At 38.7% G+C, this 72089-nt stretch overlaps 3 protein-coding genes and 1 long non-coding RNA gene across 5 annotated transcripts; 2 read left to right on the top strand and 2 right to left on the bottom strand.

Annotated features, from left to right (window-relative positions):
- Positions 1-8220: 8220 nt before the first annotated feature.
- On the bottom strand, positions 8221-24769 carry LOC136206503 (uncharacterized). The gene is made up of 4 exons (XM_065997576.1): positions 24358-24769; positions 8955-9777; positions 8709-8891; positions 8221-8634 (listed from the first exon to the last, which is right to left on the bottom strand). The coding sequence occupies exons 2-4, from the start codon at positions 9114-9116 to the stop codon at positions 8383-8385; spliced, it is 597 nt and encodes a 198-aa protein (XP_065853648.1). The 5' UTR covers positions 9117-9777; positions 24358-24769; the 3' UTR covers positions 8221-8382.
- On the bottom strand, positions 16407-18775 carry LOC136206506 (uncharacterized). The gene is made up of 2 exons (XM_065997581.1): positions 17806-18775; positions 16407-17728 (listed from the first exon to the last, which is right to left on the bottom strand). The coding sequence occupies exon 2, from the start codon at positions 17468-17470 to the stop codon at positions 16880-16882; it is 591 nt and encodes a 196-aa protein (XP_065853653.1). The 5' UTR covers positions 17471-17728; positions 17806-18775; the 3' UTR covers positions 16407-16879.
- A 9388-nt stretch (positions 24770-34157) lies between the features above and the next one.
- LOC136206329 (gluconokinase-like) lies at positions 34158-36049 on the top strand. Of its 2 annotated transcripts, XM_065997350.1 has the most exons (5): positions 34195-34306; positions 34692-34857; positions 35082-35124; positions 35421-35500; positions 35581-36049. In XM_065997350.1, exons 3-5 carry the CDS (start codon positions 35099-35101, stop codon positions 35979-35981), a joined length of 507 nt encoding a protein of 168 aa, XP_065853422.1. In that variant the 5' UTR covers positions 34195-34306; positions 34692-34857; positions 35082-35098; the 3' UTR covers positions 35982-36049. The 2 variants fall into 2 exon arrangements, with proteins under 2 accessions (XP_065853421.1, XP_065853422.1); XM_065997349.1 differs by lacking the exon at positions 34692-34857 and having other exon boundaries at positions 34158-34306.
- A 431-nt stretch (positions 36050-36480) lies between these two features.
- Positions 36481-37545, top strand: LOC136206331 (uncharacterized). Its single transcript, XR_010676249.1, has 3 exons — positions 36481-36597; positions 36936-37066; positions 37403-37545. It is a non-coding gene; the product is annotated as an uncharacterized lncRNA (long non-coding RNA).
- Positions 37546-72089: the final 34544 nt, after the last annotated feature.

Genomic DNA, 72089 nt, shown 5'->3' on the forward strand with positions numbered 1-72089 from the left:
TTTTTCCGAAGTGACCAATCTTCCATCAACGTCTCTTTTTTCATGTAAGTGCCCATTTCTTTAGCTCTATTTCCAGTATTTTGAATGTTGAGGAGTTGCTCTTCGTCTTCCGAAGCAACAGTAGATCTTTTTAACTTAACATCCCCTTCCGACGTTGAGATTAGTTGGACTACTTCTTCTTCGTCGGAATCAACTTCTTCCTCCGGTCGCACAAATAGTGCAGATTTGGTGTTGAGAAACTCAGTGTGTACTAGAAGTAGAACTTATTTAGGTAACCGTAGGTCTTCGTCAGGGATGGATGCCTCCTCATCTGCCCTTTTTAGGAAAAAAGCTCCTAGAGCAGATTCTACCTCATCTAGAATGAGGGATTCAGACTTGGCGTATCTAGCGAGTCGGTTTCCCTGGATAAACGAGTATGAAACCCAATTGGCGGAGGAGCATCACAGACCAGCTAATCCGCCGAAAGGCTTTCTGACTGTTTATCATAGTCATGTGGAGAGGGGTTTTCGACTTCCTCTTCCCCAGATGATGGCGGATGTCCTTTCTTACTTCGACATCACTGCCTGTCAGCTACATCCCAATGGCTGGTTGGATCTGGCTTTGGATTGTTACTTAGCTTCCAACTTAGGCGTAGTCTGTACTCCTCGCATCTTCCGAGCACTCCACAAACCTGCCAAACGTGCGTCTGAATCCTTTTATACCTTTTCCAAATTTGGCTCATACGCCCCGTTTTATGGAAAAATGTCCAACGTTCATTGCTGGGATGAAAAATTCTTCTTTGTGAAGATCAAGAAGGATGAGCCATTGGGCTTTCCTTCGTTCTGGAATCCCAGACCTTTACATATGACTAGGGATATGCGTATTCTGACGGCGAACGATGAGGCCACTATTGACACTTTGTTGGAGGTGAAGGCGGGTTCCTGGTCATACGCCGACGCTCTCGACTTCATGCTGAATGATATCCCTCTGGTCCGCCAGGAAGAGGGAAAATTAGTGTACTCAAAGTTTGCACATTTTGAGCAAGGTATTTGCAAAAGTCTTTCTTTGAACTTTAATATTTTGGCTGTCTTCCTTTGGCAGGGCCATAACTAAAGCCAATGCCAATGATGCTATTGCAGAGAGGCGGAGGATGATGCAGGATAAGGCGGCTCGAAGAAAGCTGGGCTGCCGGTGAAAGTATGTAGAAAGTATGTGTACCTTTGATAGCCCTAGACATAGGCTATTTATACTGATATGAAGTAGTAACTTTCTAGCTCCATTAATGTTCTATTAATGGCGGATCAAGAATCCTCTTTAAGATGACCGTTGGAGAATTAATAGCTCATTAAATGGCTTTTATTGTAATAGAATAGCCTGATCGTTATAAGGCGAATAGCTGTGTCCGAGGAGGTTCACCTTGGTGATGGGCCAACGGATCACTGGTTGCCCAGATCTGGAGATCAGCCTTATGAGGCTCTCTTTGAGATACGCCCGGCCGGCTGAAGAATAGCGTTCCGCCTGGAGAATATCCTTTGTGGTCCTTAGGATAACCAAGGCGAACCTCCTCGGACACAGCTATTCGCCTTATAACGATCAGGCTATTCTATTACAATAAAAGCCATTTAATGAGCTATTAATTCTCCAACGGTCATCTTAAAGAGGATTCTTGATCCGCCATTAATAGAACATTAATGGAGCTAGAAAGTTACTACTTCATATCAGTATAAATAGCCTATGTCTAGGGCTATCAAAGGTACACATACTTTCTATATTCTCTAAGCTTTGTCAATTCAGTTTATTCTCCATATTCTCTACTGACTTTGGCATCGGAGCTTCCCCCTGTCGAACCCAATGACGCCCCCACAGAGACGAGCTCCGATCAGAAATTCTCCACTTGTTATCAATTGGTGCAGTGAGCGTGGAAACCTTAATCAAATCAAGGGTTGCACAGTTATAATCTTTCAGATATGACAAGTGAAGGACAAAACCCCACTACGGGGCAGGAAACTCCATTGGTCACACCCTCCAGTCAGCTAGTGACTGCTGCAGCACATGTTGATCCACCGGCGTTAAATCTGCCACCAGCTGCTTTTATTGATATGTGTGCAGGAGCAATTGGGAGTGAATACAGCGCAGAAGTGGGGAATCGTTTGAGATCATTTATGATTGTTCCTCCTACCTGGAGCTTGAAAACGACATCAACAGCACCGGCTTGGCCTCGTCAATTTACCTTGGGTTCAAACGCCCTAAGTTCCTCGTTTCTTCAGGCCAACGTTACGGATTCTATGGTAGTCACTACTGATCCCCCGACTGTTCAACCTATTCAGAGAGAATTGTTCCCCAGCGTACCTCGACGCGTAAGATCTGGAATCCCTGAGGGCGGGTCTGATGCTCGAAAGCATAAGCGAAAACAAACAGGTAGATCCGCTTCCCCGCGTGGACATGGTTCATCCAGGCGAGGTCGGTCACCTCCTTCTTCGAGGCGTCGAAATAGCAAAAGGCCAGTGGACGCATCACGACGGGCTGGTCCGCCACCATACTCACGACCAGGAAACAGTGGACATGTTCCTGCAGGAAACAGGGAGGCACTACCCGTTTGCTTATCGGCTCCGGCAGTGGAGGATCAGGCGGACGTGGTAGCGGAGGTGGCACCGGAGGTTCAGGCGGCTCAAGCGGTGCGGGTGGCAGAGGTGGATCCGGTCAGGGCGGACGTTCACCTTCCAACCCATCTTCGGGATCAAGCTCATCTTCTCCAAGTAGGTCTCCTTCCAGATCACCCCGGCGAGGGCGACCCAGAAGAGATCCTGAGAATTTTGAAGATCGGGTTTGGGCAACCGTTCTCCGTATGAATGAAGAGGATGCCAGACACAATCCCTTTGCTAATCGCGATTCACCTTTTACTGCGTGGATTGACGAAGCTGAAGCAGCTAGGCATCAAAAAATTCCCAATATTCCCCTATATACAGGCACGGACAATCCGGAGGCACACGCAAGAAAATACCAGATTCTGCTCAGTCTTAATCGGGTTAGTGAACCAGTCCTTTGCAAGATTTTTATCACCACCCTGGGCGGGCCGGCGTACGATTGGTTCCAGTCCTTACCACTAGGATCTATTGACAGTTGGGATCAGCTGAGTAGAGAATTTTGTGCCAAATTCGCAGGCTGTATTCCTCCGGTGGTCAAATCGCGCAAGCTGTTTGAATTGAAGCAAAAGGCGAATCAACCTCTCCGGGAATATGTGGATAGCTTCAACAAATTATGCATACGTATTGTTGATGTGGACGTGTCTATCGCTGTGGAGGCCTTAGCTAAAAACACCATGTGCAAAAGCTTACAGGAGGATCTGATTCGTCGAAAGCCTCGCCATATGGCAGATCTAATAGAGCGTTGTAAGGCCTTCATGGAGGTTGATGACATTCGCCGGGAATCAGTATCTCCAGCTCGTAAGTACAAGGGCGGATCTGATAACAAAGATGGAGAGAAGGACGGCAATCGGGAAACCTCCTCTCGCAACCGCCGTAGAGGTTCGCGCAACAAATCCACTTTTGTCCCTAACTTTACTCCTCTCAACGCCTCCAAAAGTGAAATCCTCATGTGGATTGAGAATGGCAGACTCAAGCGGAGCATTTCATACCCCGATCCTAAGGGAGGGGAGTACAATAATCCTGGAAAAAATCCCAAAAATTATTGCAAATATCACAAGAAGAATGGCCATGACACTAATGCATGTTGGGAACTTGCCAGGGAAATCCAAAGGCTCATTGAGAGAGGAAAGCTGGACCAGTTCGTCTAGAATGAGAACAAGAAAGGAGATGAAGATAAATCTAAAGAGGATGCGAAAAAGAAGGCAAAATGGACGATCAATGTTATAGCTGGCGGACCAGGATATCAACCGGCGCTGAAAAAGGCTAAAACCATGGTCTCAGATAAAACTTCACTCAACCGTCCATTCGCAGATAGCGGTCCGGTGATTCCCCCGCATGCAGATGCTCTGGTCATTTCAATGATGATAGAAGGATGGGAGATGAAGAGAGTGATGATAGACACTGGAAGCTCGTGCAATGTCATTACGAGAGGTGCCTTTGCTAAACTCCAAATTGATCCAATACAGGTCGAAACAACAATAATGGACATCTTGGGTGTTACGGGGCACACCATTCAGACAAAGGGTCAGGTAACATTGGAATGTGAACTAACAGATGAGGATCAAAGCTGGAAAGGCGATATGGAATTCTCTATCCTGGACGGACAGTTAGCTTACAATGTTATCCTTGGGCGACCATTCATTTCTGAGGCAGCAGCCCTCATCTCCATACGCCACCTAACCCTTTATATCCCTACGGACAAGGGAGGAGTGATGCTCAAAGGAAATCAGAAAATGGCTCAAGAAACATATACTGCCTCATTAGATATTCGCCCGTAATCCCCGGAAGAAGATGAAGAGGATCTCACTACAATGGCCTTGGGTGAGACTGAAATGTACCTTCTGGCGGATGAAAAACAGGTACGCATGGCCAAAGGGATTAAAATAGATATCAAGGAATCAATTGTCGCTGTTCTTCGTGGTGCTGAAGACGTCTTTTCCTGGAAAGATGAAATCCTTCCTGGAATCAGTCCTCACATTATTACTCACAAATTGAACATTGATAGTAATGCCACTCCTGTTGCTCAGAAGAGGAGAACTCATGGTCCCGAAAGGCAGAAAGTGATTGAGGAGGAAATCGCCAAACTTAAGCGTGCTGACGCCATTGAGGAGGTGTTATATACTCAGTGGTTGGCGAATGTGGTTCTTGTCAAGAAGCCGGGCGGATCGTATCGTATGTGCATCGATTTCACAGATCTTAATAAGGCTTGTCCCAAGGACAACTACCCATTACCTTGTATCGATGTTCTAGTAGATGGTACAGCGGGACACGCCATGTACTTTTTCACAGATGTGAAATCCAGTTATCATCAGATCCCGATGGAGCCCTCTGACCGCATCAAAACATCATTTGTTACTCATCAGGCTACGTACTGTTTCAAGGTAATGCCCTTCGGTTTAAAAAATGCAGGGGCCACCTATCAACGAATGATGAATAAGATATTTGCGGATAGCAAAGGAGACAATTTCTCAGTCTACGTAGATGATATGATCATCAAGAGCACCACGACGGAGAAACACGTAGATGATGTAAAGGAGGTACTGGGCGTACTCCGGTAACACAATATCAAGCTAAATCCCGAAAAGTGTACCTTTGGCGCTACCTATGGAAAGTTCTTGGGGTTCATGATCAGCCAAAAAGGAGTAAGTCCGAATCTTGATAAGGTTAAAGCCGTACTTCAGATGCAGGCGCCAAAAAGTATAAGGGAAATTCAACGCCTTAAGGCGCGAATTGTAGCCTTGGGCAGGTTCATTTCTTGTTCGGCTCGCCGGTGTCAGCCTTTCTATGAGGCCATTAAACAGAAAAAGGCATTTGAGTGGAACGATGAGTGTGAGCAAGCTTTTGAAGGGATTAAGCGATTCTTAACAGAGCCTTATTTAATGAGTCGACCTTTAAAAGGTGAGGATCTCTACATGTATGTTTCAGTTACTGATAAAGCTGTTTGTACGGTCATGATAAGGGAAGAAAACGGTCAGCAATTTCCCATCTATTATGTAAGTAAAGTTTTAAAAGATGCTGAGACGAGATATTCCAAATTGGATAAAATGGCTCTCGCTGTTGTCACCACTGCAATTCGCCTCAGGCCATACTTTCAAGCTCATGCCGTTATAGTCAGGACACATATACATATGAGGAAAGTGTTACAAAAGCCGGAGACTTCAGGTCGACTGATGGAGTGGGCCATCCACCTAGGCGAATTTGATGTACGCTACGAGAGTAGATCAGCATTAAAAAGTCAAGTCTTGGCAGACTTTGTGAATGAGTTCACCGACGAAGGAGCAAACCTCCCAAAAGCTCCAATAGAGGAATGGACTATGTACATAGATGGTGCTTCCTCTTCAGAAGGTGCAGGCATAGGAATCATAATCAAAGGTCCACAATATATAACACTTCGATACGCCGCAAAACTCGACTTTATGGCCACAAACAATGCGGCAGAGTATGAAGCTTTGATATTGGGACTACGGCTGTTGAAAGAAATCACCCCGGAATGAGTTGTGATCTACAGCGATTCCAAACTGATGGTCAATCAAATGACAAAAAATTATGAAGTTAAAGATGAGGTCCTGGTCAAATATGCCTCTGAAGCAAGAAAGTTGCTAGATCATCTGGAAGCTAAGGAAACAAAGTGGGAGTTAGTCCATGTACCTCGAGGATCTAACACTGAGGCAGATCGTTTAGCCAAATTAGCTTGCAGCAGCGATAATTGGACAGATCCTCAGTGTCTGTTCGAGATCAAAGACTCACCTGCCTTTACCACTAAGGAAATGGCTCTTCTTGTGACAGTTGAAAATGAATGGCGAACCCCAATCCGCCACTACCTGAGGGATGGAACATTTCCAATTGATCAGGAGGAGGCCCGTCGAATAGTCAGAAAGGCAGCTTATTTCTCGGTAATTAATGACCAGTTGTACAGAAAATCATTTAATCATCCCTGGTTAAAATGTATTTTGCCAGAAGAGGGACAAGGAGTTCTTAAAGAGCTACATGAAGGAGCTTGTGGAGCTCACGAAGCATCCGCCACTCTTGTCAGAAAGTCCAGATTAGCAGGATTCTATTGGCCCACAGCCGAGCTGGACGCTCAAAAATTGGTGGAAGCTTGTCATAGCTGCCAAATTCATGCAAATGATTCACACACTCCCCAGCACCTCCAAAGACCAATCATTGAGGGTAGGCCCTTCGCTGTATGGGGTATTGATATCGTGGGACCTTTTCCAACCACTCGCAAGCAAAGGAGATATGTTGTAGTGGCTGTTGATCGTTTCACCAAATGGGTAGAAGCCGAAGCCGTATCAACTATCACTGCAGAGCGGATGGTAGAATTCATCAAAGATAATATCGTTAGTGGGTACGGTATTCCACATACTATCATTTCTGATAATGGAACTCAGTTCAATTGTGCAGAGTTTAAAGAGTTCTGTGAAGGGTTGGGCATCCTGAATAGATTTTCATCAGTCTATTATCCTCAATCAAATGGTATGACTGAAGTCACAAATCGGACAATTGTGAAAGGCATAAAGCAAGGGCTGGGTGAACATGACAAAAAATGGGCGGACCAGTTAACCAATGTCTTGTGGGTGTATCGGACTACTCCTAGGACCGACACAGGAGAAACGCCCTTCGCCCTTTCTCATGGTGTGGAAGCGGTCATTCCCGTAGAAATACAAGTTCCCAGTGATCGCGTTATGTTCTATTGTGAAAATGAGAATGATCAGCGGTTGCGAAATAGCCTTGATCAGGTTGAAGATAAACGGGACAGAGCTTACGTACGGATGGCGGCTTACAAACAGCGCATCACTGCATATCATGATAGAAGTACCAAGGTAGTGGATCTCCAGAAAGGAGATATGGTGCTTCGCAAGGCAGACAAAATCCAATCCCATGAGGGCAAAGGGAAATTGGGGATCAACTGGACAGGACCCTATCTCATAGTGGAAAAGATCGGATCCGCCACTTTCAGATTGCAGGACATGGACGGGCGTACCTTGCCCAGAACTTGGAATCTACAGAATCTGAAGAAGTATTTCTCCAAGGATTAGTTCGCAATGTACAGGTCTTGAGTACTCTTTTTCCTTTAATAAGCTTTTTTCCCATGTGGTTTTTCTTATTAAAGGTTTTAATGAGGCTCACATATAAGATCTATTAAGATGTAATCTTTCTCTTATTAATAAATGAAGTTGTTTCCAAATTCATGTGTCATTTATGTTTTCGCTTTTAGTACAAAGCAATATAAATATTCCTTGATGCAAGTTGAGGGGGTACCTACCAAATTGGTTCATTTTTTACCCTTAATTGGTCACCATGCATTAAATTGGTTCATTTTTTAGCATCTTCTGGTACATACGAGTTAGAACATCCCTTGGACGCAAGGTTTTTACACTCTTAAGCACGACGCTTCTCATAAAGAAGGTCTCATTACAAGTCCTACGGGCGGATCCCCTTCACCTCAAAGATAGGTCGCAAGTTGATTCCTTGGGCAAAGCTTTACTTCCTGCAGAAGGAATAGAACAGCTTATCTAAACCTTCACAAAGGTTCATTTATTAGGTATGGCTGATCACCTACTCTATCACACATTCTATAAACTTTGCGCTAAATTAATGTGCTTTAAACATTATAAAATTGTACTGTTTATACATTAAGGCAAGCAAAAAAGTTATACATCTAGGACTATTTCTCCTTCTGGATTCTTCTCTCCAGATACACTTGCAATGCAGTTGTCTACTCTAGGCTCAGATGCCCCACCTTCAGGCAGAACAGTTACATCCGCCTCAACGCCTTCCGGCGGAACAGTTGCATCTGCTTCGAATCCTTCTGGCTCAATTCAGCATTCTTCTGGGAAATTTCATCCTCCATCCTGGCAAGAGCGGCCCTCTTTAGTCCAATTTCTGTTTCCTTCTCTGCAAGGGTAGCTGCGGCGAGTGAGGCCTCCTTCTCCAAGCTTTCAATCGTGGCCTTATCCGCCACATTTTGGATAATCTCCGTTTCAACGGCTCGAAGCCGGGAGTACATCTGTCACAAGCCATATCTCATTAGATTATCATTTCCTCTAATAGAGAATTTCATACCAACAAATGCTAACTTACCTCCAACAGATCCGCCTTGGATCGTTGTATATGAATAGCAGCAGGAACACGGCTCTGCTTCTTTTGAATAGCCTTTAGTTCGCTCATTTTTTCATCAACAACATTGATTATCTGCTCGTTCTTGAAAGTCTCAAGTGTTCCATATTTGGCAGTCCAATTTGCACCCTGGACGGGGCCTACTACCTGCACGAAAAAGGAGAGTTAGAATTTGGGCATATCAAAGACAAATAAATCAAACAGGATTACCTGTTCTTCTACCGCAGCTTTCGAAGGGGTGGATTTCTGGGCATCCGCCATGAGCTTAGAAGAAGCAGTCTTGTGCTTCTTAGGCACAGGAACCTCAAGCTCAACTGCTGGGCATTTCCCAGTGTCCTTTTTAGGACCAGCCTCCTTCAAAGGAGCATTCATCACTGGTTGCCCAGATCTGGAGATCAGCCTTATGAGGCTCTCTTTGAGATACGCCCGGCCGGCTGAAGAATGGCGTTCCGCCTGGAGAATATCCTTTGTGGTCCTTAGGATAATATCACAATGTTATCAGAGTGTATCGATTTCTTTACCACTACGCAAAGCGATGGCCTGAACCGTCTCCTCACATGAAGCGATCGCTTCTCGGCATTCTCTGTCTTCCTGTCTGATTACGGCGATCTGTCTGCTTAATGCGTTGCAGATTGCTTCAGTGGCAGTGAGGCGGGTAGAGATGTCCTCCAATAATGCCAGTATCTCCTCCGAGCGCTGTTCTCGCCTGTCAAAAAGATCAGAGTTAGAGGGAGAATATGGGAAGTTATCCGCGGGAGTCATATATAACTCGGGCGGGTATCGTGTATGTTCCCGATAATCGTAAGTTGGGGGTTCAGAATTATACCTTTGATGACTACCCAAGTGACTTACATTCTCACCTCTAGGCACATGACATACCTCACCGTGGCGATTCTGACCGTACTGTGGGCGGGGTGACGCCCTTGGTTGGTTCTTGCGGCCGTAAGAGGTCACAAGGAGATCCATTTTCTCGTTGAGTTCTGCCATGGACGGTTTTGGAAGTCTGTTATCCATAACCGCTAAAATAGAGTTCCTACAAGTATACAAATATTACAATCCTATAAATCGTGTGATATGGTAATATGTTCACAAAGTTATAGAAGATATGAACAAGTATAGATGGTATAAACAGTTGATATAGATATAAACGAATGCCTAAACTAACAATTCGACCTTTGGTTCGATATTGCAAAAGAAATAAATCCTCGGCAACGGCGCCAAAAACTAAATGCGTCCTCACCTAACTCGAGATGAGAACTCACTAAGGGATAAGTGTACCCCGTCGTTATCAAGTAATAAATTTCTGGTTTAAGTCCAGGTTATCGTCCACAGGATTTATTTCTGCAAGTATCAAGCTACTTGGTTTAGGTGTTATCTAGGCTTAGGGGGGTTTGAGTTGGTTTTGTTTAAATTAATCTACTCCTAGGTTGAATTATACTATTCCTAGCTAAGTTATCTAATTCTAACTACGTTACTCTACCCCTAATTAAGTTAAACTACTCCTAAGTGATCTTTTACCAATGCAATTATCTAAAGGAACGTGAAGGGATACGATGATAATGGAAATAGATTGCTTAAACAATTGAATTAAAACCTAAGTCACTTATGTCCGAGGCGATTAACCCGACCTATCCTCCTAAAGTCCCTAGTTCGTGATTCCCTTGTGAGGCCGAAACTAGCTCTAAGGCTCAGCAATTTGGGCTTAATCTTCTATAGGGTCGTCAATCCTATAGGCACTGACTAGGTCAGATTCAGCTCGCAATATGTGCCAACTTGATTTTGGGATTATCGAATGAGTTAATCCAATCAGACAAAGCGTAAGACAAAGGTTAAAACATTAACACAATTGAATGAACAAAAACTTATTATATATATCAAAGATGGAGAACATTGTCACGAAGTTACAATAAGCCTAAGATTCATAACATGTATCAGAGGATAAACAGATTATAAAAGAAGAAAAATCCCTTTCAGGGAACCTGTCTACCAATGCAGGCGTCTTCCTAGGACTTAAGGATGGAGCTTGAGCAATCCTCGGTGAACGGAGCTTCGGAGGTGTCGTCAATGGAGGTTTGAAGGTTATGGAGGAGGTGGAGAGGATTTCTCAAGGTGAAGGGTTAAAAAATTGCAAAAATAAAAGATGTTTAATTTACAATGGGAAAATCCTATTTATAGCCGCGTATCGGGCCTAATTTTGACCTATTTTCGTATCCTTATCGGTGCAGGAAGTCGTGGGGTCCATCGTGGCTTCGTGGGGGTGGAATTGGTCTTTTTGGCCAATTCCCGCAGGTCTGCTCGTCGAGCAGGAGGGTCTGCTCGCCGAGCAGGAGGGTCTGCTCGCCGCGAGCAGGCAAGTGCCTACTCGGCGAGCGGCTTTGCCCGCCGAGGCTCCGCGAACTGCCGAATGTCCAGAAACTTCGATTTCTTCGCCCGAACTTCCCTGCGCATGCACGAAACTCCAAAAAACATTAGTGCAAAGGGCTAAATTGACCCGCCAATCGCTCATTTTGGACAAACGCTTCATTTGGTGCGACTTTTGACGGATCAATTCGCCATGAAAGATAACGGAATTGTAATATGCATGCCTTTTTGGCCGTGTTTGCCTTAATTGGTCATAAAATTAGCCTAAACGACGAAAAGTAAATAAAACATTCCCAATTTGTAACTAACTCACGCAAAAGCATTAAAATGCGAGGATTGCTCGCTTATTAACTAAATAACACTAAAAACCGTCCTAAAACCATACCCAAAGATAGGGGTTTTTGACCCCTATCAACAACCCGGAGGCCCATGCAAGGAAGTATCAGATGTTGCTCAGTCTTAACTGTGTTAGTGAGGTGGTTTTGTGCAGGATGTTTATCACTACCTTGGACGGTCCAGCATATGATTGGTTCCAATCTTTGCCACCAGGATCCATCGACAGTTGGGATCAATTAAGTAGGGAGTTCTGTGCTAAATTTGCCGGATGTATTCCTCCAGTAATCAAATCACGCAAGCTTTTTGAATTAAAACAGAAAGCGAATGAACCTCTTCGGGAGTACGTAGATAACTTCAACAAATTGTGCATACGCATTGTTGATGTGGATGTCTCCATAGCAGCGGAGGCCTTAGCAAAAAATACCACGTGTAAAAGCTTGCAGGAAGATTTGATTCAGAAAAAACCCCGCAATATGGCCGACTTAATTGCGCGATGCCAAGCTTTTATGGAGGTAGATGACATTCGCCGAGAGTCATTGTCTCCTGCTCAAAAAGCCAAAGGCGAATCCCATAGTCGTGATCGCGAGAAGGACAAGCATCGGGATTCCTCCTCTAGAAATCGGCGAAGAGGCTCTCGAAACAAATCGGCATTTGTTCCATCATTCACTCCTCTCAATGCCTCTACAAGCGAAATACTCATGTGGATCGAGAACAGCCAGCACAAGCGGAGCATTTCATACCCCGATCCAAAACGGGGGGAGTATACTAATACTGGCAGAAATCCCAAAAATTATTGCAAATATCACAGGAAAAATGGCCATGACACAGACGCGTGCTGGGAGTTAGCCAGGGAGATAGAAATGCTTATTGAGAGAGGAAAGTTGGACCGATTCGTTCAGGGTGATGGTAAGAAAGGAGACGGTGATAGATCCAAAGATGATCCAAAGAAAAAGGCAAAAGGGACTATCAATGTCATAGCAGGCGGACCTGGGTATCAACCTGTGCTGAAGAAAGCAAAAACCATGGCTCTGGATAGAGCATCGCTTAATCGTCCGTTTGCGGATATTGGTCCAGAGGTCCCTCCTCATGCAGATGCCTTCGTCATTACTATGATGATAGAAGGCTGGAAACTGAAAAGAGTAATGATAGACACATGAAGTTCTTGCAATGTCATCACAAGAGGAGCCTTTGCTAAACTTATGGTTGACCCAATCCAGGTGGAAACCACCGTGGTAGACATCCTGGGAGTGACAGGACATACCATCCAAACAAAAGGCCAGGTAACATTAGATTGTGAACTAACAGATGAAGATCAGGTCTGGAAGGGCGATCTGGAATTTTCTATCCTGGACGGTCAGTTAGCCTACAATATTATCCTAGGACGACCTTTCATCTCTGAAGTGGCTGCCCTTATCTCCATACGCCACTTAGCTCTTTACATCCCTACGGCCAAGGGAGGTGTAATGATCAGAGGAAACCAGAAGGTGGCTCAGGAGACGTACACGACATCATTAGCAATTCGCCCACAGTCTCAAGGAGATAATGAAGAAGACCTTGTGACAATGGCCTTGGGCGAAATAGAAATGTACCTTTTGGTGGATGAAAAACAGGTGCGAATGGGAAAAGGACTCAGAGGGGAAATTAAGGAAGCAATCACCAAGGTTCTCCATGATGCAGAGGGTGTCTTTGCTTGGAAGGATGAAATTCTCCCCGGAATTAGTCCAGATATAATCACTCACAAACTGAACATCGACACGATGCAACTCCAAGTGCTCAGAAACGGAGAACACATGGCCCTGAAAGATAGAGGGTGATTGAAGAAGAGATCGCCAAGCTTAAACGGGCGGATGCAATTGAAGAGGTATTGTATACCCAGGGGCTGGCGAACGTAGTTCTCGTTAAAAAAGCGGGCGGATCGTATCGTATGTGCATTGACTTCACATACCTCAATAAGGCTTGTCCCAAAGACAACTATCCTTTGCCATGCATTGATATCCTTGTGGATGGGACCGCAGGGCACGCCATGTACTCTTTTACTGATGTAAAGTCGAGTTATCATCAAATTCCCATGGAGCCTTCGGATAGAATTAAAACTTCCTTTGTAACCCATCAAGCTACATATTGTTTCAAGGCAATGCCCTTCGGGCTGAAAAATGCAAGGGCTACCTACCAGCGGATGATGAACAAAATATTCGCGGATAACAAAGGTGATAACTTCTCCGTCTATGTAGATGACATGATCATCAAAAGTACCACTATGGAGAAGCATGCAGAAGATGTAAGGGAGGTACTGGGCGTACTCCAGCGCCATAACATCAAGTTAAATCCAGAAAAATGTACCTTTGGTGCCACATATGGAAAGTTCTTAGGGTACATGATTAGCCAGAAGGGAGTAAGCCCCAATCCTGATAAAATTAAAGTTGTACTCGAGATGCAAGCACCGCAGAACGTAAGGGAGGTACAACACCTTAATGGGCGAATAATAGCCTTGGGCAGGTTCATTTCTTGTTTGGCACGCAGATGTCAGCCCTTCTATGAGGTCATCAAGAAGCAAAATGCATTCGAATCGAACAAGGATTGCAAACAAGCCTTCGAAGGGATCAAACGGTTCCTCACAGAACCACCCTTGATGAGTCGACCATTAAAAGGTGAGAATCTTTATATGTACGTTTCGGTTACTGACAAATCCATATGTACAGTCATGATAAGGGAGGAAGATGGTCAGCAGTATCCAATTTATTATGTGAGCAAAGTATTGAAGGATGCTGAAACTAGATATTCCAAATTAGACAAAATGGCTTTAGCCGTTGTCACCACCGCCATCCGCCTCAGGCCCTATTTTCAAGCTCATACTGTTATAGTTCGGACACATATACCCATGAGAAAAGTGCTGCAGAAACCAGACACCTCAGGGCGATTGATGGAGTGGGCAATCCGCCTAGGAGAGTTTGACGTACGGTACGAGGGCCGATCAGCTTTGAAAAGTCAAGTCTTGGCAGACTTCGTGAATGAATTCGCTGACGAGGGGGTGAGCCTCCCAAAAGTTCAAGTTGAAGAATGGACGATGTATATGGATGGGGCTTCCTCATCAGAAGGAGCAGGAATTGAAATTGTAATCAAAGGTCCTCAATATATAAAGCTACGATATGCAGCCAAATTGGATTTTCTGGCGACTAACAATGCAGCGGAGTATGAGGCTTTAATATTGGGGCTACGCCTGCTAAAAGAGATTACCCCAGAACGGATCGTGATCTATAGTGACTCCAAATTGATGGTTAATCAAGTAATAAAAAATTACGAGGTAAAAGACGATGTTTTGGCCAAATACGTCATTGAAGTAAAAAAACTACTGGATCACCTGGAGGCCAAGGACACCAAATGGGAGTTAGTTCATGTACCCAGAGGATCAATTACTGAAGCGAATCACCTAGATAAAATGGCTTGCAGTGAGGACAACTGGGCGGATCCACAATGTCCTTTCGAGATCAAAGCAGCTCCCGCATTTGTCTCAGAGGAGATAGCCTTCATCACAATGGGAGAAGATGATTGGAGGTCAGTCATTTGCCAGTACCTATTGAATGGAACATTACCAACAGACCAAGAAGAGGCTCGGCGGATAGTCAGAAAGGCGGCCTATTTCTCAGTCATTAATGACTACCTTTACAGAAAATCTTTTAGCCACCCTTGGTTAAAATGCATTTTGCCAGAAGTGGGACAAAAGGTCCTTAAAGAGCTGCACGAAGGAGTATGCGGAGCACACGAGGCATCCGCCTCCATAGTAAAGAAATCTCGATTAGCAGGGTTCTATTGGCCTACGGCCGAGCTTGACGCACAAAAGTTGGTAGAAACTTGCCATAACTGTCAAATACATGCAAATGAATCACATACCGCCCATCATCTCCAGAGACCAATCGTTGAGGGTAGACCCTTCGCCATCTGGGGAATAGACATTGTCGGACCATTTCCAACCACACGTAAACAGAGGAGATATGTGGTAGTGGCAGTAAATCATTTCACCAAATGGGTAGAGGCAGAAGTAGTATCATCTATTACAGCAGAAAGAATGGTGGAGTTTGTTAAAGACAATATTGTGGGAAGGTATGGTGTTCCACACACCATCATCTCTGATAATGGAACATAATTCAATTGTGTGGAGTTCAAAACTTTCTGCGAGAAATTGGACATTCTGAACAGATTCGCTTCTGTTTATTATCCACAATCCAACGGTATGACCGAGGTCACGAATCTGACAATCGTGAAAGGAATAAAGAAAAGACTGGGTGAACATGACAAAAAATGGGCGGACCAGTTGATGAGTGTCTTGTGGGCGTATCGCACTACTCCTCGAACGGCTACGGGTGAAACACCCTTCGCCCTGTCTCATGGCGTAGAAGCTGTCATCCCTGTTGAAATACAGGTCCCAAGTGACAGAGTTGCATTTTATTGTGTAGATGAGAACCATCAGAGATTGCGAGAAAGTCTTGATCAAGTGGAAGATAAGAGAGACAAAGCATATGTCCGTATGGCGGCATATAAATAGCGCATCGCAGCTTATCATGATAAAAACGCCAAGCTTGTGGATCTAAATGAAGGAGATCTAGTGCTCCGCAAGGAATCCAATCCCATGAGGGAAAGGGAAAGTTGGGGATCAATTGGACAGGTCCATACCGTATAGAAGAGAAGATTGGATCCGCCACTTTCAAAATACAAGATATGGAAGGACGTACACTGCCGTGAACTTGGAATCTCCAAAATCTTAAGAAATACATTGCCAAAGAGTAAAATGCAAAACTAAGTCTTGAGTACTCTTTTTCCTTTAATAAAGCTTTTTTTCCATGAAGTTTTCTTGTTAAAGGTTTTAATGAGACTCACATATAAGACTTACTGACTGTAAAGATATGAATCTCCTATCAATAAATGAGCATGTTTCATTATTTGTACTCTTTTTTAAGATTTTATCGCGGCAATATAAATATTCCAGTCTTAAAAAGGGAGGGGGCATCCAACCGCTTCCCACATTGAAAAAGCACTACTTTTTCTCCTCCAAAGATGGAGTAAAGTCCCAAGGGCAGATCCGCCCTTGGATGATCGCCACTCAATAAACGGGTTAAAACATTCCTTGGATGCAAGGTTTTTACACTCTCTAATACTCTTCCTAAAGAAGGGTTCCAAAAAGTCCTAAAGGCGGATCACTTCACCTCAAAGATAGGTAGCAAGTTCGATCCCCAAGGCAGCTTTACTTCCTCTAAAAGGAATAAAACAGCTTCTAAACCTTCACAAAGGTTCACACACTGGAGTATGACTGGCCACCTATTCCAAATCACCTTCTACAAAACTTATAAATTTACTCACTTACGCAAAACGTAAAAGTAAAAAGATAAGTGCACATAAGGATTATAAAACAATCGTACTATTTACAAAAAAAACAAACAAATAAGTTAAGCACCAGCAGGGGTATCCTCTTCAACGTTCTTCGCCCCAGACACACTCGCTTGGGAGTTGTCCATCTCCACAACTGGGGATACACCTGCTGGCGGGACTTCTTTTTCCACCGATGACACTCCTTCAGCAGGAACAGTGCCATCAGTCACTAGCTCTTCATTCACATTTGGCGAACTGGTTGAAATATTGCCTTCTTCCGCGGATCTCTTCATCAACTTTTGGACACGGGTGCGAAGGAAACCTCTAAGGTCCTCCACCTTGTCAAGCTTCCGAACTTCATCTGGTTCTGGAACATTGAATTCAGGATCCGCAAAATCCAGGTCAGGATACGCCACCTCGATGTACGCCATAAGTAGCTCACCATAGTAGTAAGCTTGTTCTCCAGCCATGAATTCCGCAGCGTTTAAGGCACTTTGATGCTCCTTTTTGTCCGCCTCAATCTTCTCCTTCAGTTGCTTTATCTCGGCATCCTTTTGGGCAATGGAGGATGTGGCGGATACAACTTCTTTCTCCAGCCTCGCTATGGTGGCCTTATCCGCCACCCCTTGAAGAAGCTCAGATTCCATAGCACGAATCCGAGCATACATCTATCAAGGAAGAAAACGATTTTATCAAAACATTATTCTATCGAAATTCAGACCCTCTTTGGCAAAAAGACTAACCGTAAGCAGCTCCGTCTTCGCCCTTTGCGCATGGGTGGATCCAGGAATCTGGTTCTGCTGGCTCTGAACCAAACCCAGCTGACCGAAGGCCTCATCCAAGTCATTAATGACAGCCTCGTTCGCAAACGATCCCTGGACACCATACTTGGTGGACTAGTATCTGCCTAGGTCAGGCTTCGCCATCTGTGCAAGAAGCATGAAGGTCAAAATTTCGAATCAAAACATAATAAAGATAAAAGGAATATAAAAGCAATAATTACTTGTTCCATCTCCATTGTAGGAGAAGCGGACCTCAAGGCATCCGCCATCAACTTCGATGCAGGGGGTTTTCTTTTTCTCAAAGGCGGATCAGCAGCTGAATCCACTAGTCGCTTCCCAGTATACATTTGGGAACCCGCAGCTCGCCCTTTCTTGAGAGCCTCATCTTCCTTCCGCTTACTGCGCTTTTCTGCAAGAGCGTGATTGGCCTTAGTTACATCCCTGCCAAAAGAAAACAATAAAGCAATTAAGGTTCAAAGAAGAAACCAAGTTACCTTGATCAAATTGGGCAATCTTTGAGTAAATAAACTTGTCCTCCTCACGGTGGATTAAAGGGATATCGTTCATCATGAAGTCTAAGGCATCGGCGTATGACCATGCGCCCACTTTAACACCCATCAGGGTCTCCGCTGTAACTTCATCACTTTTCGTCAAAATACGCATATCGCCCGTCATGTGTAAAGGCATGAGGTTCCAGTATGATGGAAAACCCAGTGGTTCGCCCTCCTTTATCTTCACGAAGAAGAACTTCTCATCCCAGCAATGGACGTTGGACATCTTGCCATAAAACGGAACATACGATCCAAACTTGGCAAACGTATAGAAAGACTCGGAGGTTCGTTTCGTTGGCTTATGGAAAGCTCGAAAGATACGTGGCGTACACACTACCGCTAAGTTGGAAGCGAGATAACAATCTAAAGCTACATCTAGCCAGCCGTTTGGATGTAATTGACACACGGTAATATCAAAATATGCAAGGATGTCCGCCATCATCTTTGGAAGAGGCAATTGAAAACCTCTTTCAAAGTGACTATAATATACAGTCAGGAAATCGTTTGGCGGACTAGCGGGACGATGACGTGCCTCTGCCAGTTGAGTTTCATAATTGGATATCCAAGGGAAGCGGTTCGCCAGATCCGCTAGATCAGCGACACTCATACGAGACGAAGTGGAATCTGCCCGAGGTGCCTTCTTCCTAAAAGGGGCAGATGAAGAGGCATCCATCCCAGAAATTCTCCTAAAACTACTCGAACGAGTTTGACCTCTATTACACGCCGAGTTGTGCAACTCAGCTAAATCAGCACTATTTGTATGTTCAGAAGAAAAAGAAATTTCCAACGAAGAAGAAGAAGAAGTCCAACTAAATGCAACGTCGGAAGGGGAGGTCAAATTAAACAGTTCAATAGTTGCTTCGGAAGACGAAAAGAAACTTCTAAACATTCAGAAATAGACGGAAATAGAGCAAGAAAGATACACTTACATGAATAAACTTCGAAGAAATCCGAAAACTCTGAAAAAGCTCTGAGCAAGAAAGGAGAGTGAAAATAGAGAAGAAAAGAACAAATGGAAGAAGAAAAGGAAAAGGAAGGGAAAGAAGACGTTGTCCACTTCCCTCGAGCGGCGCGCCAATGATACGTGTCATTCATCGTATCGCATTAAACAGAGCATTCATTTAATGCTGGTAATCATGACGGCACAAGGAAACTCAAAAGCCCTAAAGGACTTTTAGGAACTTCGGGAGGGCTTCTGATAATATTCTGATATTATCCCGAGGTCCGAAAATGATATTATCCTCAAGAAACGCCGCGTATTGACTGAACACAACGTACCAAAGAGATCTGATGGGCTGATCCCCAAAAGTTACGCCACACGAGTTCCACGGGCGAATCTCTAAGGCAAATCTCATTGGACAACGCGATTCGCCATTATAACAGTCAAACCAATTCGGCAGTAAAAGCCATTAAATGAGCTATCAATTAGCTAAACGACCACTTTAAAGAGAGTCCATAACTCGCCATTAATGAAGCATTAATAGAACCGAGGAGTTAAAACTTCATAACTATATATATAGCCTACATCTAAGGCTATCAAGGGTACACACATTCGATGCTCTCTATTTCCCTTGTCAATTCAGTTTATTCTCCAATTCTTTACTGACTTTGGCATCGGAGCTTCCCCCCGTCGAACCCAACGACGCCCCCACATGTACAAAAGATTTTCGGAATTTCTCCACTTGTTATCAACCTTCTGTTTGGGAAATTTTATTGACTGGTCAGCACCCCAATGCTGAGCATGCCAACACACCTTTGTGGTGTGTCCTCTCTTTCCACAGAAGTCACATTGGACATTCCGCTGAGGATTGCTTCTCTGCTGACTCGTACGTTTGTACTGAGTGTTCAGAGGAATATTTCTTTTATTCGGAACCTTAAGTTGGTTCTGAATAGATGTGATGTCCTTTCTCAGTTTCTTAGAATCTGATTGGACCTCAGTGACAAACTTGTGCATAGTTTCAACGTTGCTATGCAAAAGTGAATTGTCTTGAAGGAGATATCGAAGGTCACTCAGCTTGACCTCTTCTACCTCATCACATTGTCTGCTGAGTGCTTTAACCTTTTTGTTAGTCTTTTTAACAAGGGTATAAAGATCACTCAGGGCATTAATCATTTCATTCCTGAGTAGAGGCAGTGATATTACCTCATTGGATTGTTCCTCATTGTCAGATGCAATGGATTGGTCAGTATGCTCAGAAGTACACGGCTCAGCAAGTTCATCTGCCATGAAACAGATCTTTGCTGACTCAGTGGCCTCAGCTTCTGAAGATGATGAAGACTCATCACTGTCACTCCAGGTTGCCACCATAGCCTTCTTGCCGCTCTTATTGTCCTTTCTCAGGTTAGGACAGCTTGACTTGATATGGCCAGTTTGATGACATTCAAAGCAAGTGATAGGCTTTGAGTTGTCCTTCTTGTACTTGCTGTCACTAGAGTCAGCTTTGTACTTATCAAACTTCTTATAAGGCTTCTTAGAATATTTGTCATTCTTTCTGAACAACCTTTTCATCTTTCTTGTGAACATAGTCATCTCCTCGTCGTTTGATGAACTCCCATCAGTGGAGTCGGCTTTCATGACAAGAGACTTTTGTTTCTTGTCTTCAGACTTTTCTTTCTCCTTCACCTCAAAGTTTTTCATTGAGATCTCATGGGTCAGCAGTGAGCCGATGAGTTCATCATACTTGTAGGTGGTTAGATCCTGAGCTTCTTCAACAGCGGTCTTCTTTGCTTGCCAGTCTTTAGGGAGACTTCTGAGAATATTTTTGACTTTCTTCCTCAGTGAAGATTTTTCCAAGTCTCTTGAGCTCATTTATGATGTTTGTAAATCTTGCATTCATGTCTGAAATGCCCTCATCATTGTTCATTTCGAACAGCTCGTACAATCTCATATGTTGGTTCACTTTGGACTCCTTTACTTTATTGGTTCCCTCGTAAGTGACTTCCAGCTTCTTCCAGATCTCTTGCGCCGACTCACAACCTGAAATTTTATTATATTCTGCAGCATCGAGCGCACAGTGAAGCATATTAATAGCCGAAGCGTGATTTTGAAGCTTCTTGAGATCATCCTCTGTCCATTTGGCCTCAGCTTTTACAACTGTTTGGCCAGCCACAACTTCGGCAGGTACAAATGGGCCTTGGACTATAGATAGCCAGGCACTCATATTTGTAGCCTGAATGAAATTTTTCATCTTATTCTTCCAAAAGGTATAGTTAGACTCGAAGAATAGGGGAGGGCGAGTAATGGGCAACCCCTCAGGCGATATCTGAGTTGTTTGGTTTCCTGGGAGAAACCGAGTGCTGTTTTCGCCCATAGTGGGGATCAGCTCAAGGTGGTTAAACCTTTTACAGTGAGCTTATAAAGCTCTGATACCACTTGTTGGTCCCTTATAATGTTACAAGTATAGTTCCAATGGGGGTTAGGAACTATTCTAATTTTTTTTGTTAGGGCAGACTTCTTTTCCTTAGGAAAAAAGGTTTTAACAGCAAGATACTGGCTTAGTCAACTGGTGACTAGGTCAGTTTCTTAGCTTGAGTCAGGAGATAGCACTTTGAGTCTATTCCTGAGCTCAGATGTTCAATGCGCACAACTCAGCTTGACCTCTTGACTTGGTCAGTTTTTGGTTATTTAAGCAAACTATAAATATAAGGAGTTCAAGGTAAGAAATACGTTACTCAGCAGATTTATCCAGGTTCAGCCTCTAAACCTACGTCCTGTCCCCGGAACACGTTCCGAGCTTTCGAATTCTCTACTGAACTCTTTAAAGGTAGAGCCTCAAACCTTTTACAATCTTAGCAACTGAGTATAACAAGAGTACCTTCCTCTATACCTCTACTCAATCCTAATCTCTCGCTGAGTACTATAACCGAGTACTCAGCCTCTCCTTTCTAATCTCTAGAAATGATAAATGTTTGTCCTAAACAATGATTGCTAAGACACCTTAGATGATTGAATAATCACTCTAGACTTTTACACAAAAGATATGAAATTTAGTGTAAGGCTGCTTTGCTTTTTCTTGCAGAACTTTGCGTAGAGATTTGGTCAGCGTAATGGCTTTATCAAGTTCTGTATGTAATGAAGCTTCTGATGGCATTATTTATAGAGACGTCTGGACATTAGTCATTTCGAATTTCGAAATAACCGTTGGAGACAAATGGCTTCCTGTCGTTGTCACTCAGCCTTTGCTCAGTCCTCTCAGCCAATCAGATTCATGCATCTTCTCTCTTCGGTCAGTGCTGAGCAGCTTTTAGTCAGTCCGGCAGAATGTCTCTCCATTTGTGGTAATGTCAACTAGACAGCTTTATGTGTCTTCTACACTTTACCCAAAGTAGAAATATTTTGTCTGGAAGTTGTTCTTGCTCAGCTGCTGTCTTGTACTATTTGTCGAATCAACTCAGCAGCTTCGTTCCGAAGTTATCTACGTGGATCTTCTCGATCCTTCCTCCGCGGAGCTGAGTTTTCTTTTACACAACGGCAGCGTTCTGATCACGCGGACCGAGTGGTATTGGTCTGTTTGACTTTGGGCTTTGACTTCCATATTTAGGCTTGGGCCTTTTAATCTATAGTCTTATAAGCAATTTAACTCAACATTGAACAAACATTAGTGTAATAAATCAAAGCATTTAAACTGTCACACCCAACTCAAAACGGCATCAGGTATGCAAGAAGTATAGGATAGCGAACACCTTTCGGTCTGAAACACGAATCTATTTTCTAATAGATAAAAATTTATTTGGACGACCTAAAGTTTTATCAATTATTTGGCTTAGACTTGATAATTCTATCAAGCTTCCTACGTATCCCGAACGTCTTTTAATAATTAAACCGAGAATCAAAACCACGTAGTTCTACTCAATTTTTAAGGGAACCATTTTCTTCCCACACACAAATCATTATATTTTACTAATAATTCAATAAAATTATATAATTATCAAATTATTTCATCAACGAATCATAATTAAGTTATGACGTCCAACCTTAAAAGGCATCGAGTACCACTATGAGACAACATAACAAAACATACGAGTATTCAGTAACGGCCCATGACTTCTTAAATATGAATATATATATATATATATATATATATATATATATCACTCCATAACCATTACTTCGATAAAATTAGCTCAATAAAATTATCTCAGAACTTATTACGTTCTTAATACAAAATTATTCATGGTATATCTAACTACATATGATTCTTTCTCCTGATTACTTATTAATTGAATGATGTAGATGATTTATTTTTCATTTTAGCCTTGCGTGTATATGTATATATATTAAATTTAAACTATACATTTTATCAAATAATTCTATAGCCTTAATCATCTATTAAATGAGTTCTGAATGGTATGATTACCATGTATTTTGTTATTATTATTATTGTTACTATTATTTATTCTTTCATTTATAGAATTGATTAATGTCATGTAATTAACTAAAACTAAACTTACTCTAGTGCATAAACTCTTTTTATACCGAACAAATCCAATTCAAAGTCCAACACGTCTCTTTTTACCAAACGAATCCATCTCACAATCTAAAATAGCTCTTCTATGAAGAAACCCGATTCAAAACCGACTCAATGTCTTAAATTACCCCCTTTCTACCAAAGGAATCTGACTGAAACGTCCAACGGAACTCTTTTACAAAAAAAAAAAAAAAATCATTTTTACTTTACAAATCAAACTAAAACATCTAATACAACTATCTTTACTAAACGAATATTTTTATCAATTTTTACCAAGCAAATCTATTCAAACGTCCAACTCGACTTTTTTTTTTTACCCAGACGAACCATTTTTACCAAATGAGTTGTTTTTACCGAACAAATTATTTTTAGCAAACAGATCCAACACAAACGTCTAACAATACTGTTTTTACCCCCAAACAACTCGTTCTTACCAAACGAATTAACCCAAATCTAACACGAATCTTTTACCAAACTAACGGTTTTCTCTTTTTTTTTTTTTCACAAAACGGATAACATGGTCCTCTTTTTACCGAACAAAGAAACCACGTCCCTAATCTGAAATAAAAACCCACAAAATCAATACAGGAGGTTAGCTTCCTCCTTTCAAGTTTAGTCCAAACCCAACCGAACAACTGTAGGGACATGCGATCTGAGTTTGAAGAACTCAGGGAATAACAATATGTATACATCTGTAAGTAAAATCTCAGACAGAACAGAAAAATAAAATGAAACATGAAGGAAGTCGATTTACCCTCGAAATTGTCGTGCATGTACAAATCACATCATTAGGAATTGCGAGAAAAAGCTAACGATAGCCATATACTCTTGAAAGACTTTGGACCTCCGGTAAAAACAACAGGAAGCATAAATCGGATTGCATGTCAAGATCCGACCAAGGGAGATTGAAACCATACCAAACTAGGAGAAATAACTTCATCTAACTGAAACCAAGAGCACCCCACAGCGAATCGGAATGCAATCAATGAGAAATGGAGATAGGTGAGTTCATCTCATCGGCGACCATGAATGGAATAAGAGAAACGAACCATCAAAGCTTTTATTTACTTCCAATTGAAAGAAAAGTGAGGAAGGAATTGAATCCCCAGAGAAGCAATCGAGAGAGAGAAGTGAGGAAGAAAAGTGAAGGGTTTTTCCCTAATTAATTAGATTATCTCCCCCAACCCCTTCTCCTGATTTAATTAAATACATTCTAGCACCTTCTATTACCAATTATAAATTTTCCATTAAATTCTAACATATTTATTACAAATTACTTATTCCAATTTAATTAATTTCCACACCTTTTACTACGAATTTAGCTTAGAGTTAGGACTTGTGGAATTTACAAAATTTCAATTTAACTCCTAATACTTTTAATTCACATAATTACACCTCATTTATCACATTTTTATCCGTAATTGTTATTTATTACTTTAATTATAAAAATTCACTATATATAACCGATCTCGATTTTTATAAAAAATATAAAAATTAGTCCGACAATTTTATCTCGAGTCTAATCAAATTAAATGATGTTTTCGAACTGTTATTCCGAAAAATTAATTCAAATTGATATGCAAATTTTCTTTGATTTTAATCATATACTTAAAATACTATCTATTGAAATCAACTTTCATAAAATAATAATAATAATTAGTCACGGACGTGACATAAACTTAGTGTGTTTATAGAATATTTAATTATACTTAAATAATTTTGTCAAATAAAAATCATGTGGAAAGGTGTTTCAACAGTACGGGGATACGGGAATAATTTTTTTTATATATTTATATATACTGTATATTTATGTATATATATTTTATTTGAGAGTTACATGGGGCCCATATAAGTTTTATTACGTTTTTGATCCATTGACCTTACTAATAAAAAATATGATAATCGTATTAGTATGAAATATATTCCAATAAATACTCTGTGTATTTATCTCTACTACTAAACTTTATCTTTGTAATTAGTTCACTTTAAATAGGACTCTACTTGATAAAAGTACATGAGGCCCAGATTAAAAAAAACGGGGCCCAGAATAAAGGATCTAGGCCCAATTTCTTTTTTAAAATGGTGCCCAACCTATTAGGGCTGGCACCTTCTTCTTCGTTTACATCTCAATGAATATGATGAAAACATACAGCGCTGCAGAACTTCATCCTCACCGGCGCAGACCTTCTTCCTCAGCGGCGGCGGCAGACCTTTAGAGCTTGTCGTATCCGAGAGTTCCCTTACGAATCCGACACGAATTTCGTACCCCGATCCGTGTCGTGTCGACACCGGTACAGCGGCATTTTTGCCGACTCCATGTAACATAGGCGATATTCACAAGGTAAACTACCTTTGTCATGCGGTTATGATAATTGGTTGGGGGAAAGTCGAGGGAGAAAGCGTATAATTATATTATTATAGAGTAGGTAGTGTCTCTATTATGACCGAGAGTGTTTTGATGTATGTTCATCGTTACAAAATAGAAATGTCATTTTAGGTAAGTACATGTGTCATTAGTCGGTTAATATCCATGTTTTTGGTACATTGATATCTATGTGATAAGATAGTTTATGTTCATTCTTCAGTAGTTCGTCCTGCCATTGAGCCTCTTCTCTAGCAAGTTATTCCGCCGTCGATTCAATCCCAAGTACGTGTTGGTCAAAGATGGAGAACGTTCCTAACAATTATGTCGCATATAATTGTGGTTTGGTTGATTCTAGTAATCAATTGATTGTGTCGATGTTTGTCACACTAGCTTTGGACCAACGAATCGAAGCTTGTTTAGAATCATTGGATCCAGAACAATGTTGCTTCATAGATAGTCTTACAAAGGAGTTGATTTATAATATGAGTTCTGTTCATGAGTCGATGAATATCCTCCGTGCTGAGCATGCTTCATACATGGAAGTTATGCGCTTGGAGTTGAATGGGGCTAAAGACACAAGCAGGTTTCCGGAAAGAAGGGGCTCCATTACTTGTCCTACTGGACATCACACGAATAAAACCTATCCTAAGAAGAGGGGGCATTCTGAGGGGTCCCAACCTGAAGTAATTAGAGGAAGATCAAGAGAAAGATCGAACAACTCTCGATACCGAAGACATCATCACTTACCTTCACCGGTCAAGCAATGACCAAGTAAGAAGGTTCGAGATCCCCGAAGTGGCAAAAGAATGTTCGTCATGATTCTACCAAATCTTTGATTCGTCGTTATAAAGCTCACAAAAAGAATTTGGCAGCTTCCAAGTCTCCTGGGCATTGGGACTAAGAGCGGTCGAAACGGAAAGAGAGAGAATTTTCACTAAAGGAGGAAGTTCTTAACCTTATCAAAGGTGAGTTTCGGCAGGCCATGAAAGAGGGATTCCAATTTATGAGGTCAACAACGAATTAGACAGACACTCTTTTGAGTGCGGACATTATGAGTCAATCGGTGCGCAACTAATATTAGATAGATATCAATGTATGAAAAAATATGAGTATTAACCCATTAATGATACCAATATACTTACTTAAAATGACACTTCTAACTTGTAACGATAAACATACATCAAAACATTCTCGGCCATAATCGAGATACTACCGGTTCTATCATAATATAACTATATGCTTTCTGCCTCGACTTTCCCCCAACCAATTACCACAAACGCATGATAAATGCAGTTACCTTATGAATACGTCGCTAATTCACTGTCACCACGGTTATATGCCTCAAACCCAATGGTGGTCACTATAATTCCATCAACCGGTGTATGGTCCCCAATCATCTTACGGATCCTAGCTGCACTAATAACGTGTACAAAGTCTTTACTTTGTGGATGCTAACTGTAATTAATAGTTAAAATAGATCTAAATGTTAAAATTCAAAAACAATATATAAATAAACAAAACATATATTACTCTTCCATGCACGTAGTAATCATTAGCAAATGATATGCCTACACAGATTAACTATCCACGTACATAATGAACTTACAATGTAAAATTAGTTATGCAACTTGATTTATTTCTCGAGCATCTATGTTTATGTCATAGTTGTGGAATTACTTGGATCGAAGTCTTCATCTGCTTAATTCAAGGCTGCATTTTTTTCTGCTTTTATACCTGATACATGTTTGTGGATTCTTCGAAAGTACCTTATATTTGTATTTAATATGTTTGTGTATGTTGAAGCATAGTTATTGAAGTAGGTGAAGCCTAATGTTATGTAAACTTAATTATGTTGGGAGTCGTAACAGTAAATGCTTTCTTTTGTCTATTTTGCAATTGTATCTATCTGCCTTTTCTGCTGCAGAAAACCTTTGTTCAATTAACAGTGTGATCAATTCATGGAAAAATGACGGTCAATGAAAAATCCTACTCCTATTAATAGCTTCATATGAAAATTCTTAATACCTAATGTTAATGCTGATGAAGAATCAATGAGATAGCAACATTCAAGTATTGGGTTTTGAAACAATTCTTAGTTTTATGTTCTTTCTGTCTTTTTCTTTCTCATTTAATATTTAAAAAGAAAAATTAATAATGAAAAGGGTGACATTTAAATTGATATCTGTTAAGGGTTATATAGTTTCATAGTATCATTATAATTTTGCGAATGTTGGAACAGACAAGGATCATATTTGGAATTGTCCAGTTCTTCGTCTTGAAGTTCAAGGTCTTTGTTTCAGTAGGTGGAGCATAATTATCCAATTCCTTTTTACGTGTCTTTGTAGAAGTAGCAGGAAGTCAGTGTTATTTGGCTCAATTTGATGTTGGATTGACATTGATATAGGAATTTTTATATTGATCCTGCATAGTCTTCAACTTTGTTGTGATTTCATTGAGCTATATTCAAAAGTTATGACGCCGTAGGCACACCAACAAGCTGATTTTGCAGCCTCATATTGTGTTTCTCCTACATGTCTTTTGAGAGGTAAGAGTCCTCACAGTTTACTTAGCATGTCTTGTAGAAATCAGAGAAGTTTACTGAGCATGTGTTGTAGAAATCGGAGAAGAGGAACATAGTAATTTGGTAGCTAAAAAACAAAATCCAATCATAGGAAATCAGTAGGTTAACAGTAAACAAGCTATCCATAATAACCTTCAACAGCATGCTAATGTGTTTCACAATCTTTCTCATTTTTACCATTCTTGTTGTTGTATATTTTACCAAGAACTATATCGCATGCATTTGGTTATAAGATATATTTGGGCTTTGTAAACATGGGGATGATAAGCTTTTTAGATTATCCTGTCTTTGACCATTTACATGATTAATTTCATGCTCAAAACCATAGCACTGTGATCAATTCATAGAAAAATGCTACTAAACAAATTAGTCCCACCAAGGTAGTTTGTTTGTATTTTGGTATATAATCTATTGTAATACTGCGGAGAAATACTTAATTAACAATAATTTAGGGTAGTTTTGGATGTATTATGAATCAAATGTTGTTCTACTGTGGAATAATTTGGAATATGTTACTGGTGTGATTAAGTGTGTAATAGAATGAGGTTTGAAATGTGGTATTATCACTTAAAACGTTTGAGTGGCATTAGACATTTTCTTAAGCACTACTTGATGACGATCTAGAAGTTTGTCTTTATAAACAGCACGAAAGCTCTCTCCACCAATCTTGTTCTGCAGCCAAAAGTAATTGGTGGCAGCAGAAGCGAGCAGCTATGTTGCACGGAAACTCTTCTTCATTAGCTTTTCTGCGTTTTGCATCCTTTTTCGTGCAACTTAGTGAGCAGTGCCAGAGAAAATTTCTCTGCTCTTTTCACGTGAGGCTGGCCTATTTTCTGTATGATGTCAATAACGTCTACAATATGACAGACCAAATGCAAACACAATAGGCCGAACGAACACTTGGATTGGGTTATCTGTATCCCGAGAGAGAAATTTGTATGCTATTGATACAAAAATGCATACAACAATATCAGAAAATGTTCCAAAAGGTTTGGAATTTGGATATATAATAAAACCAAGGTATCAAAAACCCGTTGTGGTAAAAAAAACTCGTCTTGAATGATAGAAAGTAGTTGAGATATTTTCACCATTGCTGATGCTGCTATCTTTGGCAGCCTTTGAATTGATAGCATGGCCTTTTCTGATATTATGTTGTAGGGAAGTTTTGAAGTTTTGATTGCCTTAAAAATCTATCAAAGATCGGTTTGATAGGACCCGGTTCGAGTTTTAGGATTGGCTCGAACGTTAAAGAACCTGAAAGTTTGAAACTTGTTAATAAGTTCGACTATTTTTTAATTACTATTATATTTTATTGATTTTTAATTTTTTTATATAAATATATTCAATAAGTTATAAATCTTATTCCTATATATTTTTTTAGCTGACAGAGGAAGGCTAAACGCCAGGGGGAAAAAGGAAAGGAAAAAGGAAAAAATGGAAGCTCATGGTTGCGAGCGGACAATTCTGCTTAAAGCTAAACTTCTACTAGCATGAGCGATGATATCTTGCAGGCATGCATGAGGCACACCAAACTTATAGTGACTTAAGGAACACAACCCTACGAAATTCGACAGCTAATCAGCAGCACGATTACCTTCTCTATAGGAATGAATAAAGACTGTATCCCAGTATGTGCCGCGATACGAGATGCACTTATGAATGAGCCATGAGAGCGGATGATGAATGTTTAATGCATTTATGAATGATCTGCATTCTATGGTCTAATAGATTATCCAATTCTTTTTTACGTGTTTTTGTAGAAGTAGTAGGAAACCAATGTTATTTGGCTCAATTTCTGATGTTGGATTGACATTGATATAGGAATTTTTTTTATATTGATCCTGCATACTATGGTCTAAAATCTAAATGTGTGATGTCTTCAACTTTGTTGTGATTTCATTACAACATTATAGAGCTATATTCAAATGAATATAACTTATGACATTGTAGGCACACCAGCAAGTTGATTTTGCAGCCCGTAAGACTTCATCCGTTAACATCCACTCATAAAATAATGGTTTTTAGGGATAAGTTACAAATTTAGCATATGGTTCTTGAGGAGAGCGATTAACATCCATTCATAAAATAATGCAATTTTAAGCTTAACGTTTAGTTGGTATATTTTCAAGCTTAATTGAGTGGATGGCTCATACAGGAGTAGCGATGGAAGGATTACAGCAGGAGGGCTGATTAGAGATAGCAACGACGGCTGGGTACGGGTCTTTGCAAACAATATAGGGAAAGGAACCTCCTTCGAGGCCGAGCTGTGGGGAATTCTCTCTGGCCTAAAAATAGCTCTAGAACACCAAGCACATAAACTCATCATCGAGTCGGACTGCCAAGAGGTAGTAAAGTTTATCAACCAACCATGCCCGGTGCACCATCCCTCTAGAGCCCTAATCCGTAATATCCAGGTGCTGATGGGTAAGCTGGAGGAAGCGTAAGTGATTCATGTCCATAGGGAAAAAAACAGATGCGCGGACCGTATTGCAGCGGAAGCATTCGAGTTCCCAATCAGGATTCATGTTCTTGAGGAGACCCCGTCGTTCCTTCAACAGCTAATCATGGAGGACTATGTGGGAACTGCGTTTCCCGCCTGATTACTACTTAGCTTAGGCTTTATTATGTGTTTCTGTCATGTTCGTTTCCTGTTTGTTCTGGTTTTTAATTTCCACTGTAACCAAAATTTTTTTATATAATTTCATGTTGTGTTCTTGCTCTAACCCTCACTGTTCTGGTTACTCAATATAATTTGAAATTATATATTTTATCACTGAAAAAAAAAACTTATTTTTCATCAAACTAGTCTTGAAATTGCACCAATAATGCTAAATTTATGCTATAAGACTTAAAACGTAAATGACTATTCTTGATCTTTTTACATATCTAAGTTTTCAATGTTTCTATAATTACGAAAACCACCAATTGATTTTAACACTATCAAAGTAAAACACAAAAACAATAAAAAAAGAAAAATATAGTGTATTAGGACTGAGCCTGATAAATATAATATATATAGGGTTTTGCTATTCATCGCCCCCTCTTGGACATTTTCGCCTTTTTCATTTTTCCATTAAAAAATTTAATATCCCCTCTCTCCCGAGCCAAAAATTAGATTTATGAAAAATAGACCCGAGAACGTTGAAGAAATCGAATAACTACAATTCCTATTTACACTAATTGAAATTCGTCTCCAAAAACTAACCGATTTAATCAATATATAAAAAAATTCATCGAAAATGTGCTAAACGGGTGATTCACACCATTCCGCCTAGATAGAAACGAATGAACTATCCGTTTCTGCCTAGACGAAAACAGGTGGATCACCCGTTTCTGCCTAAGTAGAAACGGGTGATCTACCTGTTTCGTCTAGGCAGAAACGGGTGATCCACCCATTTCCGCCTAGGCAAACTGATAGTTCATTCGTTTCTACATGGGCGGAATGGTGTGAATCACCCGTTTAGTACATTTTCGATGATTTTTTTTTCCAAACCGGAGATGAAACTCATGTTTTCGATTCAATTTTCAAATAAAAATACTTATCCGAGGAATCATTATTCTTTTTCCTTTACCGTGTTTATGTTCCATGAATGTTGTTCGAGTTTTTGAATTTCGAAAAAATTTGAGAGAATTTCAGTTTTTGAGTTTAAAAAATGAAGAGGGCAAAAACATCCAAAAGGGGACGGTGATAAGTAATTTGGGAGCGGTAAATAGCTATCCAGTATATTGGGAATGTATATCTTGTTATGTCTAATTTATAAAATAAGAATTACATAATTCACGCAAAGTCTATATGGTTTCTTGAAATTGATCTCCTTCACAATGGACCATTCACATTAATTTTAAATTAAAGGGACTAGAGGAGGAAAAAGGAAACACAATCTGATTACACGACACCGAATCGACACATAATTTTAGTATTTACATTTAGTTTAGTAGATAATGTGTCATTTTTGGTTTGATATGAAATTGTCACGCGGTTTTTTTAGGTTGAGTTAAGGTTGATATGCTAATCCGAAAATGATACAAATATTTAAAATTATTGTTATATTTACTCGTATTTTTATATGTCACTTTATTAATAAAGATAATAAAATTATGGTTACTTGAAAATATGATTCGAATCTCTTTTTTTTTTTTTTTGAAACATGATTCGAATCTCTTAAATTGTTGTAAACACGTTATATTTCTAACATGATATTAGCGTACGTTCGATAATTAGTGTTAACATACTAATCTAAAAATAACATAAACTATTTAAAAATAGTACTATCTCTTTTTATATTTTTAAAAATTATCATTAATATATATACATAATAAAATTACATGTAACTCGAAAGTACGACACGAAATCGATGGGTAATGGGAAAGGTATTTTTTTTGGTTCGACAACACTAGAACAAATTAACACGTTTGTAATACAACGGGACGTTTGGTATTCTATTGGAATAGGGATAATGATAAATGGTTGGGATAAGGATAAAAATATGATAGTCGATAATTATTATTTAATGTTTGGTATTGGGATAGGGATATGAATAAAATAATACATTTTATTATTTTAATCTTATTTAAACTATATAACATTAATTTGAGAGATAAGACGAAATTTTCCAACTTATTAAAATCGCATGTACTTATCCCACCTCTTTGTACTACCCTCTTTTGGGCATAGGATTTGAGGGATAATAAGCTTATCCCTCACATCTCTCACGTTTCTATCTCCCAAACAAACACGAGATAACTTATCTCGTGTTTTTTTTTATACATATCCCATCTCCTATATTCCTCCTAGACCTGCTCAAAAGCCCACTGGTCCGCCCAGCCCGTCCAAGCCTGCTCTTCAAAGACTGGGCTTGGACATATATGTTTCATAATAGGTCCGGCCCGGCCCAAGCCCGCTTAGGCCCACACATAGAGTAGGTTGGGCTTGGATTTGTCTCAAAACCCAGGTCCAACCCAGCCCGAAATTTTAATAATAATTTTAATTTAATAACTTTTATAGTTTAACAAACTTTATATTCCAAAAATAAAAAATTTAAATTTCTTAAACATAAAAATTTCCAAACCATATATTTTTTAGAATTGGTGAACATGTACATATTTTTGTTACTACTTTATTTATTACCATCAAAAAATTATTTTTTATTATTTAGGATTGCATTAATTGATTTTCATTGAAATAATTCTCTAAAATTTAGTTTATTGTATTTTATTATTTATATTTATAGTATAATTTTTTAGTTTAATTTTAATTTTTAAAAAATACAAAGATATTAGTTGGGCCGGGCCGGATTGGGCTTGGGAATTAGTTTTTTTTAGCTTGGCCCAGCCCGATCCGAGCCCGATATAAATATAGTGCGGGCTTGGTTGGGCTTGGACAAAGTAATTATGTCATCATTCTGGTTATGCCCGGTCTAAGCCCAGCCCGGTCCAACCCATGAATAGGTCTTCCTAACAAACAGCCCGCAAAGGTTTTTGGACTGGGTTTGGTTTATTGTTTTTAACACAAATCCGAAAATAACACGATACAAACATGACTCGAATACTATAATTGGCGGGTCTACTTTTAACACAATCTCATCCTCTCCAAAGTTGCCCAGCCCAGCCCACGCTAAAAAAGAAAGAAAAAGAAGTCTCTCTTTCTCGCTCCATTCTGGGAAGATTCTGTGCACATTGTACTTTCTCATCTCGCCTCAAAGACTTTCATTCGCGTCGATCAAATTTCAAAAACCATGGCTTCCGCAATTGATGAAGGTACTATTTTCTCCTGTCTAGATCGGTTTCCTGATTGCTTCTCATAACTTGATTCTTGTTTTCTAAACTGAATCTAGTGAAGTAGCTTTAGTTACTAAAATACTGGTAGCAATTCTAGCTAAGATACGTTTCTGATAACGATTAGGTTAATTTTACTTAGTCCTAATACTGTTTGTTTTGTTTTTTTGGGGGAAAATGATATCGGAAAGATTGAGTAACAAGATTTTCTAGGAGAAAGAGGGAGCTCAATAAAATAGATTTTGTTATGAATCTAGCAAAGAATCTATAATTCTGCCATCTAATTTCTAAGGAATTCAAAATTAGCATGAAGAACCTTTTGCTTAATTATCTATGTGATGAATAGTTTGATTGCTCACTGATGTAGGCGGGGAGATGGACATAGAGAAGGGAATAATCACTCCACAGCTGAGCCAAAGAGGTTTGTGGGCTTATATGAACAAGGTTATTGCCCTGAAGCTGACCATTTAAGCCCACAAACCTCTTGTTGGTATCCCTCTGTACTTTCCAACAACATGTGATCTAATTCTCAGGTCACTTTTAGTTATTTGGCCATGCATTCCTCTTGTAATAAGGATATGGTTATTCCATGTCAATGCCCCTACTCTTGATCTGTTACCAACTTGTAAATTTCTTAGCTGCAAAACCAAAACTAAACATGTATCCGTGTAGTATATATATTCTTTTTTGTGCAAATATATCCATATGGATTTAGTCAATTCTATTTTCTGATCATTTTCTTAATCCCCATTTACAGGTAACACAATAGTGGTTATGGGTGTTAGTGGTTGTGGAAAATCGTAAGTTTTTATTATAGCATCTGATTTGTTTGTTGACCTTCTTATGAATTTGTTATTTTCCTCTAAAAAGAAAATGGCTTCTTAATGTCATAGTTTCTTAGTAAATTTGCTCTTTTGGTATTTCTGACCACAACTTCTTGCTTAATGATCTTGAGATGTTAAAAGCCCCCATGAATTATAGTCATATTTGATATATTATTCATAAAATCTCCTGATTCATCAAATTCATGCTTCAATTTATAATATTAATTAAAATTCTTTCATGAACCCTAACTTATGCACCAATGCCTCAACAGCACAATAGGTGAAATGCTGGCCAAAGTTTTGGGCTGTGCTTTTCTAGATGCCGATGATTTCCACTCGCAATCTAACAAAGGTGTGGAAATATGCTCTGTCTTTTTGAGAAGTTGATTAATGTAATTATTTGAATTTCTAAAATTTTTATATAACAAACAGAAAAGATGCGGAATGGCATTCCTTTGTCAGAGGAAGACCGAATTCCATGGCTGGAAAGTCTAAAGGATGGTTTAAGGGAGAGCATGATTGGTGGAAAAACTGTAGTCCTTGGGTGTTCTTCTTTGCAGAAAGGATACCGAGAAATTCTGCGATCAGCTGATCCAATTTATGAAATTGGAAGCTATATGGGTGCAGTTAAGTTTGTACTGCTGGATGCCAAAGCTGAGGTACTTGCAGAACGATTAAGTAAAAGAGCCGCAGAAGGGAGTCATTTCATGCCAGCCTCTCTTTTGCAATCACAACTGGAGTTGCTACAGATAGATGACTGTGAAAGAATAATTAAAGTTGATGCCACTTTAAGTCCTCAAGCAATTGTAAATATCATTATAAAAAAGTATTGACGTTATTATTAGGATTATGAAGAAGAGGTTGTAATTATTTGAACTGATTAATATATTTCCTTTTGTCAGTTTGTTGGGGATTCAGATTTTTAGATTTCTGGTGGTGAAGTAATATAATTTTTTTTTTATAAAGTTAAAAAGAAGTTGAAGCAAAGCAAAGCAAAGCATGCAAATTCGGTTCTTTATCAACATGCATCTCATTGCAACCTTTCTCCCAAAAACAATGGAAATCTCATCAACATCAGAGTATTCAAAAGGTAATTAATCCACCTCATTGAATTTCGTCCTCAATTATTACACATGGCAAACTACTGAGAGCCGAAAGTATTGGGCTTATGGAGACTAATATAATAGGCCCAACTGAAGCGATGGGCCCAACTGCATCATGTGAGGGCAAAATTTATCATAGGGCAGCAAATCATCATACTTATCCTGAAGCAGATGAGATAACATTAATCTTTTGCTTTTGCAATTTCATAAAAAAAATGATGGAAATAAAACATGGCTCTTATTTCTAAGAGTTGATATTGCAGATTCTGTCTAAGAAAGGAGTTGTAGTACTTCCTGGCACATATGTTAATATTGGAGGTGTGACAACTACTTGGAGTGTGTTCAGGTAAATATATTAGCAACAGAAAGGATACTTATATTGCAACACTTTTAACTCTTTCATTCATAGGAGATTAGCCCATATGATTGAGGGCTTGCTCATCTGAACTGCAAATCTTTTTTTTCGTTTACCTCTCAAAAATTGTTAGCATGGTTGTTTGTACATCTTCTTCCATGTTTTCTACTATTACTCTTCTCAATTTTTGCGTATTCTCTTGAGCTTCATAAATCTATAGTTTATACTAAATTGATTTTTATAATGAGAGGTATTTAGTGACTACTAGATTGAAAGATTTGATGAGTTAGACATGTATAATTTTCCATCTTTTTCTCTGTCATTTATAGACTCGTGAAGAAACCTTATTTACAGTGAGCATTTCCCTATATTGTGTGGCGAGATGAATTTTAGTTGCAATGACAACTTTCACAGAAGAGCAAACTAATGATTGTCAAGTAGCTTTTTGCAAACAAGAAAGGTAATTGACTTGATCCATTTTTGTTCTCTATTTACTTTTTTTTGCATATTGGTCTAATATTGTACCATTTGAAAATTATGTATAATTTGATCATATTTACAATCCATCAATGACGAAATATAACCATGTTGCTCCTTCTAAAGCCTATTGAAGGTTATAGAGTTCAAGGTTTCCTTAATTCTATTGCTTTTGATTCATATGATGGGACCAACATGGAATTGCAATTTATTCTTGAATCATTATGGTAGTAGTGAGGCCATATGATTTCGTTGATCCATTGTGGTGTTAAAATATTAAAATTCCTAATAATTTGTGGGTTGTTTTTTGTGTTAATAGTAGCAAAAAAAAAGATACATGAATCATGATGTTGATTCTTTTCACATGATATACAGGTAATATATTTTTAATCTAATATTATTGGATTTTAAGTTTGTCTTTAATTTTCTTCATGTCAATTTCCACGGGTTTTTCATTTGTTTAGACAGCAGAATCCAATTGTTGAACTGAAGAGAAAAAGACAACTAGTTGCAAATGAAACATATGAATAGCCTCACCAGCATCTTAAAAAGTATATAAATTGAAAGAGAGTAACCATATGCGAGAACGTCTCACCTCACGGAACATTGAAAATGGGATTCCGAAGAAAGAATAATGTGTGTTTACAGTTCAGTCCTTTATTATTTTCTATTACATGTTTGATATATTGTTCAATAGTATGGTTATTATGAACATGATCTCTAAACCAGTGAAGTATGTTACTGATATATTCATTTTATTCTTTTATTTTCATTTTTAGTCAAATATTATAGGACTTAAAAAAAAATTTATGGATATGACACTAAATTTTGTACATGGTCAATTATAAGTTTATGATGGCCATTCAAAAATATTAAATAGAAACATGGCCAATATTACGTTTTTACTCTTAAAAAAAATTAGTATGTTAATAGTTCAGCACTAAAAAAAATGGGCTTTTACCAACACTTTTGTAGTGACACTTTTATAAAGTGTTTCATGGGCTGACAACTGAAAAGCCCATAAACGTATAATTTTAACTCATGGGCTAAATTTAGAAAAAATTATCTTAAATAAAAAAAATCGATTCCAGCATCGATACCTAAACTCTTCGATACCTAACTCTTCGATACCTAAAACTCTTCTCACAGCCACCTCCATACTCTTCTTCTCAGCCATATGGATCATGGATTCCCAACCATCTCGATCAATCATCGATTTTGGGAAATGTTATTCTTCAATTTCTCTTGTTCTTCAGTAACCTAATTAGGTCGATTTCTTCTTCAATATCATGAAATAGCCATCTCGATTACTTTCATCTGAGAAATCAAATCCAGTTAACAAATCAAAACTTAGAGGTGGTGAAGTGAGGGACAAGATCGAGAAGAGGGAGAATCCGTTGAGAAGAGTTTTCTTAGTTCAGATCTGGACTTGAGTCCAGAAGTTAAGGCTATCAACTCATCTTATTTACTTCACTTTAATTTTAGGTCTGACACTTCACTTTAGTTTTAATTTACTCCCAAATGAAAATTAAGAAATTGGAATTGAATTCACATGTTTAACACAAGTTTGTATGAGACTTCGAATTTTTTGAATCAGATAAATAGAAAACACAATTTATATTTGGGCACTAAATTTAAATTTGAATCAGATGTATTACTAATCAGAAATCATTTTGTTTGTACAATTCAAATTTGGGCACTAAATTTTTGGCGAGGGATAAAAATTTTGGCGACGGATTAGAGACCGATTTCTGTCGGTAATTTTTTTTTCCTGAAAATCGATTATAGGGGCGGTTTAAACCGCCATTAGAAAGCGTCGCTAATAAAAAAACCTTACCCCGACGTTGTAGTAAAACCGTCGGTAAATGTAGCAACGGTCGCAATCACAACACTTTTCAGACGGTTTTCGAAATCGCCCCTAATGTATATACCGACGGATAGAACCGTCGCTACTGTACAAAAAAACCGGGTAAAGGTTTTTTTTTTGTAGTGTTAGTTTTTTTCTTTAATCATGTAATTTTATTTTTATAGTTAATTTCATTATTTTTGTTGAAGGGTCTCTTTACATATTGCATAACTTTTAAGAAAGAATTAACATTTAGCTATATAATTTCTTTTCAAAATGATAGATATACATTTGGCTATATGATAGGTACACTATATGAATGTATGTATACAAGTATTGAATTCTATTCTTATATTCTCGATTTCAATTTTAAAATTTATTTAATTTATTTGAGTATGTAATAAAGATTTTCATTTCAGCATAATTAGTTCCTTTGTTAAATTAAATTTTATTTATTCGATATTAGTTTACAAATAGAATACCAATTGAATTCCATAATATTTTTATATAACGGTTTTAATATTAACAAGCTATCTAAAAAGTTATTCTACATCCTGTGCATTGCACGGGCTTCCATACTAGTTAAAATTTAAAATAACTAAGAAATTATACTTGAGAGTAAAGATGTCTTTTGACTTACAAAACTAGTTATTTCAGCTTATTTTATTTTTTTAACTAAACATACGAAAAGTTATTTCATTCTTTCCTATTTTTAGGAATAACTAGTCTATTTCATTCCGTGAACCAAACGGCATCTAAAAGTTAGATTTGAATATAAAACCAGTGTTTTGAAAACCGGACCGGACCGGCCGGTTGAACCGTGAACCAGTCAAGTGTCCGGTCCGGTTTTAGCTATACAGGTTCAACTATATTAAACCGCATCAAACCGGGATTGAACCGCGAACCGGTGTTGAACCAGTGAACCGGATTGACCCTGGTTTTTTGCCATTTTTTGAAAAACATATTGAATTAAGAAAAAAATTAAAAAATTAGGTAGAGAAAACCTCTTTAATAATTGGTGTTAATTAATTTAATTTTAATCTTAATATTGTGTTAAACTATGGGTTTGATTTTAGATGTGTGAATTTTTAATTAATGTGTTAAATTAAGGATTGGTTACCGATGTGTGAATTTTTATATTCTCTGTATGAATTTTTAATTAATATGTTAACTTAAGAATTGTTTATTATATGTATAAAATTTTTAATTTTATGTTCAACGAAACATCATTTTATTATATATATATATATATATTATCCGGTTGAACCATTTCGATTGAACCTATTGAACCTTAAACCAGTTGTCTCACCGGTTCAACATCCGGTTCGGTTTTTAAAACATTGTATAAAACTCGATTAACAAATATTATTCAGTTAACCTGCGTTACAAATTTAAAAAACCTTATCAACAAAATGTTTTTTTTTTGACAACAACAAAGTGTTATTCTTAATTATTATTATTCTTTAAAGAATTTTATAATGATTTATTCTTTATGAAATATAATTTAAAAAATAAATATATTTATGGAAGGTAATCAACCCCTAGTAAATACCTAGCTTAGGGTAGGGGTGTGGTCAGTTGTCCTCCTTTCTATGGATTTGTTATTTTGGAATGTTAGGGGTGCGGCTAGCAAGGCTACCCGTATCCATATTAATGATCTTATTAAGCAGTTTAATCCATCTTGTTTTGCTCTTTTGGAAACTAAGATTAGTGGTGAGAAAGCAGATGAGGTGGTTAAGAAGTTTAAGAACTGGCACTGTGTTAGATCGGAGGCAACTGGCCGGGCTGGGGGGATTTGGCTTTTTTGGAGGCCAGATCGGATTCATTTTGATATTCTTAGCATGGATAAGCAGTTCATTCATTGTAAAGTGAGTATTTCCGGCAATACTCCCTTTTTTATTACCCTTGTGTATGCTGACCCTATCTTGTCTAATCGAAAACGGCTCTGGGAGGTTCTCTATTCTATGAGTGTCAGCATTTCGGAGCCCTGGTTTGTGGCGGGTGACTTCAATGATATCGCCTTTATGAGTGATCAGAGAGGGGGATCCAATCATTATGTTAATCGCTGTCTGCATCACAAGAATAGTATGGATTTATGTGGGCTTTCCGATCTGGGGGCTTCTGGTCATAAATTCACTTGGAAGCGTAATAATACTTTTGTTCGATTGGACAAAGTCTACGCTAATGTTTTAGCTCTAACTTCCTTCCCCGAGTGCTCTGTGTTGAACCTCCCGTTCCGTCATTCGGATCATTGTCCTATTTTGTTTAGACTTTTGAGAGGTAAGCATCCTAGGGGTAAGAGACCGTTCCGGTATCAGTTGGCTTGGGAGTCCCATCCTAAGTTTAAAGAGTTCGTTCATGAGAGTTGGAGACCTCATTCGTATGTACTGCAAGCTGCTGAAGGGTTCAGGAATAAGGTGCAGGGGTGGAATAGGAATGTGTTTGGGCATATTATCAGAAGGAAGAACAAGTTATTAAAGAGGATGGAGGGCATTCAACGCAGGTTGGAGGGGAGGTTTGATCATAGCCTTGAGGGCCTCCTCAGAACCCTTCAGAAGGAGCTGGAGGCTGTGCTTAGGCAGGAGGAGTTCCTTTGGTTCCAGAAGTCTCGGAAGTCCTGGATTAGAGATGGGGATCGTAATACCAAATACTTCCATCTCTCTACCCTGATCAGAAGGCAGAGAAATAGAATTGAGGCCATTAAGGATTCTAATGGTGATTGGGTTTATGAAGATGAGGTTATTCGGAACTTAGCCCTGGATTTCTACAGAGAGCTGTTCAAAGAGGAACCTGTTCTTTTGGAGAGGGCTCACTCTATTGCTACATTTCCTTTAATCAGTGAGGATTGTAGTCAGGAGGCCTTTCAACCTATTTCCCGAAAAGAGATTGACCAAGCTATCTTCAGCATTGGGGCTTCTAAAGCTCCTGGGATTGATGGTCTTCCGGCGGGCTTTTACCATAAGCATTGGAATGTAGTGAAGGAAGGCATCTATAATTTTGTCTTGGGGGTGTTCAGTGGTTCGAAGGATATTGAGCTGGTTAATAGAACCCTCCTGGTTCTGATTCCTAAGATTGATAAGCCTTCTTCCTTTTTGCATATGAGACATATCAGTCTTTGTAATGTTCTTTACAAAACTGTTACAAAGATTGTGGCTAATAGAATCCGTGGCATTCTTCCTGCGATCATTTGTCAGAATCAGGGTAGCTTTGTGCCTGGTAGACAAATGATGGATAATGTGGTGATCGCCCAAGAGATGGTCCACACGATGAAGATTAGGAAGGGGAGGAAAGGCATTGTGGCTCTGAAGCTGGATTTAGAGAAGGCCTATGATCGAATTAATTGGGATTTCTTGATGGAGAGCCTTGAGAGAGCTAGAATCCCGGACAGCTGGAGAAGTTTAATTAAGGTATGTATTTCTTCTCCTGTGTTTCAAGTTATGGTCAATGGGGATATGTCGGAGGAATTTTCCCCGAGCAGAGGAATCCGTCAGGGGGATCCTATGAGCCCTTTCCTTTTTGTTATTGCTATGGAGAGGTTCTCTCACCTGATTCAGGATGCGATTGATAATGGGAGTTTCCACCCTGTGGCGATCAACAGCTTCTGTCCCCAGGTGACTCACTTATTCTTTGCAGATGATGTCCTTATCTTTCTTGAGGGTAATGAGGAGCAGTTGAGAGTCATTATGGATATTCTGGATTGTTTTTGTTCGGCCTCTGGGCAGAAGCTTAATATCCAGAAATCTAGGATGATGTGCTCTAAGAATATGAATCAGAGAGTCTGTAAGAGATTAAGTGATCTCTCAGGTATTCCTCTTACTGATTCTCTTGGGAAGTATCTGGGCGTTCCCCTCCATAGTGAGCGTGTGTCTAAAGGCTCCTTCAAAGAGACTTTGGATAAAGCTAATTCGAAGTGTGCCACTTGGAAAGCCAAGACTCTGTCTCTCGCTGGCCGCCTCACGTTAATTCAATCTGTTAATTGTGCTGCTCCCAATCACATCATGCAGGCTTGTAAGCTTCCGGATCCTGTGCTTAATGATCTTGACAAGATTAACCGTAGGTTCCTGTGGGGGGAAGCTGCGGAGGGCAGGAAGATCCATCTTGTGCCTTGGAGTGAGGTTTGCCAGCCTAAAGATTCTGGGGGTCTGGGTATTAGGAAAGCAAAGGACAATAATAAAGTTTTATTAATGAAACTCCTTTGGCGTATGTGGCAAAACCCCTCCTCTCTTTGGGTTCGCCTCCTTTGTGGTAAGTATCGGAAAGACAAAATCTTCGGGGGCCCAAAAGAGAGAGTTGCTAATTGTTCCTTCCTCTGGAAAGGACTTAGTGCTGTGTTTGATGAGTTCTGCTTGGGAGTTGGCCTGGAGGTGGGGAATGGTAAGTCCATTAGTTTCTGGTTTGATAACTGGATTGGGGATAAACCGTTAATTGAGGTGCGTTCTTCCCCCCCGCCTAGTGATATACGCAACTGGAGGATTGCCGATGTGGTTGACTCGGAAGGGGACTGGATCTGGTCAAAGTTTGATACTTTCTTTAGCCTTGAGACTCTCCTTAGAATGCGGGGAGTGAAGGTGAGTAATCAAGAGGAAGACTTGGATAGGCACTGTTGGGCGCTGACTAACAATGGAGTTTATTCTTGCAAATCGGCCTTTGAAGCTTTCTCTCTCTTTAGATCTGATCCTCCCTCGGATGTGTGGAAGTCGATTTGGACCCTTAAAGTTCCTTTCCGTATTAGGAGTTTCCTGTGGCTGGGCGTTAAGGACAGGCTTCTTACTAATTCGGATAGGCACAGAAGGCACTTGGCTGATTCTGGAGCTTGCAGTAGATGCAGAGGCCATATTGAGACTTTGTGCCATGCTCTTAGAGATTGCTCTAATAGTAAAGAGGTTTGGAGGAAAATTCTCCCACACCATATTTTCTCTTCCTTCATGGCACATTCTGAGGTCGACTGGTTCTCTGATGGTGTTAGAGGAAAGTTGCTTCCATACATGGAGCATGGTGACATTTTCTTTGCTATTATCTGTCACCAAGTTTGGAAATGGAGAAACGAGGAGATTTTTGGAGATAAAACTGTTTTTATGACAAACTTAGCTGATTTCTTCTCGAAAAAACTTTTCTCTATTATCGATAGTTTCAAAGGAGAGTCCCTTGCCAGAGCCTCTCAGTGTTGTGATGTCCATCTCGTGGGATGGAGCAGGTCAAGAGAGGGGGTTGTGAAGCTGAATACTGATGGTTCCTGCCTCAGTAACGGTAAGATTGCGGCTGGAGGTGTGCTTAGAGATGTAGGGGGCGTCTGGCTTTCTGGGTTCTCCCAGAATTTAGGGTTGGGTTCTTCCTTTTCTGCGGAGCTCTGGGCTATTCTTACTGGAATCAATCTTGCTAAAAGGCTGGGTGTTAAGAGGCTCTCTGTGGAGTCTGATAATTTGGAAGCAATCAAAATGATTTCTGAGAATCATTCTATGGGTCTTAACAGTCGCAACCTCATCAAAGCTATTATAAGGCTTTGCTCCTCCTTTGAGTTCGTAGAGTTCAGACACATTTTTAGAGAGCAGAATCGTGTTGTTGATCGCTTGGCGGCGGCGGGCCATGAAGGGACGTTAGGCGTTACTACCCTTCCTGTTTCCCCTAGTTTCATCTCTCATCTTCTCTTAGAAGATAGGATTGGGGTTAACTTCCCTAGGCTAATTCCTGGGTAGTTTGTTGTTATTCGTTTTTCTTTTCCTTTTCTACCAAAAAAAAAAAAATACAATATTTAAATTATCATATTTCACATAAACTTTTGATTTTTTTTCCTTTCTAAATTATTTTTCTTTTTTTTTTTGGTAGACTCTAAATTATTTTTCTAAATAGGTGCAATCTTTCCAAAATAAATTTGAGAAATTCAAATCTTCAATCGAATATCAGTTTTCTACACTCCTTTCCACTCGAGAGCCACGAGAAGTTTCGGCTCTCCTGTTTCCAAAAAATTTAGATCGGGTGTTGAATTAGCACCACAAAATTGGCTCTGATCATATTAGGTTATTTTTAAATCCAAAATTCTAATTTTTTTTTTTGCCTGTTAGGTCCTTATTAAATCCAATTTTCAAATTTTTTTGGTCTATTAGACGTTCTCTAAATCCGAACTTTTTCTATTAGATACAATCTTTTTTATATGTTAAGAATTGGTTCTTGACCACTCTGATTATAATACGTATATATATAAAAATAAAATTGAACAAATTCAATTTTGCAAAAAAAAAAAATTTACACACTACGTGTAAAATCGACCCCTCCAACTGAACAATCATATATCCGCCACTGTTTATATTTTTATCCATGGTGAAATATGTTGATTGATTTAAAATATAAATATAATAGTAAATTTTAAATATTAACAACAATAATAACAGTTTACCAAATACATTAAACTACCAATAACAAATAAATAAGAAACACCGTAGATAAAATAATAAAATTTCTCTCAAGAGAATTAAAAAAGAAAACTTTAAATAAAAGTAGTAAGAGAATGAGTAGAGTCAGCAGTGACACGTTGAATATATTAGACGTAATTGATGTTTGGAAGATCCGATGTGACAGTTAATTAATAGTCAAACCAGCCTTTTCAAATTTTAGGTACATTAAGGTGTGTTTGTTTACCTACTTTTCATCTTCTCTTTGCCTTTTCAATTTAAAAGGCAAAGTTTTAGGTGTTTGGTTAGACATCCCTTGTTTACAAAAGCAGGAAATCTCTGCTTTTTGCAAAAGCAGCATTTTCTAAAAGCAACTAGCAAATAAGAACAACAAACAACAAGTAATCAAACGGACCCTAAGTTAAATTTATTTTTCCTAAAAATGTTTAAGATAAAATTTGACCTTTATAGAAAAATGAATAAATCCAAATCAAAACCTAACTAAATTAAATAAAATTATATCCATAAACCCTCAATAAAACATTTAACACCTCCCTGTAATAAAAATTCTTTCCAAAACAATACAAGACAATAGAAAAACATTAAACACAGAATCAATAGAATAAAATCTGAATTTGAAAAAAAACTAATTAAATTAAACAAGATTGATTATGTCCATAAAGTAAAAAATAAAAGATTTAAACAGTTCCTATAACTGTGAATCCAACCTCGAAATCATATCCAAGAACAAACGGCTCTTACTACTAATAACGTTGGATTTGTTCAGATTTCCTATATCTCTATGCTTTCTCATATGACCACGAAAACCTTGCCCCATCGGAAACTCAATCCTACAAATTGGGCATTCATGATTCTCCGGCTTCGAATTCGGCGGCATTACGAGATCATCCTCTCCCGTAAGTTTCCGCTTTTTATGACCTCTACTATGGCCGCCTAATGCTTGAACCGAACTGAATTTCCGATTACATACCTTGCAGACAAAAGAAGCGCCATCAATGGAGGAGTTGTTGTCAGATTCGCCGACTTCGGATAATAACATCGAGCAATTGGACGTCGAATCTATGTGTTCTTCATCATAATCAGATTCGCCGACTCCTTTATTCATATCGGAACTTGGAGAAGAAGTTGAATTGAAATTGGATGAATGTCAGTGAAAGCGAAAGGAGCTGGTTTGGTTTATTTATATAGTGAATAGAAGTGGTGACGTGTTTTTCTGAGTGGTGGATATGCCCTTAGATGAAAGTGAATTATAATGGCAAATATGTGTAAATAGTGAGAAAATGAAGGGGGAAAGTGAAGTTGGTGCGAAAATGCTGATCTTCTGAAAAGGAAAAATATAACTGTTATTAATGTCATTTATTGGGTTGAAAAAGGAAGGAAAAATAATTAAGGTCCAAATTTGTATTTAATGTTTTTTTAAAAGGATTTAGCGTTTTTTTTAAAAAGTGTTTATTTGACTTTAATGGTGTAACTGCATTCCTAACATTGTTAAACCAGTTTTTTTACATCTGATACAAGAGAAAAAATTTAACTAACTAATTTAACCGTTATTCCATTATTACATCGAATTTTTCAAAATAAAATAGATATTTGAATTTTTTGATTGATTATATTTGTCAAACTTAAATATGTAGTTATGGTAAACATTTTGTGCAGTTTTTTTTTTACGTGATTAGCTTATATTTGATAAACTTAAATATTGTCATTTTGATTCTTCAAAAAAAATTGTCATTTTTATAGTTTATTCGTAAGTGTGTTCCTAACAAAATAAATATCATTTTTTTTGAAAGTGTATAGTTGACTTTAATGATGTAATTGTATTCCTAATATTGTTAAACACGTTTAATTTTGGGCAAAGTACGAAAAAATGTTCATGGTTTGACTTATTTGCAAATAGAGATCCGTGATTTAAAAGTTTGTAAATATAGGTTTGTAGTATACTCTTTTTACAAAACAAAGTACTTAAAATTAAACTTTTAAGTAATTGATGATAATCAAAAGCATTTTTTAATTTTTTTTAATTATATTTATATCCTGACAAAACACGGATTCCAAAATCAAATTGCGACTGTGTAAAATGAATTTAAATATCGATTTACTTCATAAACTATCAAATCAATTTAAAAAAACATAAAATTTCATTATATTATTTATTATTTTAATTTAGGAAGTTTTTTGGTCGGGGTTGTGTTTTCCTGATATGTAAGAATACTTTTTTTAAAGATAAAAATGTCTTTGCTTGTAATCAGAACTTAACTGTGTAATAGTAATACTTTATTTTGTAAATTAAACATACCACAGACCTTTATTTATAAACTTTTAAACCACAAACCTCTGTTTACAAATTGAAAAAACCACATGAATTTTTTTTGTACTTTTCCCTTTAATTTTACATCTGTACAACAGAAAAATTGAACTAACTAATTTAACCGTTATTCCACTATCACATTAAATTTTTCAAACAAGTTTGTTGATAAAATAAAGCAGTTATTTGTATTTTTTGATGAGTTGTATTTGTCAAATTTAAATATGCAGTTATTGTAAACATTTTATGCAGTTTTTTTTTATGTGATTAGCTTGTATTTACTAAGCTTCAATATTATCATTTTGATAGATTATCTGTAATTGTGTTACTAACAAAATAAATATTTTAGACATTGATTAATTTAATTCTAACATTTCTAAGCAAGATTAATTTTAGCTTTACGTTACCAAAATTTGACGAAGCTGATTGGACTGTTTTTTTAACTTCTACAACAAATGTTTTAAACATATTTATCGAAAAAACTGAAACAGTTTCATACTTTTTTTAAAAAAAAAAAATTGCACACAATGCGCTTACATTAAAGAAGAAACAAAAATTTCCACCAAACCTGAATGTGAGACATTAAATATTTTAGATGTAATTAATATTTGGAAAGTCTGATATGAGAGTTAATTAATAGTCAAATCGGTCTTTTCAAAATTTTCTGTGACATAAGATGAAAATTGATATTTTTTTAAACGTTAAAGTTAATTTTGAACCATTTCATACATTAAGTTTAATTTGTTTTTTTAAAAAATGGACTCTGCCTGCAATTCTTCCTGCGATTCGCTTCCCTCTTCCCCTCCTCCGCTGCGTCGTTCCCGTGAGCGTCCTGACCGTCTGAATTTAGGGCCAAACCCTGAGATTTATAGCTTTGCGACTCTGCCTACTAAAATCGCGATGGGCTCTGTCTGCGGTTCGCCTCACTCTTCCCTTCCTCCGCTGCGTGGTTCCCGTGAGCCTCTTGACCGTCTGAATTTAGGGCCAAACCCTAGGAGCAAATTGTTTCGCGATGCCATTAAAGCAGCGCCTGCTGCAAAACCTAGAATCATTTAAGATTATGTTACGCTAGGTTTAGTTGAGGTTGGGCTTGTGGAAAACAATAAATTACACCCAAAACTTGTGATTAAGCCGAATCTTGCTGAACGTCTGCTATTACCCTGGAAGGATGCTTTAATTATCAAAGTGCTAGGAAGAGGTGTTGGTTTTTTTAACTCTGGAAAAAAAGATCAGAGAACTGTGGAAGCCTATGGAGGATTTAGTGTTGACAGATTTGGGGTTTGGTTATTACCTTGTGAAGTTTGATAGCATGGTTGATAGAGATTCTGTTATGGAGAAGGGGCCTTGGATGATCCAATGACATTATCTAACAGTTAGAACTTGGACTTCAAATTTCATTGCCTCTGAAGCAACTGTTGCTTCCACTATGGTTTGGGCAAGATTTCCAGCGCTTCCAATGCAGTATTATGATGAAGATCTGCTTATGAAAATTGCAAATATGATTGGTAAAGCTGTGAATTGATACTAACACTATTCAAGCTACTAGAGGTCGTTTTGCTCGCGTCTGCGTTTAAAATTGATCTCAGGAACCCTCTATTTCGCAGTTTGACATTGGGAATGATACCCTCAGGGTTGAGTATGAGGGGCTCCTATTGCCTGCACAAACTGTGGTCGGTATGGCCATATTCATAATGGATGCAATTTCCCTAGTGCTAAGAAGAAGAGAGAAGGGGATGTGGATACTGTCTCTGGTATGGATATCCAAAGGGAAGGTCAAGAACCAGTGACTACTAATACGGTCATGACTAGAGTCACTGATAATGAACAACATCAGGACTATGGGCCATGAATGATGGTTCCAAAACCGGTCTATAGGCCAAGACCGAAACCTACTATGCAACCTCTAATACAAACAGATAAATTAATACCTAAGCAAAAAGATAACACTAACCTGCCTAAGGGAAGTGGGGAGACTTTAGTGAGCTCTGTCCTCTGGGATTCAAAGACCGCTAGTGTGTCCGGTAACCAGAGAGACTTTCAATTCATGGCTCCTAAGGGTCGTGGTGATAAATTCCACACGGGACGTCGTACTCTAACAAGAACACCTCTAATTGATATTTCAAAAAGTAACAGATTTGGAGGCCTTGAAATGGATGTTTCCAACCCAACGATGGAATGTTATTTCTCGAAAGGTGAATCTAGTGATTGTGTTGCTGGACGAAGCAAGAGAAGTCGTGTTGAGAGTCTCCATTTGTCCACAACTGATGGCTTGGATCATGGAAATAAGTCTAACCAAAATACTAATGGGAAAGATGTTGAACAAGGCACTGCTAGGGAGCATATACCATCAGCATCCCCTAGTTTGGCGAATTGATTTGCTGTTGCACACCACTTCTTTTTTTTCTTATGATTATGAAGTTTTTAGTTTGGAATTGTTTTGGTGCAGGTAGTAAAGAGTTTCTTCGAGCTATTCGTTTTCTTATTCAGACTCACGATCTTGAGGTTTTGGTTCTGATGGAAACTAGAATTACTGGTGCAAGGGCGGCTGAAATTTCTAACAAACTCAATTTCTCCAAAGTGGTGCGAGTCGAAGTGGATTGCTTTAGTGGTGGGATATGGCTGTTCTGGCATACAGAGAAAGTATCTATTGAAGTTATTGAGGAAAACTATCAGTTCATCCATATGAAAGTTACTGATGTTCAAAATATCAGTCAGGTTCGTCACTAGAATATGATTGCTTCTTATTTTCGGCCCCAACTGACTCATAAACGTGTGTTTATGGAGACTCTCCATCAAATGCTCCCCTTTCTTACCGATCTGTGGATGATTGCGTGGGATTTTAATAGTATCTGCTCAATGGATGAAAAACAAGGTGGCAAACCGAGTGTTCTTGATCAGTGTTCTTATTGCAGCAAGTGGATTGCAGACATGGGCCTGATTAATATGGGCTTCTAGGGCCCAAAATTCACTTGGTCACGGGGAGTTACTGCTCGCACTAGAGTTGCTTGTCGGTTAGATCGAGCTTTGTGTAGCAGTAGCTGGCGTGCCCTATTTTCGGAAGCTTTTGTCAGGCACTTGCTGAAGAATAAGTCGGATCATGCTCCGATCCTTATTACGTGCCAGCCTAGTGTAACTCCGACTAGACAATCTTTCTTTCGATTCCAAGTGGCTTGGTTCCAACACCCAAATTTTTTGGAATTTTTCAAATCGATCTGGGATTCCACTAGAAACTTTAATCAAAATGTTTGTAACCTAATGCCGGTGCTTAGAAATTGGAATCACAATGTATTTGGAGACATTCATAAACGTAAAAAGAGACTAGTGGCTCGGCTTGAGGGGATTCAGATGCGATTGGCTTCTAATCCACACAATGGTCTGATCAGATTGGAGAAATCTATACAAGAGGAGTTAAATAATGTTCTCTAACAAGAAGAAATATTATGGTATCAAAAGTCAAGAGTTAAATGGCTCACTTGTGGCGATCGTAACACGAGTTTCTTCCATATGTCTACCCTAATCAGACATAGGCGTAACAAGATTGAAGGGTTGAAAGAGGAAGCTACGGACTGGGTTTGGGACCCGACACTAATCAAGCAATTGGTGCATGGGTTCTTTTTGAATATTTATTTGGAGGAACAGCCTGCTAGACCGATGCTTCGCTCTTCCTGTTGTTTTCCACATTGGCAACCGGAGGACCTTTGTCAAATTTCTTCTACATTCACTCCAGATGAGGTACGAACTGCTCTTTTTCAAATGGCCCCGTGGAAGGCTCCGGGTCCTGATGGTCTTCCTGCTGGCTTCTATCAGAAAGTTTGGCATATTGTTGGGGAGCAATTTACTCCGACTGTTTTACAGGCGTTTAATTCTGGCATGATTGATGCTACTTACAATCAAACAAGTATTACCCTTATTCCGAAGGTCCCCGATCCAGAAGTTGTGTCTCAGTTTAGGCCAATCAGCCTTTGTAATGTTCTTTACAAAGTGATTTCTATATGTATTATGAATAGAGTCAAGCTGTTCTTAAACTCTCTGATTGGGCCTGCTCAGAGCAGTTTCATTCCGGGAAGACTGATAACAGATAATGTCATATTAATGCAGGAGATTGTTCATTCACTTTGGAAAAAACGGAGTGGGAAAGGAGCCATTATTCTTAAACTTGATCTTCAAAAAGCTTACGATCGCATTAGCTGGAATTTTCGCAGGGACACTCTTAGACTCCTTGGTCTAAGAGTTTTTTGGGTAAACCTAATTTGCTCGTGTGTTTCTTCCACATCTATACGGATTAACTGGAATAGGGATCTCTTACCATGTTTTCAACCTTCGAGAGGTCTGTTGGTCCCTTGTAAGGTTGCAAGTATAGTTCCAAGGGGGGGTTAGGAACTATTCGACCTTTTTAAATTTTAGGGCAGACTTCTTTTCTTTAGGAAAAGGTTTACAACAGCTGTGCTGAGTAATCGGCAAGACACTGGCTTAGTCAACTGGTGACTAGGTCAGTTTCTTAGCTTGAGTCAGAGAATAGCACTTGGAGTCTATTCCTGAACTCAGACTTTTTCAGCGCACAACTTAGTCTTGACCTCTTTTACTTGGTCAATTTCAGATTATATTAAGCAAGCAATATATATAAGGAGTTAAAGGTTTAGAAATACTTCACTCAGCAGATTTATTCAGGTTCGGCTTCTTCTAAGCCTACTCCTATCCTCGGGACTCCGAGATTTTAAATTCTCTACTGAGCTCTTTAAAGGTAGAGCCTCAAAACCTTTTACAAATCAGAAGCTGAGTATAACAAGAGTACCTTCCTCTATACCTCTACTCACTTCTATTCTAATTCACTAAGCACTAAAACCGAGTACTCAGCTTCTCCTTTCTATTCCTAGAAAAGATTAAGATTTGTCCTAAACAACAATTGCTAGAACACCTTAGATGATTGAAGATCAATCACTCTAGACTTTTACACAGATATATAAACTTGTAGTGTAAGAATTTGCTTTGCTTTTGATGGAGATACGTTTGGTCAGCGTAACAGCTTTTGCTCGAAGTTCTCTGCTTGAATGAGGATTCTGAAGGCTCTATTTATAGAGAGCTGTGAGGGCATCTGGTTATTTCGAATTTCGAAATAACCGTTGGAGGGAAACGGCTACAGGTCGTTTTCACTCAGTCTGTCAGCAGTTCTCTTGGCCAATCAGATTCCAGCATCTTCTGTTCTTCGGTCAGTGTGGCAGTATGTTCCTTCATTTTAGGTAACGTCAACCAGACAGCTTGCTGCGTCTTCTGATCTTTACCAAATGAGGAAATACTTTGTCTAGAAGCTGTCTTGTGGTCAGCGGCTGTCTTGTACGTTTTGTTGAGACAGCTCAGCAGCTTCTACCCGAAGTTGTCTACGTGGATCTTCTGGATCCTTCTTTGCTCAGCTTGCGTTTCATCACTCAATGACAGCGTTTTGAAATGTGCGGGCTGAGTGGTCTTGGGCTTGTTTGACTTGGGCATTGACTTCCATATAGGGCTTGAGCCTTATGATCTTTTATGTCTTATAATAAATTATACACTCAACATTGAACAAACACATTAGTAACAATAAATCAAAGCATTTAAACTTAGTGTGTTGTAGAATATTTAATTGCACTTAATTAATTTTGTCAAATCAAAATCCTGTGGAAAGGTGCTTCAACAAACTCCCCCATTTTGATGTTGGCAAAACTAATGAGCAAGGAACTCAGCGTTGAGCTCCCCCATGATAGTTGACCTTTTTGATTAAGTAAACTCCCCTGTCAGGGCTGAGCTACTGACTTAGTTTTATTCTAAACATTCTAAGGTTTAATTGAATAAGTCTAAGATCAGTTTTTAGGTATAGGTCAGCTTATGGGTCATATTCTATTTCACTCAGTTTTTAGCGGAAGAATTGCTTTGTTATAGAGCGCTGAGTAATTCATTTGTTCAATGTTCATTTTAGACAAGTTCAAACATTATACGCAGCATGCATTCAGCAAGTATTTTACTCTTTTACTGAGTTTAATAACACAAGTTATGATAGAGAGATGCAAGTATTGTAGATAAAACAGTTAGCATACATTACACATTGTATAATGCAATGTTACAATGCTGATCTTTCTTAGTATTGAACTAGACATAGAAACAGTCAGCATACATCATAGACTTAGTAGAAGCTAATTTGCTATCTATTTCTGTTTTATTCTACTGCTAGACGTAGAAACAGTCAGTATACATCATAGACTTAGTAAAAGCTATTTTGCTATCTATTTCTGTTCTCATACTGACTGTTGTTGTCATCAGTTATGCTGATCTTTCTTTCTCCCCCATTTTGCCAGCATCAGGTGGAGGCAGTTTGAAAGAGTCTGAGAGAGCAGCTCTGATGAGCTCAGTAGAGGAGGTCTTTTTCCAAACTAGCATATGAACAGCTTCACTGAGTTGCTTCAGTGAGCATCGAGAGTTGTTTGCGAGTACTATATTTATTCCTATTTGATCAGTATGATGCTGAGTTGTCTGGAAGAGGGGATGAAACATAGAGGCTTGGAAGTATCTTAGGCTGATCTTCGGAAGGATGAGGATCATGCTTACAAGGCGGTTTCCCTTAGAGCAGAGGATGTTTAAGGGAGTAATGTGTTGACAAACTTTTGGGGCATGGATTTTACTACGTATCCCTCGTGGTTTGTTGAAGTTGTTGTCATAGTTGATGCGTTCCTGGTCACCATTTCTCCTTAGCTTGACACCTTCATTCTTAAGGCTGAGTAGAGATGCCAAGAGTGTTAAGTTGCACAAACTTGTCATCCTTTTCACCTCAGTTTCCAGAGATACGTTTTTCTCGATCCATTTGCAGAGTTTGAATTCTGCGAAGGATTGGAATACACAGCGTGGGGGTTCTACCTTCCATGCTTTCATATTTGGAAGGAATGTGGTGAAGGTTCTGGGTTTAGTTGCAACGTCTCTTCCATTTCTTTGTTCAGGTGAACATTGAATGGGGATATTTACTTTGAGTAGTTCATCGGTGTTGGTCTTAGAACGACAGGCACTGGAGATATAGAAGGATGGTTTTGACATGATAGAAGCATGAGTTCTCAGGGTTTTCTGAACTTACTGGAAGTTCAATATGCGTAAGGACATGTAGTGGGAAATCCCTACTATTTATAGACTTTTAGAGAGGTTTAAAATTTTAAGTCGGTTTTGCCCTTGGGATGTCCAATCGACAGAAGCCCTGGCATTTATGACACTTTATGACATTTTCGGCGCATGCGATGTACAGGTGTCATTACGCGTGTGGTGGCATTAAATGCTAATAATTATTTTTACTCAGCGTTTGTTGTTACAAACGTTCCATATTCTGAGTATTCAGCTTTGATTAGTGGATATTGAGAGAGATAAGTTACTCGGTCTGAGATAACTCACTCAGTGTGCATTAGTTACTAAGCATGTGATTTTGAATAGTAGATTTTAAGCACTTAGCATGTTATCACTCAGCATGCATATATCACATTTGCACTTAGGAATTTAAGATAATGGGTTAAACATACCAATGGCTTCTCTCAGTATGCTGAATTGCTCACGTGCTAGAGGCTTTGTAAAGATATCAGCAAGCTGCTCATCTGTTGGCACATAGGTCAGCTTGATTTCTTCCTTGAGTACATGATCTCTGATGAAGTGATGTCTTATGCTGACATGCTTCATCCTGCTGTGCTGGATTGGGTTCTTTGAGAGGTCAATTGCACTTTTGTTGTCGCATTTGACTTCAATTGTCTTTGTTTGAACACCATAATCTTCAAACTGTTGCTTAATCCATAGGACTTGAGCAACACAGCTTCCAGCAGCAATGTACTCAGCTTCAGTGGTAGACAGTGCTACTGACGTCTGCTTCTTGCTGAACCAAGATACAAGACAGCTTCCTAAGAAATGGCATCCTCCAGAGGTGCTTTTTCTTTCCAGCTTGTCCCGTCCATAGTCAGCGTCAGTGTATCCGATGAGTGTAAAATCATGAGTATTCGGATACCATAAGCCTGCATTCACTGAGCTTTGCAAATATCTAAGGATCCTTTTTACAGCTATGTAATGGGATTCCTTAGGGTTACCCTGATATCTAGCACAATAACATACTGAGAACTGAATGTCCGGCCTACTCGCTGTTAAGTAGAGTAAAGAGCCAATCATACCTTGGTACAACTTGCTGTCTACTGACTTACCATTTTCGTCAGCGCAGAGGACAGTGTCAGTGCCCATAGGAGTAGATATTGGCTTGCAATTTTCTAGTTCATATTTCTTCAATATCTCCTAGGCATATTTAGCTTGACTGATGAAGATGTCATTCTTTCCTTGTTTGATTTGAAGGCCAAGGAAGAAGTTGAGTTCTCCCATCATTGACATTTCGAACTCAGTCTGCATTTGCTTACTAAATTCCTTGCACATAGATTAATTAGTGGCACCGAATATAATGTCATCTATATAGATTTGAGCCAGCAGGGTATCTTTACCCTTCCTCTTAATGAATAAGGTTGTATCAGCTTGACCCCTGACATAATTTCTAGTCAGTAAGAAATTGGTCAGCCTCTCATACCAAGCACGTGGTGCTTGTTTGAGACCATACAGAGCCTTTTTGAGTTTATAGACGTGGTTTGGGAACTTAGGATCCTCAAACCCTGGAGGCTGATTAACATAGACTTCCTCGTTTATAACTCCATTAAGAAATGCACTCTTAACATCCATTTGGAATAATTTAAAGTTCATATAAGATGCGTATGCACATAAAATCCTAATTGCTTCTAGCCTTGCCACTGGGGCAAAAGTCTCACCGTAGTCAATACCTTCTTGCTGACTGTAGCCCTAAGCTACAAGTCTTGCTTTGTTTCTGACCACGTTTCCTTGTTCATCCAGCTTATTTCTGAAGACCCATCTTGTTCCAATGGTCTTCTGAATCCTTGGATGTGGCACTAGCTCCCATACGTTATTCCTCCTGAATTGGTCGAGTTCCTCTTACATGGCATTCATCCAGAATTCGTCATGCTCAGCTTCAGCAAAGTTCTTCGGCTCCTGAACTGAGACGAAGGCCACATTGCTGAGGTACTTCCTGAGTTGAGTCCTTGTCATCAGGGTATTTCCAGCTGAGTCCAGAATTGCATTCTCTGAATGCCCTCTTGGGACTTTTATCTCCTTGGGTAGATTTGTGTCTTGTTCTATTTGTGTTTCAACATTCTCTGCAGAAGTAGATAGGTCAGTGAAAATAATTTTAGGTTCACTCTTACTCTTAGTCAGCCGTTTTGTGAAGGACTCAGTAGCTGGTTCTTGATCAGTAGGTGCTGAGCTTGGTTCATCTTCCATCAGTGGCTGGTATCTTCCTGCAGGATTAGTTTCATCGAATTGCACATGTATAGATTCCTCTAACACTTGAGTTCTCTTATTAAAAACTCTGTATGCTTTGCTGTTTGTTGAGTAGCCTAGAAAGATAGCCTCGTCAGCTTTTGAATCAAATTTAGCTAAGCTATCTTTGGTGTTTAAAATGAAACATCTACAGCCAAAGGCACGAAAGTATCCAATATTTGGTTTTCGTCCTTTCCAAAGTTCATAGTGGGTTTTCTTTAAGATAGGTCTAACTAAAGCCCTATTAAGAATGTAGCATGCTGTGTTGACAGCTTCTCCCCAAAAATACTTTGGAAGCCTATGCTCATCCAGCATTGTCCTGGCAATCTCAACCAGAGTTCTGTTCTTCCTTTCAACAACCCCATTTTGCTGAGGTGTTCTAGGAGCAGAGAAGTTATGGTCAATGCCGCTGGCTTCACAGAATTCAACAAACTTTTGATTTTTGAATTCTCCACCATTATCACTACGGATGTGAGCTAATTTTAGGTCTTTCTCATTTTCTATTTTTCTAACCAAATTTGAGAATGTCTCAAAGGTCTCATCCTTGCTGGTCAGTAGGATAACTCACGTGTACCGAGAGAAATCATCTACAATGACCAAGGAAAACCTTCTTCCACCCAGACTCAGCGGCTGGACTGGACCAAAAAGACCCAAGTGTAGCATTTCTAACAGACGCTTAGTTGAGACAATGTTTTTAATGTGAAAAGATTGTTTGGTTTGTTTTCCAGCTTGGCAAGCATGGCATAGTTGATCTTTTTGAAATTTAAGTTCAGGCAGTCCCTCAACCAATTGCTTTCTTGCTAATTTGGCCAGGAGGTCCATGCTTACATGACCAAGTCTCCTGTGCCATAGCCAGGAATCTTCTTCCTTAGTAACTAAGCATACAGTTTTTGAAAACTTTTTCTCTAAGTTCAGCATAAAGACATTATCTATCCGAGGGGCAGTTAAAATCAACTCATTTGTTTTACCCTCGTATATTTTACATCCAGTAGCATCAAATATAACTTTTCTCCCATTGTCACATAGCTGAGCTACGCTGAGTAAGTTATATTTGAGTCCGCTGACTAGGGAGACAGATTCAATAGTAGGATTACCTCCAATGGTGCCTGACCCTACTATCTTACCCTTTTTGTTGTCTCCAAAACTTACGCTTCCTCCTCGTTTACGCTCAAATGTGATGAATTGAGTTTCATCACCAGTCATGTGCCTTGAGCATGCGCTGTCAATATACCACAACTTTGACTTCTCAGCACACCTCAGGCTTACCTGCATTTGTGATCAGTTTCTTTTAGGTACCCAATTCTTTTTGGGTCCTGACTTGTTAGGTTCAACAGGTAAAGCATCATATTTTATCTTATGGCGACATACTTGTGAGGTATGGCCATTTTTCCCACAGAAGTCACAACTGACTTTCTGTTTGGGTTGTCTCACTGACTTGTCAGCACCCCAATGCTGAGCATGCCAGCACACCTTAGTGGTGTGACCCTTCTTCCCACAGAAATCACATTGGACTTTCCGCTGGGGATTCAATCTCTGTTGAGTACCTTGGTACTGAGTTCTCAGCGGAGTGGTTCTTTTAATTGGAACCTTTAATTGGTTCTGGATAATTGTGACGTCCTTTCTCAGTTTCTTGGAAACTGACTGAACTTCAGAGACACACTCATGTATGATTTTCATATTATCATGCAAGGTTGAGTTGTCCTGTAGAAGGAATCTGAGATCACTCAGTTTGACCTCTTCCACTTCATCACAGCGCCGGCTGAGTGTTTTAATCTTCTTATTACACATTTGACAAGTGTATAGAGATCACTCAGGGCATTACCCATTTCATTTCTAAGCTGAGAGAGTGAGATTACCTTATTAGATTGCTCTTCATTGTTTGATTCATCAGAATGGTCAGTATGCTCAGAAATGCATGGCTCAGCAAGTTCGTCAGCCATGAAGCATATCTTAGCTGACTCTGTGGCTTCAGCTTCAGTTGATGAAGAATCATCACTTTCACTCCACGTTGCCACCATTGCCTTCTTGCCATTCTTTTTGTCTTTCCTCAGTGTTGGGCAGGTTGACTTGATGTGGCCAGTTTGATGGCACTCAAAGCATGTAATGGGCTTTGAGCTGTCCTTTTTGTATTTGATGTCGCTTGAGTCAGCCTTATACTTATCAAAGTTCCTGTAAGGCTTTTTAGAATATTTATCATTTCTTTTAAACAGCCTCTTCATTTTTCTCGTGAACATGGCCAACTCCTCATCGTCAGTTGAGCCATCATCAGTTGAGTCAGCCTTCATGACAAGTGACTTCTACTTCTTGTCTTCGGATTTTTCTTTCACCTCAAAGTTCTTCATGGATATCTCATGGGTCAGCAGCGAGCCGATGAGTTCATCATACTTGTAGGTGGTCAAATCCTGAGCTTCCTTAACAGCAGTCTTCTTGGCATGCCAGTCTTTAGGAAGACTTCTGAGTATCTTCTTGACTTGTTCTTCCTCAGTGAAGATTTTCCCAAGTCTCTTGAGCTCATTTATGATGTTGGTGAATCTTGCATTCATTTCAGAGATACCCTCATCATTGTTCATTTCGAACAGCTCGTATAGTCTCATCTGCTGGTTCACCTTGGACTCCTTCACCTTGTTGGTTCCTTCGTAAGTGACCTCCAGCTTCTTCCAGATCTCTTGCGCTGACTCACAACCTGAGATTTTATTATATTCTGCAGCATCCAGCGCACAGTGAAGCATGTTTATAGCCGAAGCATGATTTTGTAGCTTCTTGAGATCATCCTCTGTCCATTCAGCCTCAGCTTTTAAAACTGATTGGCCGGCCACAGTTTTCACAGGTACAAACGGTCCTTGGACTATAGCTAGCCAGGCACTCATGTTTGTAGCCTGAATGAAATTCTTCATCCTATTCTTCCAGAAGGTATAGTTTGACCCGAAGAATAGGGGAGGCCTAGTAATGGACAGCCCCTCAGGTAATATCTGAGTTGTCTGGTTTCCAGGGAGAAACCGAGTGCTGTTTTTGCCCATGGTAGGGATCAGCTCAAGGTTGTTAGACCTTTAGCAACGAGCTTTTAAGCTCTGATACCACTTGTTGGTCCCTTGTAAGATTGCAAGTATAGTTCCAAGGGGGGGTTAGGAACTATTCGACCTTTTTAAATTTTAGGGCAGACTTCTTTTCTTTAGGAAAAGGTTTACAACAGCTGTGCTGAGTAATCGGCAAGACACTGGCTTAGTCAACTGGTGACTAGGTCAGTTTCTTAGCTTGAGTCAGAGAATAGCACTTGGAGTCTATTCCTGAACTCAGACTTTTTCAGCGCACAACTTAGTCTTGACCTCTTTTACTTGGTCAATTTCAGATTATATTAAGCAAGCAATATATATGAGTTAAAGGTTTAGAAATACTTCACTCAGCAGATTTATCCAGGTTCGGCTTCTTCTAAGCCTACTCCTGTCCTCGGGACTCTGAGATTTTAAATTCTCTACTAAGCTCTTTAAAGGTAGAGCCTCAAAACCTTTTACAAATCAGAAGCTGAGTATAACAAGAGTACCTTCCTCTATACCTCTACTCACTTCTATTCTAATTCACTAAGCACTAAAACCGAGTACTCAGCTTCTCCTTTCTATTCCTAGAAATGATTAAGATTTGTCCTAAACAACAATTGCTAGAACACCTTAGATGATTGAAGATCAATCACTCTAGACTTTTACACAGATATATAAACTTGTAGTGTAAGAATTTGCTTTGCTTTTGATGGAGATACGTTTGGTCAGCGTAACAGCTTTTGCTCGAAGTTCTCTGCTTGAATGAGGATTCTGAAGGCTCTATTTATAGAGAGCTGTGAGGGCATCTGGTTATTTCGAATTTCGAAATAACCGTTGGAGGGAAACGGCTACAGGTCGTTTTCACTCAGTCTGTCAGCAGTTCTCTTGGCCAATCAGATTCCAGCATCTTCTGTTCTTCGGCCAGTGTGGGAGTATGTTCCTTAATTTTAGGTAATGTCAACCAGACAGCTTGCTGCGTCTTCTGATCTTTACCAAATGAGGAAATACTTTGTCTAGAAGCTGTCTTGTGGTCAGCGGCTGTCTTGTACGTTTTATCGAGACAGCTCAGCAGCTTCTACCCGAAGTTGTCTACGTGGATCTTCTGGATCCTTCTTTGCTCAGCTTGCGTTTCATCACTCAACGGCAGCGTTTTGAAACGTGCGGGCTGAGTGGTCTTGGGCTTGTTTGACTTGGGCCTTGACTTCCATATAGGGCTTGGGCCTTATGATCTTTTATGTCTTATAATAAATTATAAACTCAACATTGAACAAACACATTAGTAATAATAAATCAAAGCATTTAAACTTAGTGTGTTGTAGAATATTTAATTGCACTTAATTAATTTTGTCAAATCAAAATCCTGTGGAAAGGTGTTTCAACAAGGTCTTCGCCAGGGTGACCCTCTTTCTCCCTATCTTTTTGTCCTTTGTCTGGATCAGTTGAATCATTTAATCCTAGACGTTGTTCATGCTAGGAGATGGAAGCCTGTGAAATTGTCACGGGATGGTCCTGCCATTTCCCACCTATTTTTTCCTGATGATATTGTTTTGGTGGCTGAAGCTAATCTTAATCAGGTTACAGTCATCAAGGAAATTTTAGAGGAGTTTTGTGCTGCTTCTGGTCAACAGGTTAATTACCAAAAGTCTAGTTTGTATGTTTCAGCTAATATTTCTGATATCGCAGGTAAAAGACTAAGTGATGCTTTAAGTGTAACACCCCGATCCAATGCCATGTAGGGCCTCACAGCTTTAAAACGCGTCTGCATGTATTGGATTCACATCTTACTAATAAGCCCCATTCACTCCCTCTCTATTTCCGATGTGGGATTCAGTTCATTCCTGCCCCCATCGCCATCCCTTAGGGCCGCTCCTTGCTCAGGTCTTCTTACCCCGGTGCCACCCACTCCGGACCGGGTCGTTACATTAAGTGTTCCCCTCATAAAAGACATTGGCAAGTACCTCGGGGTTCCGGTTTTGCACTCTTGAGTTAACACCAGAACCTACCGTACAGTATTAGAAAAGGTACAATCTCGTTTGTCTGGGTGGAAAGCACGACACCTTACTTGTCAAAGTAGTTACATCTGCTATTCCAATTTATTCTATGCAGGCTAGTGCTCTGCCTATGGGAACTTGCAATAAAATTGATAGCCTTAATCGAACCTTCATTTGGGGCTCTTATGGGGAAAGAAAGAAGATGCATCTGCTCAAATGGGAGATTGTAACCAAGCCTAGGGCTCAGGGAGGTCTAGGTATCCGTAAGATGATGGAAACAAATATGGCGCTTCTGGAAAAATTAAGCTAGAAAATCTTAACAGGTAGTCCCGTTGAGTGGGTTCAAGTTGCTATTGCAAAATATGGGCGTGGCAGAGTTGGAATAAATATTTTCCAAAAATGTAATAATGCTTCTTATACCTGGAATAACATTGTGTTGGGAGCTCAAGTTCTTAAAAGTGGCATTAAAAGGGTGGTCCATAATGGGCTACTGACCAAGTTCTGGTCCGACATCTGGCTAGATGAAACTCCTCTTTTGAATTCAGTACATAGGACTTTGTCAGAAGCCGAGAAAATGTCCTTTGTTGCGGATTGGTGGACTAATGACTCTTGGAACTGGAACCGGCTCCAGAGCCTTCTCCCTGCTTCTATTCTAATACGACTTGCATCTAAGGTACTCTTCCCTGTTGACGGAATGGATGATAGCTGGACTCGGGCTGGAACTCAAGATGGAATTTTCACCGTTCGGTCTGCCTATCAACGGTTGCAGCATCAGGTAGTGGATAGTAGCTTTCCCTAGAAGTCTATTTGGAGCATAGAAGTTCCTGAAAGGATTCGTTACTTTATATGGCTCTTCTCTCATGACTGCATTTTATCCAATGCTAATCGGGTTTGTAGACATATTGGTACTAGTGCAAGCTGTGACGCTTGTGGGGGTGTTGAGACTGCTATCCATATTGTGAGGGACTGTTCAAAAGCTCGAAGTATTTGGCAGTGTATAATTCCTAGCCAAATCAGACACAATTTTTTTAATTTACCTCATGAGGAGTGGGTTGTTATCAATTTGCAGTTGGTCGCTAACTGGAGGGGTATCAAATGTCAGATCATTTTTCGGAATGGTAATCTGGTGGTGCTGGCATTGGAGAAACGATAGGGTTCTAGGCGCGGGTGACAGATATCAAGGCGATGCTGTGAGCTACAGTTTTTAGAAGAGTAAGGAATGTAGGGACGCTTATCTCTTTCTTACTTGTCTTCTCAGAAGTCCCAGGCGGGAGATTCAAATTAAATGGCATCCCCCAGACGAGGGATGGTTTAAGGTCAACTGCGATGGGGCCTGTAAAGGCAACCCGGGCTTCGCTACCGCAGGAGGCATCATTCGTGATGCTAGGGGTGTTTGGAGAGGCGGTTTTGTTGTGAATCTAGGAATCTGCTCACCAGTTCTAGCAGAATTATGGGGCCTTTATTTTGGCCTAAATCTGGCCTGGGAGAAAGGTCATATGCGAGTTGTGATTGAATTGGATTCGCAAACTGTGGCTAATTTCATGACCGATCCAATCCACGCACATCATCCTTTCACATGGATTATTACACATTGCCATCTCTTCAAAACCATGAATTGGGAATTAAGGGTAACCCATGTTTACAAGGAGGGAAATAGGACAGCCGATTGGATGGAGAATTTCATAGGTTATTATAGTTTGGGCTTTTCACGAGTGTGTTGTGCCTCCTGCAGGCCTCCAGCTGGTTCTTTCTGACGATCAGAAGAGTGTCACGTTACCTAGGATGGTGACGAGTTAGTTTGTTGTTTCTTTTTCCGGGCGTTTAGCCTTCCCCTATTTACCAAAAAAAGTTTAATTTGTTTTTCACTGAAAACATTAAAATCAAATTTCATGAATGAAAACAAGATTATATCCATAACTCTTAAATAAAACATTTCTAACACTTTCTCTATAATAAAATTTCTCTCTCCAAAAAAAATATATAAGAGAATAAAAAAAACTTTAAATGAAACAGTAAGAGAATCAATTTAAAAATCTGAATTAAAAAAGACATACTATAATTAAATTATACTCTTTATATCCATAAACCCTGTGTAAAACATTTTCAAAAAAAAAAATAACAGTTTCCTAACTATAAACTCAACCTCGAATAGGATAATTAATTTTGCACTATTTCATATATTATGACTAAGAGTCTGTTTGATAAGTTGTTTGCAGTTAGTTAGTAGCTATTTGCTGTTAGCTAATTGGTAATTATTGTTTGGTAAATTTACACAGAGTTGTTGATGTTAATATATGAAACGACGAAAATGTGCCCATTATTTAATAATATAAAATAATAATATAAATAAACATGTAGTACGAATATTGATAAAAATAACCTAAATAATAGATGTGGCATTTTCGGAACCACACTATTTAGGGGGAAAATCTCATCTTTTTTCAATGCAACCATAATGAAACAAAACATTGTTTTTAAATTTGATGGCATCCATTGTATATTTTATCAAAGCAGATTACTGGAAATTTGATAAAACCATGGTATATTTTGTCTTCTCTCATGGTATATTTTATAAAGGCAAATGTATAATTCGTTAGGATGAAAAAAATATAAAGAAGGGTTCTATATGTCAGGTTATTAGTAATATGATGACCATTGGTATTTTTTAAGAATACCCGGAGTAAGTAGAAATAAAGTTTGGACTAATTTTGTCAAAAGCTAAATAGCTAAAAACAACGTTTCATGAAAAGCTCCAAGTTGGAGCTTTTCTAGAACCGCTCCTGTTTGCTCCGAAATCGATAACTGATGCGGTTTTATAATCATAACCAAACACTATACTATTAGCAGTTTGGTGTAAAACCGCTAAACGCTAAAACAAACACCTTCTAAATTTGCATTTGGCTTAAAATGTGGGATTAAATTTGACATTTATCCTATTTTTTAAGAGCCACTTATCTTTTATTTCGCTTTAAGCCTTGTTTGGATGAAGTGTAATTAAAATAAAGTAAAGTAAGGCGAAGTGAGCTGTATAAAATAACTTATTGTGTTTGGATGGATGCAAAAGTGAAAAAGCTTTTTGATTTGCTTTATTTATATAGCGAATAGAAGTGATGACGTGTTTTTCTGAGTGGTGGATATGCCCTTGGATATGTAGTGAAGTGGAGTGGCATACGTGCGTAAATAATGAGAAAACAAAGGATGAAAGTGAAGTTGGTTTCCTGAAGCTTCAATGATCTTCCGGTATGTGAAAAGGAAAATTTTAACGTTGTTATTAATTTCATTTATTGGTCGCGAAAAAGGAAAATAAAAAACATCCCCACTGATTTTTCGTTTTTTAGTAAATTAAATTTTTTATTTTTACATATTAATTTTTTGCTTTTATTTTCTGTCTCAATAAATTTGTTTTAACTATAAAAATCGATCAATAAAGTGTTATTTATTTTAGCTACGTTACAAAATTTTATTTTTAGCTGTTAAATTTTTTTAGATGTATAATGTAGTAATAGGATATTAAGATTTAGTGAGGTAAAGTTCAAACCCTTTAATTTTTCATTAGGGAATCACATAACTAACTATTACATTTATATCTAAATGCTAGGTTTGCCAATCAAGTAAACTTAATGGGCAAAGAAAAATAAAGACAAGTGTTCTAATATCAACCATTTGATCACAACCATTGTGATGGATGGTGAAGATGTTCCTGTGAAGAAATTGAGTGTGGTTGAGGCTACTGTAAGCTGGTGGACTCCTTCTAGAATATACCAACATGATGAAAAGATGAATATGCCCTTGGCTGAAGCAGAATGACAAAAACGCCCTTGGGCAACTTGTTTACGTGTATATTATGTTTGAAGTCTTGTGGTTTGTACTTGAGTGATTTACTGAACTTATCTCTTCTATTCTCCAGAAAGAAAGGCAAAAGGCTTTCTCCCTTTCTTCTTCTTTGTTTGAACTTCTTCTTCTTCCTCTGTAACTATCATCAAGGTTCCTTTATGTTCCTATCTTCAATATAGGAAAAAGGTAAAAAATATATTTTTAAACAAATATGAAATTAGTCACACTTTTTAATTATATTGTACTTATATTTACAACTAACTAATTTAACAAGTAAAGGTTTAATGTGACAAAAAAAAATTTAAATAATAAAGATTTAATATGTCTAAATAAAAAATTAAGAACTTAATACATAAAAAAATAAAAAACCTTAGGATACTTTTTAATGGTGAAAAACTATATGATGTGAATATAATAACTTGCATGTTAGTAGTAACGTCAATAAATAAGGAAAAGAGATTAGTCATAATATTTTGTAAATTCATCAATGAAGATTAGACCTGTGCAAAGATCCGTTAGGCCGGCCCAGCCTGTCCATCATGAGTTGGATTTCGATATATATATTCATCATTTGATCTGGCCCGATCCGAATCCGCACAAACCCGCATATAAAATGGGTTGGGTTTAGGATTTATTTTGAAACCCGAGTTGTCCTAACCCGGCCCGCTCTACCTTTATAAAATGGGTTAGGTTTATTTTCTTCACATCTCAACATATGTTTGTTACTGATAAAATGACGCACGTGTGAAGTGTAAATGCTAAGATTCATGACCGAGAAGACAGTTTGATGAATTATTTCTCAAACTGACCCAATTTATAAAATTGCTATTGGCTTCCAACGTTAAGGGTAAAATTGCACCATTTTAAACGTTAGGAGGAAAACTGCTCCTAACCCAAAACGTTAGAGGTATTTTTGAATTGAAAGGAACTGCTTCTTAATTTGTAATAGGGTTAAGGTGAAAAAACACCCCTAACGTTTTGGGTCATGAGCAATTTTACCCCTGACGTATAAAATGATGCAATTTTACCATTAAAGTTGGTAGCCAATAGCATTTTTACCCCTAACGTTGATCATTTGGATCAATTTTACTATTATAAAACACAAATATTCCCGTTCCTTATTTTGCACCAATTGCATATCAATTCGTTCTAAAACAAAGATTTCATGTTTTTTATAATTTAATAATAGAATTTGAGATTAATATTTATAAATTCGGTGAATTTTTTGAATTTTTTTTATCCAATTCGTACAAAAGACATTATTTTTTTTTTCACATCCCAATATTTGTTTCTGATTTACTACCGATAAAATGACACACGTGTGAAATGTAGATTACAAAATTTATTATCGAGAAGACGGTTTGATGAATTATTTCTCAAATTGGTTCAACTTATCAACATTAAGGGTAAAATTGCTCATGACTTTCAACATTAGGGGTAAAATTGCACAATTTTAAACGTTAGGGATAAAATTGTTCCTAACTCAAAACGTTAGGAGTATTTTTGTTCCTTAACCTCTTATAATACTACATATTTGATTTTGTTAAAATTGAATATTACACGATTTGACCAATACACTCAATTAAATTTTAGTTGCAATTTTGTTTTTTTTTTTTTTTTTGGTAAGAAAGGAAAGGAAAAAAACAAAACCAACAAAAAACCTACACCGGGATCAGTCTAGGAAGGCTGACTCCAATCCTATCCTCTAGGAGAGAAGGCAAAAGAAAAGAAGGAGGAACAGATAGGGTAGAAACACCTAACATTCTCCCATGCCCAGCAGCTGCTAAGCGATCCGCCACGCGGTTTTGCTCCCTAAAAATATGGGAGAAATTAAGATACTCAAAGGCAGGACGAAGCCTCAAAATAGCTTTGATGAGATTCTGGCTCTTCAGACAAACAGCCTGGCTATCTGAAATCCTGTTAATAGCCTCCAGATTATCAGATTCCACCGAGAGCTTTTTAACACCCATGCGAATGGCGAGTTTAATACATGACAAGATACCCCAGAGCTCCGCAGAAAAGGAGGAGCCCGTCCCCAAGTTATGGGTAAACCCCGCCATCCAATTGCCACCAGCATCCCGAAGAACTCCTCCAGCAGCAATTCTGCCATTGCTAAGGCAGGAGCCATCAGTATTCAACTTAGCAAACCCTTCTCTAGGCTTACTCCAGCCAACTAGCAGGATCTCTTTATCCGGGGAGGGGCGAACAAGGGAATCTCTTTCAAAGCTTTTAGTAATAACAAAGAGCTTCTTCGAGAAGAAAAACAGTAAATCAGGAATAAGGACAGCCTTACCCGCAAATAATTCTTCATTCCTCCACTTCCAGATTTGGTGACAAGTAATAGCAAAGAGGATGGCACCGTGCTCCATGTTGGCCAGCAAGTTCCCCTTGGCTCCTTGAGAGAACCAGTCCCCTTCAGAAAAGGCCATGAAGGAAGGGAGGATGTGATGAGGGAGGATCCCTTCCCAGATCTTCTTACTATTTGGGCAATCCCTCAAGGCATGGCACAAGGTTTCCACATTGCCTCTGCATCTACTACATGCACTAGACTCAGTCAAGTGCCTTCTGTGCCTATCCGCATTCGTAAGGAGCCTGTCTTTGATACCCAGCCAAAGGAAGCTCCTGATACGGTAAGGGATCTTGAGGGACCATATGGACTTCCAAATCTCCAAGGGAGGATCAGCCCTATTAGGGGTAAAAGCTTCATAGGCCGATTTACAAGAATAAGTACCATTATTCGTCAAGGCCCAACAATATCTATCCTTATCCTCCTCTTGATTGCTAATCTTCACTCCTCTAATGTTAAGAAGGGTCTCCAGACTAAAGAAAGAGTCGAACTTTGACCAGATCCAGTCTCCCTCCGAGTCCACCACATCAGCAATTTTCCAGGAAAGGAGATCAGCCGACGGAGGGGCATTACACACATCAATCAGCGGTTTATCACCAATCCAGGTGTCATACCAGAAGCTAATAGATCTACCATTACCCACCTCCAGGCCAATCCCCGTACAGAATTCAGCAAACACGGCACTGAGCCCTTTCCAGAGGAAGGAACAGCTAACAACCCTCTCCTTCGGGCCACCAAAGATTCTATCTTTCTGATACTTCCCGCACAAGAGACGGACCCAAAGGGAGGAGGGGCATTGCCACATTCTCCAAAGAATTTTCATTAACAGGACTTTATTATTGTCCTTTGCCTGCCTAATACCAAGACCCCCCCTGTTTTTAGGCTGGCAAGCTTCCTTCCACGGGACCAGGTGAACCTTTCTCCCATCTCTAGACTCACCCCACAGGAAACACCGATTTATCTTATCCAGGTCACTAAGGACAGGCTCAGGAAGCTTACAGGCCTGCATGATGTGGTTCAGAGCAGCGCAGTTAACTGACTGGATCAAGGTAAGGCGACCTGCAAGGGAAAGAGAATTAGCTTTCCAGCTAGCACACAAACCATTAGTTTTGTCCAAAATATCTTTGAAAGAGGCTTTGGAAACCCTGTCACTGTGAAGAGGAACCCCAAGATACTTCCCCAAAGCGTTCGTCAGAGGTATGCCTGAGAGCTCACTCAGTCTTCTGCACAAGCTATTGTCCATATTTTTGGAACAAAGCATACGGGACTTTTGGATGTTAACCTTCTGGCCAGAAGCCTCGCAAAAACAATCAAGGATATCCATAACTGTTTTAATTTGCTCCTCATTACCCTCAACGAAAAGCATGACGTCATCAGCAAAGAGTAAATGGGTAATAGGGGGGCAATGTCTGTTGATAGAAACAGGGTGGAGAGTCCCTTTGCACACCGCCTCTTGGATCAGGTGAGACAGTCTTTCCATGGCAATAACAAAGAGGAAGGGACTCATAGGATCTCCTTGACGAATTTCTCTGGAGGGAGAAAACTCATCCGACATGTCCCCATTGTTTGTTACAATTATAATTAATTTTTATTTTTAATTTTTTTTAATATTATGACTAATCTTTTTCCTCATTTATTACTCTTACTACTAACTTGCAACTTATTATATTCGCATCATAGAATTTTTCGCCGGAAACAGTATCTAAGGTTCCTTATCTTTTGTTTTTTTATGTATTAAACCCCTAATCTTTTATTTGGCACATTAAGCCTTTATCATTTTTTTTATCGCATTAAGCCACAATTTGTCAAATTAGTTAGTTGTGAATAAATAATATAGTTTAAAAGTGTGATTACTTTCATATTTATTTGAAATTATATTTTTTACAGTTTTTTTTATAACCACGTTATACATCTAAAAAACAATCTCGAACGGTTAAAATTAAAATTTATCAACATATCTGAAATGAATAACACTCTATTAATCGATTTTTATATTTAAAACTAACTTTTATAGTCACTAAATATTTATTGTGATAGAAAATAAAAGATAAAAAAAATTAATTTGTACGTTGTAATGGAATGTCTATTACAATAGAAACTCATTACTATTAGGAATTTGGAATCTTCCCAATTCATTCCAATCACCATAATTATAATATGAAAACAGTAAATATAATATATTTTTCTAATAATTACCATATTTGGTTAGTAATATCATTTTTGTTATAATGAAATCACAAGTACATTGGTTAATTTTTCTTTGCAAATTTATGTAATAAGCATTACATACAAAAGTGGTGTGGATCTTTATTATGATTAACCCTTATATTGTTTATTACTAATGAAGAAATATGAAAAAATACCGAAAAGGTGCAAAAAAGAGAAAAATGTGAAAGACCGAAAACAAAAAAATGAAAAACGGGGAAAATGTGAAAAAAATGAAAATGAGAAAAAACATGAAAACAATGAAAAGTGAAAAATGAAAAAAGAACATGAAAAATGAGAAAGACGGAAAAAAGTAAAATGAGAAAAATGAAAAAACATGAAAGAACGAAAAAAAAAGGAAAAGGAAAAATGTGAAAAACGAGAAAAACATGAAAATTACATCTAACTAAATAAACATATGTATTGTAATGATAATTACACTTTATTAATTTTATTAAACTTTATCAACCAAATATGATAATATGATAATGTAATCATTATTCTATTACATATTTGATTAAAGGGTTAAGGTGAAAAAATACCCCTAACGTTTTGGGCCAGGAGCAATTTTACTTCTAACGTCTAAAATGGTTCAATTTTACCCCTAACGTTGGAAGCCAAAAGCAATTTTACCTCTAACGTTAATAAATTGGATCAATTGACTATCATTTTGGAAAACTTGCACGTATTTAGGAAATGAATTTAGAAAGGAAAGCAAATGAACTATATGTGAAATATGATATTTAGAGGGAACATTAAATTAAATTGATTATCTTCCATCATTCTAGAAATATATTTATTTTTTAAATTCTCTTTCATAAATAAAAATAAATAATTATAAGGTTCTTTTTAAAAAAGAATAGTTATAGTGGTGAATCTCTTAGTCTATTAGTTGAGAGTATGACTATAACTAGGTAGAGATGGCAATGGGTACGGTATCCGCGGATACTCTAGGGGGTATTTCCATACCTGTTCCATTATCTTAATGAGTAATGGTTTTGATTTATACCCTTTTATACAGGATACAGGTAGTGCAGGGTACCCACGGATATAGTACCCGTTGTCATCCCTATAACTAGGAAGGTCATAGCTTAATCACATAAAAGTGAAGTAAGCATTTTCTTTGTTATTTAAAATAAGCGATTGCGCGTTTTTTTAATTAATAGTTAAGGTTCAATTTTTACCTAATGCATCCATTTTTTTTTCCAGATTAAGTCTTTGAGTTTTAATTTTTACACATATTGCGTCTCATTGACAGCTAGACATGTTCATCAGCCTGTTGGCCCGTCCAATCCCCGTATCTAATGGATTGAGCTTGGATATGTATATTTGAAAATTTGTCCGGTCTGGTCTAAACCCGTTTAACCCCGCATATCAAGTGGATTGGGTTTGGAATTTGTGTCAAAAGCCCGAACCCAATTCGACCCGACCGGTCCATCTTTATATTTTATTACTTTGTTAACAGGTTCTTTTAGTTATATAAAATTATTTTTATCAAGTTTTATTAATTATTGGCAATGTTGTTTGTTGAGTTTCATAAATTAGGTACAACCCAAATCTATTTATGTCATTGCATTTTATACCGCATGTTTAACTCTTTAATTATATCAACTATCTACCACTGAATCCATTTTGGGGACAACTCCTGATAGAGGTGTGTATTGGTTCAAACCCGAACCCAA

Source organism: Euphorbia lathyris, chromosome 9 (assembly GCF_963576675.1).
Source record: "Euphorbia lathyris chromosome 9, ddEupLath1.1, whole genome shotgun sequence".
In the NCBI taxonomy this organism is placed as follows: Eukaryota; Viridiplantae; Streptophyta; class Magnoliopsida; order Malpighiales; family Euphorbiaceae; genus Euphorbia; species Euphorbia lathyris.

Excerpts from the sequence above, each read along its gene's own strand:
- LOC136206503 (XM_065997576.1), bottom strand. The coding sequence starts at position 9,116 with ATGAATGCTCCTTTGAAGGAGGCTGGTCCTAAAAAGGACACTGGGAAA. Across the intron at positions 8,892-8,954 it reads AAGCTGCGGTAGAAGAACAG|GTAGTAGGCCCCGTCCAGGG; the intron begins GTAATCCTGTTT and ends TTTTTCGTGCAG. Across the intron at positions 8,635-8,708 it reads CCAAGGCGGATCTGTTGGAG|ATGTACTCCCGGCTTCGAGC; the intron begins GTAAGTTAGCAT and ends GGCTTGTGACAG.
- LOC136206506 (XM_065997581.1), bottom strand. The coding sequence starts at position 17,470 with ATGTATGCTCGGATTCGTGCTATGGAATCTGAGCTTCTTCAAGGGGTG.
- LOC136206329 (XM_065997349.1), top strand. The coding sequence starts at position 34,285 with ATGGCTTCCGCAATTGATGAAG. Across the intron at positions 34,307-35,081 it reads GGCTTCCGCAATTGATGAAG|GTAACACAATAGTGGTTATG; the intron begins GTACTATTTTCT and ends CCCCATTTACAG. Across the intron at positions 35,125-35,420 it reads GTTAGTGGTTGTGGAAAATC|CACAATAGGTGAAATGCTGG; the intron begins GTAAGTTTTTAT and ends ATGCCTCAACAG.